Source organism: Calliphora vicina, chromosome 2 (genome assembly GCF_958450345.1).
Source record: "Calliphora vicina chromosome 2, idCalVici1.1, whole genome shotgun sequence".
NCBI classification, from domain to species: domain Eukaryota; kingdom Metazoa; phylum Arthropoda; class Insecta; order Diptera; family Calliphoridae; genus Calliphora; species Calliphora vicina.
This window is the reverse complement of record NC_088781.1, coordinates 72,931,285-73,003,373: the sequence shown is the minus strand read 5'-3', so window position 1 is coordinate 73,003,373 and position 72,089 is coordinate 72,931,285. Positions and strand designations below refer to the sequence as shown.

At 30.1% G+C, this 72,089-nt stretch overlaps 1 protein-coding gene across 1 annotated transcript; it reads left to right on the top strand.

The window, feature by feature from the left end:
- Positions 1–39,376: 39,376 nt before the first annotated feature.
- Ir31a (Ionotropic receptor 31a) lies at positions 39,377–45,677 on the top strand. Its single transcript, XM_065500079.1, has 4 exons — positions 39,377–39,454; positions 39,755–40,535; positions 41,761–41,835; positions 45,553–45,677. The coding sequence occupies exons 1-4, from the start codon at positions 39,377–39,379 to the stop codon at positions 45,675–45,677; spliced, it is 1,059 nt and encodes a 352-aa protein (XP_065356151.1).
- Positions 45,678–72,089: the final 26,412 nt, after the last annotated feature.

Sequence of the window (72,089 nt, the reverse complement as noted above, 5' to 3'; positions counted from 1 at the left end):
CTGTTCTAAGTTTACACTAGGTATAAAATCTTCACTAATGATTTCTTTAACAATATTTATTTCATTAGATGTAAGTATGAATGAGTTAACTACACCTACTTTCGCCCAATGTATGGCGTGTTGGATATTTATTATTTCTTCTTTTATAATATCTAACTTATATTTTAATAGTGTTATTAATTGTTCTTTTAAAGAATTATTATTACTATTATTCTTTTTAAATGTTTCCAATAAATTATTCGTTATACGTGTAAGATCATTAACTTTTTCTATTGTTAATTACTACTTGTCTATTATTATTTCTCAGCAGTGTGTTTGTTTTTTGGTATAGGATTTCAAGATCTTCGTGGTCTGGGTTTCCCGCTATCCATTTCCAAGCGGAACCGATAAAATTTAAGGACCTTTTTGTTTTCGGTTTCAAAATTCGACCACTAATAACGAAATTATACAGTTACTTTTGAGTATACGCAAAAATATTTTTCACGTTTGTGTACAAATACACGTGTATTTAGATGTGCATAAACATGTTGTTGTTGTTTTTCAAGCAAATTTAAAACGCTTTTTAACACATTTATGGCAAGAATTTTTAAACAAAATTTATATTGTGCACATCTACAGAAAATAACCTTTTAACGGCCATTTTCACAATGTATGATTAAAAGTTAACGTGAACTTTAACCGCAAGTTAGGCTAATATGAATTTCACAATGTACGATTAATTCTTAACTGACACTATTTAACAACAAAGTTGCTGTTAAATATAACCGAATAAATTTCGCCGGTTAGCATCTTAATTTATATTTCAATCTTTCATTACACTATTTTTCGTAAACAAATGTATGCATTATTGCCATACTTTCTACTGAATGCTTTGGTTAAGTAATCAAATGATGGTGAAACGTAAATCGGTAACCGTTGGTTAAATGGTCCCCGTTAAACAAACCGACAGTTAGTTAATTTTCCGGTTAAAATGAAATAATCGTACATTGTGAAAATGGCCGTAAACCATATATGTTTCATCAATATTGGCGGACAATAACATACTTAAAAGTGTACCACAAAAAAACGTGTGGCCTATTTATATATAAGATATAATAAATTAAATAAAATAATTAAATAATATTGTATTCATATTTAAGGATGAAAAAGTATTGTTTAATAAAGCAAAATGAAATATAAAATATATTACATTAAGAGCATTTCTAAATTATTTAACAAAAATTGTTTTTAGATTTTGTTTAAATGTTGAAATTTCGTTAATATCTTTTAACCCTTTAATGCATATTGTTGCCAATTGTCTACATTCCAGTTCCTCTTAATTTTAGACGAATATAAGCTTGATTCAGATTCTAATTCAGAAAAATCAAATGGAGTACGAAATTTTCAGTTAAAGAAATTCTAAATCAAACTAAAGCTAAATTAAATATAATAAATAAAAATCAATATAAAAATCAATGATAATTTATAGAAAAATAAAAGTAAAAATCATGCATTTAAGGTTAAACTTTGCGGTAAATTGTTATATTCCACACAACCAATATATTCAATTATTTGCTTAGTTGCTTCAAGTGTGCATCTCGCAATTCTTATATTTGATCTGTTTCTGGTTCTAAATCAGAGATTGCCACTTCATAGCACAATTGTGCAGACGAACAACACACATATTCTTATTCTCTTTAAAAGAGCATAACAAATGTCTCATTTTTTTCAGAAATTCATTAAGCATTATTGTTGGTTGGGTTTTTAACGAAGCATAGCAAACACACGCGTTTCAATTACAAATGAACACAAAACAACAAAGTCAGAAATAAATAAAAAATTTGAGAGAATTTTGGCCGTATAATGTATAAGTTAATAAATTTTGTATTTTGTTTATTAAAATAATACAACTTATTGATTCAATTCTTAATTAGAACTAACAAAAATTGTTTAATTTATTCTAACAATAACATAAACTGAAATATTAATTTGCATGGTAATGAAGAATGTAATTGTTTTGCAATATTGGTAAATTGGAACACGTCTGGAGCTGCGTTAGCAGTTTTTATTATTTCGCAAATATTTATATTAGAGGTATTCCCTCTTAATTCCGAACGTCCTCGTTCGTCAAAAGTATGGAATATCCGCGATTCTGGTTATGCCGTTATGTTCTGATTGCTTCCTTTCTGACAATTCAGGCATGGATGTGTGAATCGATGGAATTGTGTTAATTACCGTTGGAATGATCACCGATTTGGTATTAATTTTGCGAGGTTTCATCTTGATCAGTAATGCGACTATGGAGGATATCGCAACTAGGCAAAATCCGGAATTTACGGCAAAGCCTTTTGTATGTTTAATATCTAGCAAATAAATTTCTTCTGTATTATTTGTTCTTATTTCTTTTGCCATTTCCAGAGATAAGGTTTCCTCTATATGTTGGTTCAAATGTCTAGGCTGTAAAATATCAGGTAATGGTTGCAATTGTGTCCTATCGAAAAAAGTTGTAGATTTTATCATTTATAATTACAGAAGTATTAGAGAATTACATAAGTCCCATTTAGATTCTGTGGTTCTTCGTTGATGAGAATTGTGCCATTAAATTGGTTTAGAAAAAGCGTTCCGGGTGCTACTTCTTCGATAGAGGTTGTACCTCGGTTATCTATCAAACTGCAATTTGCGGGTTTACTTTGGATTAAATCTGCTAAACACGTATCAGTTTCCAAGTTGTCCAAATTATTTCGATTGCAAACAGTAATATTATTATAACTTTTACAATCATTTTTCATACCATACATTACATTATCGCATATAAGAATGTTTTTATATATTATTTTATTTATAAATTTTCCAAATTTTATTGGTCTTACTATAATTTTGCATGTATAATTAATGCATGTATTAACATTTGTCATTAGAATACTTATTATGTAGATAAGTGAATTATGATCTGAAGCTATTTTTATTTCGGCAAATTCAAATGCCTGTTCTAAGTTTACACTAGGTATAAAATCTTCACTAATGATTTCTTTAACAATATTTATTTCATTAGATGTAAGTATGAATGAGTTAACTACACCTACTTTCGCCCAATGTATGGCGTGTTGGATATTTATTATTTCTTCTTTTATAATATCTAACTTATATTTTAATAGTGTTATTAATTGTTCTTTTAAAGAATTATTATTACTATTATTCTTTTTAAATGTTTCCAATAAATTATTCGTTATACGTGTAAGATCATTAACTTTTTCTATTGTTAATTACTACTTGTCTATTATTATTTCTCAGCAGTGTGTTTGTTTTTTGGTATAGGATTTCAAGATCTTCGTGGTCTGGGTTTCCCGCTATCCATTTCCAAGCGGAACCGATAAAATTTAAGGACCTTTTTGTTTTCGGTTTCAATCGGTCTAAGTAAGCCTGTAGTTCTGTCAATCCATGGTTCAGTAAAGGGTGGAGTATATGAGATGGACCAACGTCTTTGTGTAGGGTTTCGTGAAGGTTGTCTATTAGTTCTTGATATCTGTCTATTTCAATGATGTGAATCAGTTTAAAGGTTCCTATTTGTAGTTTCGCCAGTCCGGAGTTCATAGTCACTATTTGTGAATTGGAATAGTCCAAAATTTTAACGTCGGCCGAAACCAATGTGAAAAGTAATCTGAAATTTAAATTTGATTTAAATTTGATTTAATTCTTGATATTATTTTTGTGTATTGTCTTTCCTGATTCAGTTATAACTGTAGTATTTTTGTTTTCTTTAACTGTTTCTTTTCTATATGTTTTACTGAGTTTAGATCCTAGTCTTTTGTTTTCTTTTACAAAAATTGTCTGTCCGGGTTCATAAGTCTTCGGTATAGTCTTTTTCTTGTTGTGGTAGTTAATGTCTCCTACTTGTTTTTCCGTGAGTCTTTGGATGATACCTAGTCTAGTTTTTTCCAATTCTTGGGGATCTGTTGTAACTCTACCTAAAAAAAATGCGTCAAAGGGTTTTCTCTTCGTAGTTGAATGTACAGAATTATTGTATTCATAAGCAGCCATATGTAAAATTTCCTGCTTTTATGCAACGCATCAATTCTGACAGCGTAGAGTGGAATCTCTCGATCTGTTCATTTACGCTACTACTGTATGGTCGTATCCTGAATACTTTTATCTTATACTGATCTTATACTGAAAATTATTGAAGTTGAATTAAATGATTTCTCATTATCCACGACTACTATTTGTGGCATACCAAAGGAAAGTAACATCTCGAGATCTTAATATTTTAACCTGGGCAAATTTAGAAAGTTTGGCTATAGCGGTAAGTATGGTTTTCTTTTCTTTTCTGTGATGAAAATGTCAATGTGTATGATCTGTCCGGGGCAATGTGGAATAGGTGTAGGGTTTGGGGTCCGGGAATTCCCCGTAAAATTATTGTCGGGAATTCCCGGGAAATTTAAAATTTTTTCCCGGGAAAAAAGGGAAATTTAAAATTAACGTAGTTTTAAATTTTTTCTCAAAAAATTATTTTACCTATGATTCAAAACAAATATTTTAGTTTTATTTTATTTGATACTGTTTGATCTTACACACACTTGTAAGAGTAAATGATGAAATACAAATGGGGCAAAATTTTAAAAACAAATTAACCCTAAATATTTAAAATCAAATGCTGAAAGTGTTTTTAAACGGGAATTAGCTTTATTTGAAGCAAACACCAATCGGACAAAAAATTTAGATTTTCTTTATAATGCTTAACTGACGATAAAGCCAACATCTGTGGAAAGCGAAAGAGTTTCCTCGGTGGCTGGAAACTTTGCCACTAAAATAAGAAGTCGGATGCCAGATGACTTATTGAATGCCTACACAGAAAAAACTATTTCTTAAACCGTTTCAATTCAAACATTTGTCACATATTGAACTGGTTTCAATTATTTCATAATTAAATCAAGTATTCATTTGCTCAAAAACAAAATTTCTTGATATTTTCTATTGAATTTTGTGTTTTGAATTTGATTATTTTGACAATTGAATATATAATTTTCGTTATTGGTTCAATTTCAAATACAAAAATTATTGAATAGATAATTTTCGTAATTGAAAACACGTTTTTGTTATTTTTTGTGTTTCAATTTTTCATTTCCGTTTCCCGGGAAATAAAATTATCCGGGAAACCCCAAACCCTAAATAGATGTTTCCTGAATTGCAATCTTGTTAGGGTGTCTATCGTATTTATTTTCTTTACAGATTTTGCAAAGATCAGTAATTTATTTTATCTTTGAATGCATTTGAGGGAAGTAGAATTTTGTAAGAAGTTGGGTTTTGTTTTAAACGCTATTTCTATGAGCTCTGTTATGCTCATTTATTATTTCATGTTCTTGTTCCTCTTCATTCTTTAGATCTGTTACAATGTTCCGAGAATATTTAACTCTGTATTGTGTAAAGTTTTCTCTATAAATTTCTTGCAATTTTCCTAAAATTTCATTAGATGTTCTTATGCAATTAGTAACTGAGGGGTTTAAAAATTTTCTTAAAAGATGTGTGAGAGATTCTGTAGTAGGATTGGGTTCATTTATAGTGTGCCTGTGATATGTTGGGAATACTATTTCAAACTTATGAGATGATTGACTTTCTTCATTTGATATAATAATTTGATTTTTAAAAGCGTTTATTGGAGCGTCTGTGAATTGTATCAAATTTTGTGATGAACTGTCGTCACTATGTTGTGTTGCAGTCAAAGTGTTTATTTGAGAGTTTTCATTAGATGGTCCAGATAGAGCGTCGGCAACTACATTAACACTACCGGGCTTGTATTGTAATTCGTAATTGAAGTCTTCAAGAAAAGCTTTCCATCGTTTTAATTTGAAGTTTGAATTTTTGTTATTTAGTGCGTATATCAAAGGAAGGTGGTCCGTGTTTTGTTTTCCGTAAAGGTAGTTCCTTAGTGATTTCAACGACCATACGATAGCTAGAAGCTCTTTCTAATTTGTGGCGTAGTTTTCTTCCGTTTTGCTAAGAGTTCTTGATAAAAAGGCGATTGGTCTGTTGTCTTGGGACAGTACTGCTCCTAAAGCATAATTTGAAGCATCCGTCGTTAGTACAAATTCTTTTTTAAAGTCTGGGTACGCTAACATCACGTCGTCAGAAGTCAATGTGGTTTTTAATTTTTAAACGCATCTATTGCCTCCTGGTTGAGCTTAATTGCTATATTTTTTGAGGTATGTTTGGATGAATGTCCTGGCTCCCCTCTTAAAAGCATTATCAAGGGCTTAGCAATTTTAGCATAGTCCCTGATAAAGCGCCTATAATAATTTGAAAGTCCTAGGAATGATCTTAGATCTTTCAGCGTTCTTGGCGTTGGAAAATTCAGAATTGCTTCGACTTTTTCTTTGAGATGCATAGGATAAGGGAAGAGATAGGTTCTTGAGTTTCCGTCTGTATATTTGCGACTACGACTGTTGTATAAGTCAAATTTTCGTCTGGTTCACTAAACAATGATTTATGGTGTTCAATAACGTCTTTTAGTTTGTCCTTTTGTTGCTCTGTCTTGTGGTGTGTTCGGATATTAATGTGATTTACTGATTGTGAAACCTTCTGTTTTATTTGAATTTTAAGTGTTCTATTTATTAGTATGTAATTTTCTGCTGTGTAAATGATAGCTGATAGCTCCTTAAGGCTATCATTTCCTAAGATACCATGAAATGATTTTAGTGTTGGTAGCAAAAAGAATTTTATTTTATCGGCGTGCTTTCCAAATAAATTTATAAAGGTCTGGTGAGTGATTTCGTTATTTGCGCCTACTGAATTTGCAAAAAAGGGATTTTGATTTGGTAATGGATTTCGAACTAAACAAGGTTGTATGTAATTTTTGTTTGGAAGTTTTAAATTTGTCCGGTATTTGTCTTACACTCAAAGTAAGGTAAGGACGAATTCGTTAGTCTAAAAAATGAATGTCCGCAAAGTCCTGGGTTTCGAGTTGGTTTAAGTTTTCAGAAGTGTCCGGTTGGTTCTGTAAGTACTCGTCTAATGATGGTAGTTTTTCCTCTTCTTCGTATTGTAGTGCTTGACCCTGATAATATTCATCGTTCGTATTTATTCCTTCTTCTGTCTCTAAATCAAAATTCCTTTGCATTTTAGGAGGGTTCCGAAATTGTTCAGACTATATGGGTGGTCTTTTCCCGAACATTTGATTGTTCTGAGCTGGTCTGTTCATTAATTGATAGCTTTTGTCCTCATTGAAGGGTATACGTCCATGGGCTCTGGACGTGGTTGAGGCTTTGGTGCAATTGGTCTTGGAGGAATGAACATTGGGTTTGGATAACCTTGTGCCTGTGGCATTTGATTGAAACTATTATAATATCCCATTGAATTTGCTGGTCTGGATTGATATTGATTAAATGAAGGTTGTGGTCTGTATTGATAATGATTAAAAGAAGGTTGTGGCATAAAAGCCTATTGGGGATAACAAATTTTCTTATTTTGATCATGCTGTTGTGCTCTATTTGGCGGTTGAGACATAGGTCTGGTATTGTTTTTGTTAGTTTGGTTGTGTAAATTTGCAATGTGACCTTGCGAATTGATTCTCTATTTTCAATCACAAATGGAGTGCCTGTGGAAGATCATTCGGTTCTTTCATACCTAGGTGCAGGGATAAATTACCCCTTAAACCTCTGGTGAAGGCATACAATGCCTTATCTCTGTATGTTTGTGCGAGAAGGTCGAGTGCTTCTCTACCTATGTCCATACATGACAGTTTGTTCATAATGAGAGAAAGGTATGAGTATACCTGTTAGTAATATTCTTGTATGGTACTGTTTCCCTGTACTAAAGTACTCATTTGGTACTCCAGTGTTGTCAGATCTCTTTTGTCAGCATAATGTAGTGCTAAACATTTTGAGATACAATCCCAATTTAAGGGTGTGTTATAGGATTCTAGTGCGGCATCGGCACTGCCTGTAATCTTGTTCCTAATTGTGCTCAAAATCGCAAAATATTTCGGAGTGCCTTTGGCTGAATCATACAATTTGAGAATTCTATCAACACTTTTTTCCAAGAGCTGAATTCACTACAACTGCCAGAGAATTCCTTTAGACATTTCACAACATCAGGAACTTTGTCCAAATCCGTCGAGTTATTCCTATATCTGTCTTCTATTGTCTGGTCTTCAAATCCTATGTACGAGTTAGGGTATATGAAGTTCTTTATTGCTACTTGGCACTGTTGTGCGCAAATTCTCGCGATTGTCTCTTCTAAATTGTCAATACGGTTATCTACGCGACCTGCTTCTTGTAAATTCGGTATGTTCAAACCCGGGAGTCTGACTAAATTGCTTGGATTAGACATTTTTATTTGCTAGTTATTTCTAAGAGATAATAATAGGATCAAACTTTTTATTGACACTTTTGGAGGGTCCCGTAGGAATCGCAATAGTTTTCATTCTTTTTGATTAAGTCTAGGTAATATCTTTAAAAATTTTAAACTTTTCACTTAACACTTAAATGTTTCACTTTCACTAATGTTTTCTCTTATTTTATAATTTCTGTTGGAGGGTCCCATGGGAATCGCAACAGTTTTATTATTTATTTTCTTAAATATAGGATATTAAATATTGTTACGAAATTGTACTTGAATTCAAATATAACGATTTTAAGGGCTGATTTAAAAGTAGCATAATGCTTTCAAATAACAGTGCTGTAATGGCAGACTGTAACATATCTGTGGGCATTGTTAAATAAAAGCTTTCAGTTGATTTGATCGTAAGATGGCAACGCTGTATTCGAATATTCAGTTAAAGAACATTGTAGAAAGTACACCACAGATGGCGTATGATCTAGAATATTCGAACTTTGACAGTTAAAGAGCTTTCTAGATGGTAATGCAGTGTTATAAATAGTGGCAGAGGTTGCAGTCGTGAGTGAGTTTATCAGAGACGCTTTTCGAATAAACATCATCTGAGTGCCTTAAAGTGTGTTGTGATTTTCAAGTAAATTCGTGTACATTATAAATTGTGTCTGTAATTCTGAGAATTTATAAACGTGTATAAAAAACATTGAGTGGCTATTTAATTCTGTTGTTGTTGTACATTTTAAAGAAATAAAGAGTTGTTACAATTTTCAAACTACTAAACGGCTTTTATTTGCAATCAAAAGTATCCGGTTTATTTAAAGGAAATAAACCAGCGTTTTGTAAAGGTTAAAACGTAACAATATTATTGTTCTTACATTAATAATATAACAGCTTTCATAGCAAAGCTTGGAGTCCGACCAGATCCTTTTTGAATTTAGCTCCTACTATGTTAGCTCCTCGCTGTTATTTTGCAGCCTTTTGGGGTGCTTTTCTTCCTTGCGCAGCCTGTGGGTGCTTATCCAATTTCTTTCTTCTTGTAGCCTATGGGGTACGTTTTAGAAGTCCTTGGTTGTGGATCGTCCTTTAATTACAGCCTATGGGGTGTTTTTGATGATCCTTTTATGTTGGGCGCCAGTTAATAAATTTTGTATTTTGTTTATTAAAAAAATACAACTTTATTGATTCAATTCTTAATTAGAACTAACAAAAATTGTTTAATTTATTCTTACAATAACATAAATTGAAATATTAATTTTCATGGTAATGAAGAATGTAATTGTTTTGCAATATTGGTAAATTGGAACACGTCTGGAGCTGCGTTAGCAGTTTTTATTATTTCGCAAATATTTATATTAGGGGTATTCAACTTTTTTTGTGTTAACATATATTCTTTTATTTTCTTAAAATTTAAATTACATTCATTTAATAAATTGGTTATATCTGGTAAAAATTCTAAATCTAAAAATTATTTATTTTGTTCTTATTTTAAGTGTTTGACAATATGTTTGCTGGGTAGCTCTCTCACCAATACAATGACAGTTTTAGTTTTGGCAATCCCTGTTCTAAATGCTGTTTGATTACGCATAAATGTTATTGTGTTATAACCAATATTGTGCAACGATTTAAAAACAAAAATAAGTAATTGCTTTTTATATATCCCTCTTATAGGTAATATATTTTTGGTAATTTCCTGGTATAAATTTAATGTAGGATGTCTAAGAGGTAGATTAAAAACAGTTTTGAGTGCCTTATTTTGAGTTCTTTGGAAATATTGTAGTTCCATACTATTTTTACATGCGTATACTGAAACCAAATAATTCAAATGGATTTGAATTAGTGCTTCATATATAATAAGTTTAGTTTTTTCATTAAATTTGTATTTATATTTATACAATATTCATTTTACTGGAGATATTCTGGATTTAATTTCATGAATATGTAAATTCCACAACAAATAGCTTTGCAAGGTTACACCCAAATATTTTATTGCGTAACTTTCATTAATTTCTTGCTCGTTTACAAAAACACTAAAGTTGTCTTCATTATTTAAACGTGGCTTAAATCTTACGACCTTGGTTTTTGATGAATTAAGGATTAATTTGTTCAATCTTATATATTCCAACATTAAGGCAGCATCTCTTTCCATATACACTTTTAATACAGTCTCATGTTTGTAAGGGTAAAATATAATAAATAAAATATAAACTTTTCCACAAAGTCCAAGGTTGTTAATATCATTTATGTAAATTGAAAATAAGAGTGGGCCCAATACGCTGCCTTGCGGTACGGCGTGTTCAACAATTCCAAAAAAGCTTTTGCTGTTGTTCAGTTCAACATATTGCTTTCTGTTCTTCAAATAATTTTTAAATGGATTTAGTTCGTGGCCTCTAACTCCATATTATTGAAGCTTTTGAAACATGATATCATGATCTACAAGGTCAAATGCTTTTGAAAGATCGTAGAAGAAGCAACACCATTGTATCCCTCATCCAATCCACGAGATATAAAATTCACAACGTTAACTACAGCATTTTCAGTACCAGTACCCTTTCTTAAACCATATTGGCAATCATGAAGTAGATCGTTATTTTTCAGAAAAGTCGAAAGTTGTTGATGAATTAGTTTCTCAAAAATTGTATCAATTATAGGTAATAGTGCAATAGGTCTATACATATCTTCTTTGTTAGGATTTACAGTTTTTGGTATTGGGACAATTTTTGACATTTTCAAAATATTTGGATATTCCGATGTCAACATTACTTTATTAGATAAATTTACTAAATATGGCGTGATTTCATGATTTAATTTAATAAATAAACTTGGGGATAAGTTATCATGACCAGAGGACTTATTATTGGAGAGATTAAGTATGATTTGCGAAATTTCATCAATCGTTGTGTTTCTAAAATTCAAAATATTATTGCAGTATCTTATAGTTCGGAGTCCATTACACGAATCAGTAGAAGAATAACAAATTTGTTCCTTCATGGTTTTAGGAATTTGTAAAAAATGTTTATTCAGACGATCACATTTTATCGCATCATCTGTAATAAATTCACCATTTGAATTTTGTAAATTTATTTGCTTTTTAACATTTCTTCCCAAACTTTCATTCAAAAATCTCCAACACTTTTTGGGATCTTGCTGAATGTTGTATAAATTATCATGGTAATAATGATTCATAGATTATTTATATGCAACTTTAATAATTTTACTTATTCTTTTTAGCTTGTTCTGTACATCGGTGTTGTTAGGGTTTCTTCTTCTTTGTTTTAGGATTCTTCTCTTAAGTATAATTAAATTTTGTAAGCTCTCGTTTATCCAAGGTGCTATTTCTTCATTCAATAATTTTTTTCTTGTTATCACTGACGTAGAATTTAAATTTGCATTTGACAGACATTTGATTAAATTGGATGCATCAAGTGACGGATTACCAATAAGACGTTTCGAATTATCATTTAAAAAATATATATTATTAATTGTGACTACATCTGCACGATGTCAATATAATTACAATTTTGAATTTTATTTTTAATTTTACAAGAAATCATGTTGTGATCAGATAACGCATATTGGATTGCATCAATGTATAATGAATTAGAAAGATTTGTAAATAATTTGTCAATTGATGTAAAAGATATCGGACGTGTAATTAATGTATGGCAATTTCTGTAATCATAACTTTCAAGCAAGTTCAGCAAGGTATAATGCGTCAATTATTTAAGAAGTCAATATTAGAATCTCCAACAAATATATAATAGTTTCTACCATATGACTCCATTAAACATTCAATAATTTCGTAAAAATAATTGACACACATTTTTGAGACCGATAAAAAGATATTCAGGGTTATTCCTGTTCTCACTTTCACCATTCACCTTATTTTTGAAAGCACAATTACAACAAAAGTATCTAATTTTTTCAGAATTTCTTATTAGAAATGTTTACACGTAATTTGTTTAACCTTAATTATATAATTTTCGAAATTTTATTTTATATTATTGTAATTACGCTTTCAAAAATAGGGTGAATGGTGAAAGTGAGAACAGGAAGTGAGAACTTTAAAATTTTCTAGTGTTAAAACAATTATGTCACAAAAACATTTATTTCCACACAATTGTACACTATATTGTAAGTTATTTCGAACATATACGGATGTTCCACCAAACCCATCCTCTGTACAACAGTGAACATAATTATATTCAGGAATATTATAGATTGGTGTTATCGTTGAATGAAACCATGTCTCCAGAATTGCAATTACATTTGGAAGTTGTGGAAAATTCGCAATTAATGTTTTAAATTGGTTAAATTTTTCTATTGACGAAATGCTTTTAACGTTTATAGATATAGTATTTAAATATGAGCAATTTATGTTTTTTAAATATTCCATAAAATTTTCAAATTGGGAACAATATTGATTATTTATCATTTATAAATAAAAAGATTTATTACAAATACAAAAATCAAACAAAATATATAAAAGAAAAAAGTTTTAAATACTTGAATATTCTTTTAAACTGGAGACAAAAATTCTGCACAGTTACCATCATCCGCATCAGAATCATCTACAACAGTTGCTCGATTGCCTGACCTACGATTGGTTTTCAAAGTAGCAGCATCTGACAATAATTGATCCACATCATCTTCACTTCTGATTAGCTTAGATTTTGATATGTAATTTTTCCTTACAAATACTCTGGTTCCACTCGTATAAACTGAATTATATCCAATTGATTTTAAGGTTTTTGCATAATTGAATAGACTTAAAGTTTACAAATACCGTTTTAGTATCTTCAGTCTCCCTAAGTTTAGCTTTGGACATCATTCATTTTATCTTTAGATTTTTTATTGTTGAACTTTACTACCATTGTTTTCTTTCCATTAGCCCTTTCTACTTTGTTTTTAAAAAAATAAGCATCATCAATATTTTCTTCTTTTATGTCTATACCAGCTTTTCTTACAAATTCCAAAAGTGTTTTTGTAGCAGTTGAGTCTTTTACTGCAAATACACCTCTAATAATACAGACATTTTTGACACGTTGATCATTTAAAAACTTAACAGACGTTTTTAATACTGTAATTTCGTTTTTTAAAATACGATTTTATTTTTCCACGACTTCCAACTTTTTATTGTTCTCGGCAACACGTTTTAACAATTCATCATATTGTTTAGACATAAACTCAATTGCTTCTGTTATTGACAGTGTTGCCAATTTAGCCCTTTTTGGGCTGAATTTAGCACTTTTCAATCTTGTTTAGCCACAAAAAAATTAATTTAGCCTTTAGCTATTTTTTTAGCCTTTTTTATTTTCATTTAGCCATATATATTTACTCTAATGAAAATTATATATTTACTCTAATGATCTGAAATTTTTGGTGTTGAAAATTAGTAAAATCAGTTCAAAAAAATGTGTGTCAATTATTTTTACGAAATTATTGAATGTTTAATGGAGTCATATGGTAGAAACTATTATATATTTGTTGGAGATTCTAATATTGACTTCTTAAATAATGCGTCAAATACCTTGCTGAACTTGCTTGAAAGTTATGATTACAGAAATTGCCATACATTAATTACACGTCCGATATCTTTTACATCAATTGACAAATTATTTACAAATCTTTCTAATTCATTATACATTGATGCAATCCAATATGCGTTATCTGATCACAACATGATTTCTTGTAAAATTAAAAATAAAATTCAAAATTGTAATTATATTGACATCGTGCAGATGTAGTCACAATTAATAATATATATTTTTTAAATGATAATTCGAAACGTCTTATTGGTAATCCGTCACTTGATGCATCCAATTTAATCAAATGTCTGTCAAATGCAAATTTAAATTCTACGTCAGTGATAACAAGAAAAAAATTATTGAATGAAGAAATAGCACCTTGGATAAACGAGAGCTTACAAAATTTAATTATACTTAAGAGAAGAATCCTAAAACAAAGAAGAAGAAACCCTAACAACACCGATGTACAGAACAAGCTAAAAAGAATAAGTAAAATTATTAAAGTTGCATATAAATAATCTATGAATCATTATTACCATGATAATTTATACAACATTCAGCAAGATCCCAAAAAGTGTTGGAGATTTTTGAATGAAAGTTTGGGAAGAAATGTTAAAAAGCAAATAAATTTACAAAATTCAAATGGTGAATTTATTACAGATGATGCGATAAAATGTGATCGTCTGAATAAACATTTTTTACAAATTCCTAAAACCATGAAGGAACAAATTTGTTATTCTTCTACTGATTCGTGTAATGGACTCCGAACTATAAGATACTGCAATAATATTTTGAATTTTAGAAACACAACGATTGATGAAATTTCGCAAATCATACTTAATCTCTCCAATAATAAGTCCCCTGGTCATGATAACTTATCCCCAAGTTTATTTATTAAATTAAATCATGAAATCACGCCATATTTAGTAAATTTATCTAATAAAGTAATGTTGACATCGGAATATCCAAATATTTTGAAAATGTCAAAAATTGTCCCAATACCAAAAACTGTAAATCCTAACAAAGAAGATATGTATAGACCTATTGCACTATTACCTATAATTGATACAATTTTTGAGAAACTAATTCATCAACAACTTTCGACTTTTCTGAAAAATAACGATCTACTTCATGATTGCCAATATGGTTTAAGAAAGGGTACTGGTACTGAAAATGCTGTAGTTAACGTTGTGAATTTTATATCTCGTGGATTGGATGAGGGATACAATGGTGTTGCTTCTTCTACGATCTTTCAAAAGCATTTGACCTTGTAGATCATGATATCATGTTTCAAAAGCTTCAATAATATGGAGTTAGAGGCCACGAACTAAATCCATTTAAAAATTATTTGAAGAACAGAAAGCAATATGTTGAACTGAACAACAGCAAAAGCTTTTTTGGAATTGTTGAACACGCCGTACCGCAAGGCAGCGTATTGGGCCCACTCTTATTTTCAATTTACATAAATGATATTAACAACCTTGGACTTTGTGGAAAAGTTTATATTTTATTTATTATATTTTACCCTTACAAACATGAGACTGTATTAAAAGTGTATATGGAAAGAGATGCTGCCTTAATGTTGGAATATATAAGATTGAACAAATTAATCCTTAATTCATCAAAAACCAAGGTCGTAAGATTTAAGCCACGTTTAAATAATGAAGACAACTTTAGTGTTTTTGTAAACGAGCAAGAAATTAATGAAAGTTACGCAATAAAATATTTGGGTGTAACCTTGCAAAGCTATTTGTTGTGGAATTTACATATTCATGAAATCAAATCCAGAATATCTCCAGTAAAATGAATATTGTATAAATATAAATACAAATTTAATGAAAAAACTAAACTTATTATATATGAAGCACTAATTCAAATCCATTTGAATTATTTGGTTTGAGTATACGCATGTAAAAATAGTATGGAACTACAATATTTCCAAAGAACTCAAAATAAGGCACTCAAAACTGTTTTTAATCTACCTCTTAGACATCCTACATTAAATTTATACCAGGAAATTACCAAAAATATAATTACTTATTTTTGTTTTTAAATCGTTGCACAATGATGACACACACACACAGATGACACACATACTCCTCACTCTCATTTTCAAGTAGATATATCTACTTGAAAATGAGAGTGAGGGTCAGTTGACCCCCTGCTTAGGACATGCACGTGTTAAAATAACTAGTCAAGTAGCTGATCAAGTAACTAGTTACAAAGCTAGCAAGGTAACTGACGCTATGTAAGCAGATGTGAATCCAATGCGTTGCCTACTTTGGACTAGCTATTAGACATTCCCATTGTAATCAAAAAGAGACAATTGACCCCCTGCCTAGGACATGCCCGTGTTAAAATGGCTAGTCACGTGGCTATTGAAGTAACTATCTCTCACCCTAAATGATGGGTAAAATCACTAGTTCGGTACTGTCTTCTAGAACTGCTGGGTATTGTGAATAGATTAGGTGTGTGTGGTTGTTGTAGATATAGCATCAATAGAGATATTTAAAGATGATTACATATGTTAGCTCTGATATTAGCTCTGGTAGAGTAGGGGAAGAAGTATTTTGAGGTGACCACAGAGTGAATCTTTATAAAATTAGTTAAATAAGATACTAACAACAATGAACTATGATGTTAGTTGTTGTTAGATGTTTCTTTAGATTTTAGGATTTCTCATGTAACGAGAATTATAAGTTGTGTTATAGCGGTGGGAAATAAAAGAAAATATATATGTAAGTATTACAATAAATTCAGTAATGTTTATTAAGCAAGAGATGCTCACCTTGTTGTAGTTAAAATTTAAGTAAATTTTCTTAAAACTAAAACCATAGAGAATTATACATAGAGACGAGACACTCCAAATTGTCAAACAAAAATACAACACATCATATGTCTGATATAACAACAAAATACATTGACTAGCATGTATTTTGTTGTTGCAAGAGATAGGTTTTTGACAACAGACTTAGGTTTTTGACAATAACGTCTCGTCTCTATGTTACCCTATGACTAAAACCTTATCGTGATGGTTCGGTTTTTACAAAATGGGCAAATTTAAATGTCATAAAAAGCTTTATAAATGACAAGTTACAATGTTATTTTATCCAGTAATTAACATTATGAAAGATTCAATGGCTTTCAAACTGTATAATATATAATTCAAATATAAATTCAATATAATTATAAAATGCATTATACTAATTTAAACATGCCGTCACTCCTCGCAGCATTGCAATTAAGAGGTTTTGGTAGCAGCACATAAGACAGCAGCTAGAGAACGGATTGCTTCAGACAATATCTTTTGATTAGGTTGAGTTCTATCTGTGGACTGCAAGAGCATTTTAGGTTGGCTTGCACGTTTTTGTGTCTTTTTGTTGATGAACTGATCGTCTTGGAGGTTGATCTCGCTGATGATGATTCGGATGAAGTAGCATATGATGAGGTAACGCACATTTTAGGCATGTATCTGGGCTACTGCAATTTTGGGCCAGATGTGTACGTGCCAAGCAATTATGGCAATAGTTGTTTCGTCTAACAACTTGATTGCGTTTAGTGACATCCATTGCTAGAAATTTTCGGCAGAATCTAAGTGAGTGGTACCGAAAGCACACTTGGCATTGGTGAATAGCAGAATCCCTTGGAGTTTGGTAACGTGAACTAAATGGAAATTAACAATAATTAGTAAAAATGAAGAGTTATGCAAAGGGGAGTAAAATGATGAATGTAATGATTGTGTTAGATTGTATAGGGAATAATTAGTTTGTCAGATTAGGATCTTTGTCATATGGCAAATAACATAGTTTAGTGATTGGACGTGTTAAAGTTCCTGTTGCAGTATGCACATCGACTACTCGAACTTGTTGATCAGTTCCCTGATGGACCTTTTCTATTTTGCCTAATTGCCATTCATTTGGTGGTAGAATGTTGTCAATGATGATTACTAAATCACCTATTTGTAAATTAGGGACGGAGAATCTCCATTTGTATCTTTTATGAAGGGATTTCAGATAATCTTCTTTCCATTGAATAGCAAATTGGTGATGAATAGCTTTTAATTTCTCCCATCGATTTATCACGGAAAGTGGACCTCCTCTTAGGAAATTTTCGGTTAAGTCTGACGGATTTTCAGACAAAGCAGAGATAGGTCTGGAATTTAGAACTCTGTAGCACTAAACTATGTAGTCGATATTAAATTAAACAACTTCGTTTAAAGGTTCAGTGCAGACTGACTAAACAAAGCCAATTGCATTTTTATTATCTTTCTTTCTTTTAAGCTTATTTTATATTCTTAATTCTAGATCAACAGTGTTGTATTACATACAGAGATGGGAGTATGAGTTTAGGTTTACTACACCTCCCTTTTTATATTAAAAAAGAAATAATTAAACAAGGGGTACCAGACTTGTTTAGTTCTTGCTTTTTATTTATTATTATTATTTTAAAGATACATTATTTGTATATACATATAAAATTAGAATAATAATGAATTCAAAATTATGAGCTTATAATTAGTTATGTACAGTTACATTACTTATATATTTATTGGAAATGAAATTTTACAAATGTGTATTTTAAATATTGAAAGAAATTCATATAACGATTTCTCCCTTTTTCAAAAAGAAAATGCTAAATAAAATTACAATTATAATATTGGTAAAATACATTATATTTTTTTTTTTATTCTTATTTTTCAAAATGTTCGGATTCTATTTTTATGAATTGTTTTTTCTTTCTTTGTTTTATCATCATATACTGTTACATTACAATCATCAATTTTTTTTACAATAAATGGACCATCGTAAATACTTTTGAACTTATCATAAGGTTGTTTTTGAATTAAAACTTTATCACCAATTTCTAAATTCAATGGTTTTGCATATTGATCAAAATAGTTTTTATTTCTTAATTTATGTTTCTCTATTAATTCTTCTGCTAATTTATGTGTTTTTTGTAATCGATATTTTATTTCTTTACTGTAATTTTCAACATTGTGGTTTTTATAATGTCTTTTGGCATTTTTGAAATTTTACCAAAAACTAGTTCATATGGTGAAAATTTGTTATCGAAAATTGTGTTTGGCGTTGTGTTATGGAAAAATGTAAAATATTTTAAATAAGTACCCATTCCGAAATATTTTCGTTGATATACATGCCCTCAAATACTCATTAAACACTCTGTGATTACGTTCTACCGTACCTAAAGATTCATGATGATATGCAGTAGAAAAATTAATTTTAACTTCTAATAATTTACAAAGTTCCGTTAGTACTTGGTTTTTAAATTCTGTGCAACAATCAGATTTTAATGTATTAAAAGAACCGCAAATTGAAATGAAATTTTCAAAAATTGCACGAGCCACGGTGTTTGAACTCTTGTCTGGTATAGCAATAGTTACTAAATATTTAGTTAGGTCACACATTAAAGTAAGAGCGTACTTGTTTCCAAATTGAGATTCAGTAAAAGGACCTATTGTATCTATTACAATTATATCGAATGCTTGATTAGGCGTTGTTGTTATGACTAATTTCTCTTTATTTCCTGGTTTTACTTTGTTCAAATTGCACTTTTCACAGTTTTTTACAAATTTTGCTACATCTCTAGACATGTTCTTCCAAAAAAATGTCGTTCTCAGTTTTGCGTACAATTTTCTACGTCCACAATGCCCTCATAAGAGTGGATCATTATGATAGACGGTCATTCATCTATTCTTTTCTTTTTCTTCAAATATTTGTTCTATAGGATTAGTCAATATAATTTCTAATTTTTTCAAAATTTTAATGCCATGGTCTTTTAGTTTTTGTATATTGCAAATTTTAAAAAATATGTCATCTTTCGGCCATTCTATCTTATGAATTTTTTTACTGACGGTTTCTTCCTGTAACCTCAAAAGCATTGCATCTAAATTTAATGTTTCGTTTTCAATAAAAATATTCATAGACATTAATATTCTATATTTTCTATAAATATTTATGCGCAATTTATTTATTTTATTGCCCGTATATAAAAGTTCTGATTTGATTTTCGGTATCTTATTGGTAAATTCATGATTAAATTTGTCATATATGGGTATTTGTATTGTTTTAGTATCTGCTTTGTCTTGTTCTTGATGTGTTTGCTTAAAGGGGGGTCAGACGGCATGTATTGCTTGTGTTTTGTGCCATGTATTGGGACATTTTTCCATATGTAAACATGTACATACCGTGTGATCCATATGAAACTTTGTGTATGTAAAATACATGTGTATTACTCGTGACATTTTTTGCAATTAGAGCATGTTCTATTTTCGTGTGTATAACAGTGTTGTATTTTGAAATACAACACTGTGTGAGTGCAAAATAAAAAAACAAAACAAAAAATAGTAAAGAAAAATCATAACAAAATAAATTTCATTGCATTAAATATATGTATTGTGATTTTAAAATGTTTTAAATAAATATATTGTTAAAAACAACAAACATATAAACTAATAGAGGTTATGTCACATGCAATTACATATGTACGTTTGAACGTGGAAATTATGAATCGTATGTATAACGTGAATTTTGCCATACACATGGAATTCCATATGTATCGAATACATGTCCCAATACACAAGCAATACATGCCGTCTGACCCCCCTATTAGACATTCCGCAGGTTGTCACAGCAAAAACTTCTCTTTTTACGTTTTTCAGTTCGTCAACTGAAATTCGCGATAATGCATCTGCAGCTACGTTATTAGTACCTTTTATTGTGACATTTATCATCCCAATTGAAATGAACGTTTTTTCTAGTAATGGAATTTAATGGTGCTGCTATCGAAGCAAAATTTTGTATAAATCGTCTGTAATAATTTGCAAATGCATCAAATCTTCTAACTGCATCCTTATCGGTAGGTGTAGGATAATTACGAATTACTTCTATCTTTGAATCGTCCGGTAAAAGTTCTTTTGAAGTGCATTTATGCCCAAGAAAAGTTACTTAGGGTCTAAAAAAGTTACACTTATATGGGTTAATCTTTAAATTAAATTTTCTAAATAACTTAAATTCATTTTTCAAATGATATTGCATACTACAACCAATGACAATAATGTCATCCACATATAAAAATACTTGGTTAGGTGTTAATCCTGAAAAAGCGATATGCATCATGCGTGAAAAAGAATTTGGGGCTACATTTAAACTAAAAGAACCACAGTTTGTACTAAATGATGTTATATCCCTCGAATCCACATGTATCGGTATTTGGTGAAAACCGGAGAATAAATCGAGTATTGAAAAATTTTTAGCTCGGCCCAGGTTGTCCAGAATGTCATCGATTCGTGGGAGCGGAAATTTGTCAGCTATAAGCTTCTTATTTACTGCTCTGTAGTCAACGCACATTTTGTATGACCTCTGTCCTTCTTCTTTCTTTTTCGGTACTAATATAATTTGATTGACTAGGCTCAATTAAATCATTCTCTAGCAAATTATTTACCTGCCTGTCGATTTCTTCTTTTTGGGAATGTGGAGTACGATAGTTCTTAACATAAACAGGAGAAGGATCACATAGTCTAAGTTTCTGTTCATAAAAATTATTAACTGTCATTTTATCTTCTTTTAGTGAAAAAATGTCACCATATACCTCACATAAAGTCAATAGTTTATCTTCTACTTCGTTTGGAATTTGAGATTTTAGTATGTTTTTCTACCGTATTAAGTGTATAAATGTTGTAGTTTGAAATTTTTGTTGTTATAATATTGCAATTTTTAATACATTTAAATTGATTTGTCACATTAATTATTCTTATAATTGGATTTTTCGAATCTACGATACCTTTACCTATAAATACTCCATCTCACACTTCTTGTGAGTCTACAAAAACTGGTTCAGATAATTTCCCTAAATTAAAAATTCTAAAGACCTCAGATCTAGGTGGAATAATACAGTTGTCATTATTTGTGCCATGTTCAATGGGAATTTTTAAGAGTTTATTGTAATACCAAAATGAAATAGACATATTGTCGTAATTAATGTTGCATTTATTTGCTTTAAGAAAATCTTTGCCAAGTATACCTTCTGTGGGAATATTTAAACTGTTGTCGACGACATGAAAGGTTTGAGGAATCAGCTGGTTTTGAACAATAAGATTTGTTTGAATTGTACCTAAAGTTGAATTGGAGTGAGTTGTAACACCTGTAATATCTACTTTCTCGGTTTTATTTAGTTCGATGTTTGAATTTATACTACAAATTTTAAGGATCGATATGTCCGCTTGGGAATCAACTAAGAAAGTACATAATTTTTCTGAATCTGTAAATTTTAAATGGATAAAGTCCGAGTAATTTAAATTTATGCTGAAAACTGATTTGGTTGGTTTAACATAGTCACCAGTTTCTGATTGTATTTGTTTGAAATTATTTAATTTTGGTCTGTTTCCCCCAACAGTTCTTGCTGAGGGACCTCTGCGTTTAAAGGCAGAGTCCTCGCTGTATTTGACCTGTATTTGTTATTGTTTGAATAGTTATTTCCATTTGTGTTATAATTATTATTATCATTCCTGTAACGATTATTATAATTACCACGATAATTTCCATAACCTCTTGAATTGCCACGTCTATAATTATTTCCACGATTAAAATAGTTATTAAAACGGTTTTGATTGTGGTTTCTTGAAAAATTTTGATTGTTCCTACGAGATTGAAATGCTAAAACTTTGTTTTCGTTTGTCTCAACTGTTTGTTATACAATTAGTTTTGCTATTACGTCTTTCGGATCACTAAAAGCTGTTGATGCAATTATAGATTTAACTAGACTCATTGCCATTTCATGTGCTTTTGTTTTAGTTATTCCTTCCATAACAAGAGATCTTTTAAGTACATCTGCAAGGTCTTCTGCTTGCTTTGCGAAATCTGTATAGTTATTGTTCCTAATCTGTAGAGCAGCTATTTTACCTGCAATGACCTTCGAATTCTCAGGCTTTATTTTCTGATTCAACGCAACTTTTATTTCCTCGATGGTATTTAAATTTTCTGGAAGTGCTTCACGAGCCTTGCCTTCTAATTTTGATTTAACAAACGACACAAAAGTAAGATTTAGATTATCGTCAGTCAAATCTTCAATTAAATTAATTTTATCTAAAAAACAATCAAGCGCAAGTGGATTTCCATCGTAGTTTTCCCTGATAATATTAGCACACATGCCAATAAAAGCTTTCTTTTGTTCTAAATTGGCCATTGTCAAATATTTTTGATCGCTATTGTCCGGTTTTTCTGAATCTGAACTTATCATATGTTTTTCAACTTTCTCAGATTCGGAATCTGAGCCATAATCTGTTATTACTTCTACGTTAACAAGCTCGAATAATAAAACGTCATGGGGCACTTTAACTTTACAATGTAATTTTCCAAAACAACGTACCAAAAGTTCTCTACAGTGTATTAATTTTTTACATGTATTACTTTCTGTATTAGATAATATTTCTTTTGCATTTGAGCTAGCATATGTTAAAATTTCATTGTAATTATTTATAAGTAGTGTAATATATTCATTTCTTTTTGTTTCTTTAGTTGATATAGGCCGTTTTTGTAAAATTCTCTTTATATTATAAAATTTTGTTATTAAATCATTGTACGTATCTTGATTGAACTTTGGCATTTAAAGTAATATACATATTATGTATTTAATTTAACTTTTTATTTAGTTATTTCAAAATTATATAATTTTACTTTTTGGTTTAAATTTTTGTCCAAAAATGTTAAATTATTTATTATTTTGTATAAATTTGCAAAAATAGCTTTTATTTTGTACTAGCTAGAGACAAAAAAAAATAAAATTATTACCTTTGTTTTATGTTTTTACTGGTACAATTTCTTTTTATTTTGTTACAAAAATAAAATCAAAAAAATTAATTACATTTTATTCATTTTATTTTAACAATATATTTTTTTTGTTACATGTTTTAATTACATGTATTTTATTATAATTTATTTAATTAAATATCTTATTTTTAATTAAATTAATTTATATATGTATATTTAATTAATTGTTAAAGTTAGTTTTTAGTTATAATTTCATATTTTATTATAATTTTATAAATTTAAAATATTTATATATGTATAATTTTAATATTTATAAATTTATTTCTTTATTTCAAAAATAATTCAAATTATTAAACAAGTTTTTTAAGATGTAATAACACTATTACATTATGTAAAAAAAATAAGTGGCCTTATAATCATTAACTATAGTGTTCTATACCTTAATATTATTATAATAATGTAGCTTATTATATGTTGATGATGACGTCACACAAGTTACTTGCAATTTTTGTTGTGATCGGAATTTGCTCTGTTGTTGTTGTTTTGTTGATGCATGTTTTCCTTATTTAATTCTTTGCACATCTTTGTTGAATTTCGTTATTACAGGCAAATCCCGGTATAACGAACGATATGTTATCAGGCCCATTCGTTAAATTGAAAAATTCGTAATATCGAGATGTTTTTTGTTTTAATTTTGGACAACTTTTTCTGTATTGGAATTTAACTAAACGTATGGCGGTTTGATCCCTAGGTTGGATGAGCTGTGTGACATTAGGAGGACTGAATATCGTCAAAATCGAGGAATGAATATCGTATTAATAAAGCCTTCATTGTAAGGGATTTCGATTCTGAAAATGATTCAACCTGTTGAAAATTAAACTGAGGGATAAACATTTAAAAAAAAAAACAAATTTTGAAGATTCGACTTAATTTGTGTGAAGATAATTTAGAGGAAACACTTATGCCCAGTTTTTGACTTGTTATTTAAATACGTATTTAGTTAATTTTAACTTAAAATTAAGTTGTATTTAAATACAGTTTGAGTTTTTCAGTGCTACATAATTTGTCTTATTTAAATAAGATAAAAGTATGGTAGCACTACTAAATATCAAAAATTTATCGATAGTTTTGCTTAAAACAGCTGTTCAACCAAAACTAAAATTGATACATTTTGCCCAATAAGAAATAAAAGTTTATTAAACAATAAAATTATTGGTAGGAAAATGCACAAAAGAAGCTCCAATTGCCCCGCATCGGAATTGTAGTTTTTGCAAGACGCTTTTTTAGCAAGACGCTGTTGTTTGTTTTTTTTTTTTACTACAATAGAGTGAAAAAAAACCAAACAACAAAAGTCAGCTGTCAAAAACATATGGTAGTTTATGAAACTTAAATAGAATTTAAATGACCAACGTCGGCCATTTAAGTATCATTTAAAAAAGCACTGAGAAACTCATTTTCGCATTTAAATAGAACTTAAATATAATTCATATTTAAATACGAAGTCAAAAACTGGCTCTTAGTCACGATAAAATTTTTGTTTTATTTTCTTCAAAATGTTGAGAACTTTGTTATTCCATATTTCGTTCATTCATTTAAATTGTTTACTTTTTCTTTCAATGAAATTCTTCTAAGGTTTCCCATATTTAATTCACATGAACACTTGCACAATTATTGCCTGTTTCACAATATTGAATGGAAGATTTCGTTCGCATTCTAAGCGATTCTAATTTTCTTATTTGCTTTTTGGTACTTTTTTTTAAATATTTAATTTGGATACTGTTATTTTATACATATGTCTTATTTGATTTTGTTATATATTTTTTACACTATGGTCTTATTTTCTTATGTAGTTTTCAGTTTTGTAATTTGTATTTTTGTTTTTGCAATTTTGGTAGAATTTACACAGTGTCTTTTTAGTTTTTTTTTCGAAACTTGTTTTTATTGTTTGTTAATTCTATTTTAATATGTTTTAATTTGAAATTTAATTTTAAGTTTTATTTGGTTTTATTGTTTTAAATTTTGTTACAAATTGGTCACTTTAATTATGGCTTTATTGTTGCTGTGTCAAATTATTTAGTTGTTTCTCTTGGTTATTGCATTGTTTTTGTTGTATGTACGTATGTATTTTTTGTAAATGTTCTTTGGTGGTTGTTCATATTACCGTTATGAATGTTAAAACTGTACTTTCCAAAATCGGCTTTTTTCTTTAAGAAAAGAATCACGCTATTTTAATTAAAAAAATTACAAAAATGCATCTTGTATATATAAAAAGCTGTTCAATTTTAAATTTTTAGTTTTTTTGTTTTTTTCACAAAAATTGTTTTTTTTTTTAAACTGATGCACAGTGGTATGAGAATAAAAAAAGAGGGAAATAAATCTGTAACTTCTAAACCCTTACGCCGATTTGAATGAACATGCGCAAAGAGGAAGTGTAGTTGAGTTTAAGTTTTGAATTTGGACCTCATGACCCCACCAGGAGCGGGACCAGAGGTTCCCAAAGTAGGATACCTCGGGTATGTTAAATTTTTAAAATGATCCTATTTCTTTGTTTGTGTTTCGATTTAAAAAAAAATTACATTATTTTTCAAAAAAGTATTCCATGAATTTTTTAATTGTCAAAAGTTATATACATTTTTGAAAAGTAGATAAAATCCTCTATCTATTGATATATAACATGTCTACCTTGTGTTTTTTACGTGTCAAATAAATTAGGGAAAACTTATTGAAATAAAATTTTGATTTATGAATATTTTTTAATGAAATTTTACACTTATATAGATTTTTTTTATTGAAAATGGAAAAACAAAAACAGATTTTGAAATTTATAATCAGGAATCCCGCAATTCCCAAAAAAGTATTGAAAAATTCCAAAAATGGTATTTATTCGGTTTTTGGCTATAATATCCATAACACGGGCGGGGTTATCGGAACCCTTTACAAAATGATTAAGAACATATTGGGCCATTTAAAATAGGTTACTATATTTTGATATCGAGTATGAGATTTGAGAATTTTTGCCCTAAAGTTGAATTTTACAAAAAAAAAAATATGCATTTTTTGACATAAACATCTATTGTTAATCCTATAAAAGAAAAATGGATAAAACCGCCAATGTTGAAAATTAAATTTTCAAATGCGAATATCTCCTAAGCTATAAGAGATAATTGATAGCTTTTGTAGTGCTCGACGAGGAGATTCTATATGTGTATTTTTTTTAAAATCGGAACACAGACGAAGAAATAGGATCATTTTAAAAATTAAATATACCCGAGGTGTCCTACTTTGGGAACCCCTGGTACCGCTCCTGGTGGGCTCATGAGGCTCAAATTCAAAACTTAAACTCGACTACACTTCCTCTTTGCGCATGAAATTTCATTTAAATCGGAGTAAGGGTTAAGAAGTTACAGATTTATTTCCCTCTTTTTTTATTCTCATACCACGTCGCGACGCACAGTGCTACCCAAAGTGGCGATTAATTCATAGAAGCCGTAGTTTTAAAATATTATATTTTTTTATAATTTTTTTAAAAACACAGCGTTTTAGAAAAAACAGGTTAAAAAAAATATTTTAACCTTTTTTCACAATTTATGCTGTAACTTTGGAATGGAAAGCGATAAATTATTGAATAAAATTGGAAATTAAAGCATACTTAATGTGCTATTAAAAAATTCAAAATATAAATTTATTGTATGTATTTATATTAGTATAAATTTAATTTAAAATCCAATTTTTGTTTTACACAAAATTGTATAAATTTACAAATTTACAAATTTTTTCAAAAAAGTCATAAAAGAGAATATTATAATTTTTTAGTACTGAATAATCATAAATCCATAAAAACACAGCACTTTAGAAAAAAAAAGTATTATTGTTTTTTGGAAAAAAGACCTTAGCTCACAATTTATGATACAACTTTGGAATGGAAAGCGATAAATTAATGAATAAAATTGGAAATTAAAGCATGCTTCATGTGCTACTAAAAAAATAAAATTATAAATTTATTATATGTATTTATATTAGTATAAATTTAATTTAAAATCCAATTTTTGTTTTACACAAAATTTTATAAATGTACAAATTTTTTTAAAAAAGTCACAAAAGAGAATATTATAATTTTTTCGTAATGAATAATCATAAATACATAAAAACACAGCATTTAAAATAAAAAAAATTAAAAAAAAAGATTTAACCCGTTAAGCGCATTATTGTTTTTTTGGAAAAAAAGACCTTAGTTCACAATTTATGCTATAACTTTGGAATGGAAAGCGATAAATTAATGAATTAAATTGGAAATAAAAGCATACTTAATATGCTATAAAAGAATTCAAAACATAAATTTATTATATGTATTTACATTAGCATAAATTTAATTTAAAATCTAATTTTTGTTTTTCACAAAATTTTATAAATGTACAAATTTTTTTAAAAAAAGCCACAAAAGACAATATTATAAATTTTTGTAATGAACAATCATAAATACATAAAAACACAACTTTAAAAAAAATGTAAGAAAAAAATGTTTTAACCTATTTTGTATCAGAATATGTTTTTTAGCAAGAGGAGTTCTTTCACTATAACTTAAATAAGTAAAAAACCTCAATAAACCAGCACGATTTTTTTTTCTGTATATAGAAGCTGAAAGTTCATATTTTAAGAGCATTTAATGGAATTTACCCGATCTCGCCCTGATTTTTTTTAAACTCAATCTATATATCGAAAAAACCCCAATAATGGAGAACTTTAAAAAAAATCTTAAAAAATATTTTCAAAACATTTATCTAAACAAAAATTATTTATTTATGTTCTCAAATATCTGAAGTTGATGGTTCCATTTTAATATTTCTACTTTTAACAGATTTAACAAAAAATATAAGCTCTCGAAATATCACAATTTTCAATTTTAACCACAGCACGCAAAATTTTTAAAAATTATTTGACTTTGACCGCTCACTGCCAATAAAGTAAGTTACTCACAACTGTAATTTTAGCAGTTTGTGATGTATTATTTAATGCACTTTAACCCAATACCAAACATGACTGAAACAGATAAAGTTCAGCTTTTGAATTAATCGCCACTTTTGGTACATTTCAACCCTCTGTGCGACGTCCAACAAACCTAGCGAAGGTAGCTTGAAAAGCAGCAGTAGAAAGATTGGAACAGGGCTCAAGGTGAATTGCTTTTGTGGCAAAACACGCAAATACTCATACATACGCTTTAAGTGTGGATGAATTTCGGAGAGTAGAACTTTTGAGTTCAAAAGGTCAGAGAAATCAACGCCAGTGGTATGAAAGGGCAAAGAAAGTAAACATCTGTCAGATGGCAGAGCTGCCATAATTTGGCAACAAGTTTGTGAACAATACAAGTTTTGCATAATCTAACGATTTTTCGAATGCGTATTTTGAGACGAGGTATGTAAAATTCGCTATGAGCCATACGACACATCAAATGACATTCAACATGAGCTAAAAAGTTTTGTAAATGTTGTAAGAATAAATTGCAAAAGTGGGAATTGTAAGGTAAAATGATGGGAAATCGTTCATTATAGGGCAATGTAGAATTTGCCAACCTTCCGTTGACTCGTAAAATGCCATTAGTATCCATAAAGGGATTTAAAGTGAGAAGGGAACTATCTTTTGGTATAGATTCTGATTTGGATAAAGCGGAATAATCTTTCTCATAACAACGCTTTTGGGCAAGCAATATTAGTCTGGTTTTAACGGAATTGATTTCAACCTGTCGAAGTTCGGTACTATCATATAGTATGGGATTTGTAGGATTAGCGAAAGATGGCTTAAAATGTCGTATGTAGCGAAAAACATATAATAATACACGTAATGCTCGAGTGTAGGAAGAGAAGTTGGAAATAATGTCGATAGAATTAGTGGTAGTTTGGACACTATTGGCGTTAATGCGCAAGTGATGGGATAACACAGTTTCAGTGGGTGTTATTTTAGGTTTTAAAGTGGAAATTCGAGTAAAGTTGGTGGGTTTGAATAAATTTCCTTTTGGCCACTCGGAAGGTGGATTCGTGAGCCACGAAGGCCCATTCCACCAAAGGCTATTAACAATTAAATCATGAGGTCTACAACCTCTTGTCCTATGTCAGCGGGGTTACAATGTGTGGGAACATGACGCCATTTAGCATTTGGCAGTAACTGGTTAATTTGCGACACACGATTGGAAACATATATTTCTTTTCACTTTGCTGGAGGTTTTGCTAACCATCCCAGAACAATGGAGGAATCACACCATAGAAAAGTGTCAACATCTAGAGATGAGATCATATGAGAGATGAGATCATATGAGCTGTGAGTTTTGTTAACATTGAGGCACCTGATAATTCTAACCTTGGAAGGGTTATGACTGCCAGAGGAGCCACTTTAGTTTTAGCCACCAACAGATTTGAAAATGTTGTAGACGATGTTTGAATACGAAGATATACTGCTGCACAATATGCCAGTTGGGAAGCGTCACAGAATCCATGAATTTGAACTTGATCAACGGGAGTGTATTGTATCCAACGCGGAATTTGGATTTTTTCGACAAATGGCATATCTTTAATTAGTTCATTCCAGATTCGGAGAGAATCTTTACTTACAGGCTCATCCCAATCAATCTTTTCCAACCAGAGTTGTTCAATAAGGATTTTGCCTTTAATAACTACTGGAGAAATCCAACCAGCTGGATCAAATAATCTTGCTACGGAAGATAATATTTGAATTAGTTTAAAGGAGTAGGTAAAAGAGTCTGCGAGTGCATTCCAGCGTATTCCGAGAGTTTTCGTATCACTTGAATTGTGGAATTTGAGTAAATTAGAATCATATAAGTTTTCTCTTGGGATTGATTGTAACAGTCGGGAGTCATTAGACGTAAGTTTCTTTAATATGAAACCTGCTGAGCCGAGTGATCGAATCAGCTGTTGTTGAGCTTCTGTAGCACTGTCAAGAGAGTGACCTCCAGTGAGAATATCGTCTACATACGTTTCTTTTCGTAAAATGTGAGAAGCTTTTGGGAAAATGTCATGAGTATCAGAGGCTAATTGTAAATTAGCGTTCCGATTGCCAAAAAGGGTGCCCAATTGATACCAAAGGTAACGGTTTTGAGTTGGTAGTCTTTGATAGCCTCCCGGGGGGACTTTTGGAACAGAATTCTCTGATATGGCATATCACGGGGATCTATCATAATTAGTCTATACATTTTTTGAATGTCACCGCTGAAGACATATCTGTAAAAACGCCAATTTAGTATTACGGTTACTAAATCTGCTTGTAAAGTGGGACCTGTATACAGTACATCGTTAAGGGAGAGACCAGATTTTGTTTTGCGAGATTCATTAAAAACTACACGAACTTTCGTAGTTTTATGCTCTGGACGAACGACAGCGTGATGTGGAAGATAAAAATAACTACATTTATTCTCTGAGAAGTGTTCGATCGACGTGGTTGGTTCCATGTGATCTAATGTTATATATTCTTAAGCACTTCGTTATATTGTAAATGGAGAGAGGGATTTTTAGCGAGAGTTTGCTCCATTCTAACGTATTGGCTTAGTGCTATGAATCGTGAGGTACCGAGAAATTTCGTTTCTGGGAATTCTTTTTTGAATGGTAATCGTACCATATAACGACCGTCAGGGAGACGTTTTGTCGTTTTGGAATAAAATTCTTCACAATATTTATCCTCAAAATCTATTGGCTGAGATGTTGGAATTTCCTCTTGTTCCCAGAATTTTCGGAGTAAATCATTTACGTTTTCTGTAGAGTTTGTGATAGAGGAAAAGGAGGACATTTGTTGTGTTTGAATTGGTCCACTAAGAACCCATCCGAAAACGGTTTTATAGGCTGTAGCAGATCCGCAAACATCTCTTTTTATACCATCTAGATTTATATGTGGTTCACTGTCGTTTCCTAAGATGAGATCAATAAAAGAAGAAACGTTAAAGTAAGGGTCAGCTAGTTCAATATCTGAGAGGCCAGAAGTATTGCTGATTTTGAAAGATGTTGAGGGTATTTTGTTTGTGACTTTAGGGAGCACGACTGCTGATATTTGGAGTCGAAAATTGCTTTGTTGGGAAACGAGAATTAAGTCACATTCCTTATCAGCTGTTTGGCTTTGACCACCAACTCCAACAATTTGAAATTTGGATTTTCTAATTGGTAGATTTAAACGAACACGTATTTTTTCTGAAAGAAATGTTCTTTCTGAGCATGGGTCTATAAGTGCCCGAATTGAGAAACGATCTCCTCTACTTTCTATATTAACGAGGGCTGTTCGTAAAAGGATATTTGTGTTGTTTGCAGCGTAATTGGAATGAATTTGGGGACTTCTAGCGGAATTTGATGTTGAAGGTTGTACTGATATTTCAGTTGGTTGTGTATTTTGATTGTGAGAATTCGAGTTTTGATTGTGGGAAGTGTGATTGTTGGGATTATGCGATTGACTAACATTTTTCTTGAAATTATTGTTTGGTCGCATATGAAGCAAAGTGTGTGACGCTTCTTTCCGCAGTTTAAACAAGTGTTTTTGCTTTTGCAGTTTGTTTTGGTATGAGAACCTGAAAGACAATTGTTACAAATTTCATTTTTGAAACTCGTTCTTGAATCGAAAGGTTGCGGAATTGAGGACATGTTCTTAGAGTATGGGTTTCATTACAAATTTTACAACTAAGATTAAGTTTTTCCTGAGATGCATAGGTTTGAATTCGGGTTTGAGAATCAGAATGGTTCGGAAATGAAGTTTTTGTCAGTTTAATCGTTGAAATTCTTTCTACAACCTCGCATCTCTTGAGAAGAAAATTGCTTAGTTGATTCCATGTTGGTAAATCTCTACAAGCGTTTAGAGATTGTTCCCATTGAGCTAGGGTTTCCTAAGGTAGTTTCGAATAAACTAAGTTTACTAATATCGTAAACTTAGTTTACTAATATCGGATACTCCTAATGTTTTCAACATTGACAAACAATCTGTGACAGAACTGTGTATTCTTTGCAGGGATTCGCTATCTTCGACAATTGCTACAGGGATTTTAAAGAGATTTCGGACTTGATTGTCTACGAAAACCCTTATATATTCGTATCGGGATTTAAGAGCTTGCCAAGCAAGATTGAAATTTTTATCTGTGAAGGGAAATCTGTTCACAATTGATCCCGCAGTTCCTGTTATCTTGTTGTATAATTTTTCAGCGGATGTCAATCTTGGGTGATTGATATAGACTGCTGTGAACATGTCACGAACGCAGGCCATTCTTCATAACTTCCTAAGAAAGTTTGAGTATCGCAAGGGGGAAGTCTGAGGCATGTGTTAAAGTTTTCCTGGGGAAGGTTGGAAATATTGGGTTCTGTACTACTACGAGGATTAATGCTTTCTCTTTGAGGTTTAATTAAATCGAGAAGTTTTGAAATCGTAAGATAGTACATATCTATCTACGCATGAGTCATATTGTTCTTGTGCTGTCGCTTTTATTTCTTCGCTTTGATCGGAGAGCATAAGATCTTCATAAGATTGTTCTACTTTATTCCAGCTACTATCAAGATCTTTCATTTTGAGGTTTAAAAGGGCCTCAGATTGTCCCGAAGATTCTTGGACATCAGTTTTTTTGCAAAAAGATATTAAATTTTTTGCATCGAATGCAAATTTATTGTTGGGTGAACTCATAGTGAAACTAATGCAATTGAGATTTGGGAAATGATAAGTTTGAGTGTTCTAAATTGATGGTTTAGAAGTATTTAAAGAGAAATTAATCTTTAACTTGGAGATATATTATTGTTTAAATGAAAATGTTTTGCAGAGTGAGAATTTTAGATTGATAACACTATGCAACAAATGAAGACTTTTGGAAAAACACAAGATCATGACAGTATAGGTTCGACTCTACTACCAAAGGGTAGTAAAACCCTATACTCAGTTTGTCCATTTTGGTGGCCGATTTTTTTTATGTGCCACCAAATTTTCTGAAAATCAGTGGGGCCTCTAAAATGGGTGTCATCAGTTTTTTGTTAACAGCTAATTCAGACTTTATGATACGGCTTAACTTTATATAGCAATAATATAGCCAAGAGTCCGCCAAATAAATTTTGTTAAAATTTGTTTCCAGAAAATAGCTTTTTCGTGCACTTTTGTTGAAAAAATATAGGAAGAACATTTTTTTTTTTACTTTTTTTTAGAATAACTTCCAGGGACTCCTAATTTTTCAATAACAATATTTTGCAAAGTTGTAGCTACGGTCTTTGTAGCTTAAAAATTTTAGTTTTTTACTATTTTTTGACTCTAAAACAAAATTTTTTTGTTAAAAATGTATGTTCGAGTGTATACTTCTATTGTGCTGGAATAACGAAGAATGGGCAAATCATTATCGGTATGATCCGGGCGCATCACTTTATCCAATCTTGATCACGCAAGACCGGCTTGATGCAAGATATGAAAAAACATTAAAATTTTTGAAAGTGTGCAAGGTTTGTGGAGCTTCTGAAGAGTAACTATAAGCTTTTTATATAAGTTTTTGATATCGGTGGACAGTGTTGCCAGACAAAGTTTACCTTATGTCCCCAATCTGAAAGTCGATGTCCCCAAAAAATCCCCATTTCAAAATTGAAATCCCCAATTTTGTCACCATAAAAAAAATTAAATTATATTGTTAATACTAAATTTTACTATGTTGAGTTAAACTAAAGTTGCAATCTGGCATAATAACATACGACAAGCATTTTTACATCTATTTACCTCATTGTCAGTTTTCAAAATGTTGATTCATCGATTTTGGAACAAATTGTTTGGAAGATGTCATTTTACTTTGAAACCTGCCAAATAATTCTTGATGTTTATCCGATTTTTGTATGAATTAGTTTTTATAACTCCTTGAGAAATCAAGAGCTTTATAATATTCGATTTTTTATTCCAGAAAAAAGTATCGCGCACATCCCCATTAACAAGTAACAAGATGTCGAACACGACCAAATCATAATCACAAATCAACCGTGTGTTGACCTTAAGTTACAGGTCGACGATAAGTTGAAGAACATCATTGAAAACTTTTTTTTTTAATAAATTCTGAATTTGAGGATGTTTTTGAAATTTTTTGACATTTTTTCACTTTCGCACAGTGTAATTAACATTTAAATACGAAGTCAAAAATTGGCTCCTAGAGAATGATTCAGCTTTCTGTGTTTAGCAAGAATTTAAAACTATTTAATATCTGTGAACTTTTGATGAAATCCATTTTTAATTTTTTTATTATCAAAGTAGTGTCCTGAAAACGAAAAATCGTTGTGTTTTTTATGTTTTTCATCAAATTCTGAAGAAATGAAAGAAATAAAATATGATTATTTAAACAAAATATAAAACCAAATAGATTAGAAATTGAAATGTTTTTCAATAAATAGCTCTTCTGCTTTATTACTAGGCCAAGTACTCTACATTGTGAATACCGCTAATGTCTAAAAATGTAAAATCCCCAAAAATGGATGTAAATCCCCAAATTTTGTTAAAATCCCCAAATCCCTCCCCACGAAATTCTGTCCCCAAAATTGAAATCCCCAAATTGGGGACAAATCCCCACATCTGGCTACACTGTCGGTGGAAACCTTATGACTTGGAGATTGACATTTTAGTGAAATGAATTAATTTTGTGTTATTTCGGACGTATTTTTCCTTAAAAACTAACAATATTATAAAATGGCGATTTTCCATCAAGAAAAATAAAACTTTGAATTAATGTAAAATTTGAACAGTTACAGACATCACAATAACATTTGGAAGTATTATAGATCTAAATGTTGTTAAGTCAACGGCATCACTAATGTGGCCATTCCTTGTTTTCAAATATCGAAATTCCTAAAACGGGGAAAATGTTCTCCAAAAACTGAGTTTTTTTTAGAAAATAGCCCACTTTGACGTTATTTACAGTATGATGGTAAAAACGATTTGTATGTATATAAACAATATATAGGGCTATACAAATATGATGAGTTTTTTGTTTAAAAATTGGCCAAGTTTGGATAGGGCTGGGGTGTACAATGTCCGCTTATGTTAGTCAAATTTTACTTTATACGTTTTTGCCTTAAGCTCTCTTTCCAGATCATAAAAAATGTATATGCCACGAAGAAAATTAGTTTTTTATAAAAGAAAAAATATGGGGGAAAAAACTTAAAAAACACACGCATACAAAGTTGAAATATATAAAAAGATGCTTCAAATTTGGATGCGTGTAACTTTTTATAGGGACGAAATAATTGTTATCAGGTTTGTTTTATTTTCTTTAGAATTTTATCGCAAATATACGTCATATATAAAAAACAAATTTCGACCTTTCGTGGGCCCATCATATATAAAATACAAAAAAAAAAGATCGAGCAAAATTAAAAAAAAAAATAGACCTAAATATCTCTTGAACTAAAAGAGATAACCTGTGGGTCCACTCACTGATCCCCATTCCGAACACCTCAGCCGAGTAATTAATACAACACATAATAGAAGTGTGGACTTGATCATACTATTTTAACAAAAAATCTTTGTTTTAGCTTCTTTATGTGCTACTTAGAGTGACTAGACACGTTCAGAATGCATTGATATGTTCTGAAGAGTTGTTCAACTAAACCGTAGCTACAACTTTGCAAAATATTGTTAGTGAAAAATTAGGAGACCCTGGAAGTTATTCTAAAAAAAGTAAAAGAAAAATTTTTTTCTTCCTATATTTTTTCAACAAAAGTGCACGAAAAGCTATTTTTTGGAAAAAATTTTAACAAAATTTATATGGCGGACTCTTAGCTATATTATTGCCATATAAAGTTAAGCCGTATCCAAAAACTGATGACACCTTTTTTAGAGGCCCCACTGATTTTCAGAAACTTTGAAAAAAAAATCGTTCAAAAAAATGGACAAACTGAGTATAGGCTTTTACTACCATTTGGTAGTAGAGTCGAACCTATATAGTCATGATCGTATTTTTTCACTGTTGCACTGTGTAATCTATAATTTCTTTAATGTATCAAAAGAGTGAATTTTGTGCTTTGAAATAAAAATGTAGATTGAGAATCTATGGAGTTTGAGAAGAAAATATTTGCGGTTTTTAAAAAAAAGGATTGGAAATCTATAAAATTTTCTTTACGTATGAAAGAAAATATTTAGCGGTTTTAAAAAAATATAGACTGCAAATCTATATTTTCTTTTAAGTATTAAAGAAAATATTTAGCGGTAAGTAGAAAAGTTTGTATGTGGAAAAGGGGCTTGGAAATTTGATTCACAAGAGCATTATTGTTTAGATTGAATAATATATGCGGAAATTGGCTAGAGAATTAATTCTGAAAGCCTGGCTCGGATCTTTAATTCACTAAAGCTTTGTAATTTATGTTTAAATTATAAATATCAAGATTATCATGGAATTTTAATTCCTTGTAATGCTTTACAATTATGGTTTAGAGTAAAAGTGGACTGTATTTTATTTGAGAGATATAATGGTATTTAATTAAACGGTTTTAATTAGAATTTTCAATTATTCGGTTTTAATTAAACGGTTTTAATTAGAATTTTCAATTATTTTATATAAATGTCTTGTATTTTTCATTTGTATTAAACGATATTAATTTTAGAAATTTGTTGCCAAAGTTATAGTAAACGTTTGCTAATTTGTTAAAATGTTGATGATTATTTTTGCCTTTATTTCAATGTAACTAAATTTTCATTCAATATTGTTAGTTGAATTTAAATTTAAGAGATTATATTGTGAATGTTAAATAGATTTGTGTATGTTAAATATGAACTGCGTTTTCAGTTTTTCATTTTGGGATCTTTTCTCCCTTTTAAAGGACTTCAAAGTTTTAAGGATATAGAAATTTCTTAAAATTTATTTAAATAGTTTTGCTCATTAGTTTTTCTTTATATGGATATCAAATAAAAGGGGACAATTTCTAGAAGTAGATAATTTTTTTTATTTTTACTTTTATATTTTATTTTATATTTAGTTATTAACACAGGGTTGCCAACTCAAATTGAAATCACCATCAAATTCGATCGTGTGATTTATGTCTATATGGATGTTATTTCTGTTGAATTTTGTGTTTATACCAACATTTTTGAGAGATTTGTGCTCGTTAAAGTGATTTTTTGACGCGGGCATTATATGGGAGCTATGACTAATTATGGACCGATCATCACAAAATTAGGTGACATTAATACAGTTTATATAAAACTTATTTGGAGCAAAATTTGTGTAGATTCCTATATAAATTAACCATTTACGACCGATAAAGTATAATTTCGGGAGAACATTTGTATGGGTGCTAGGTGAAATAATGGACCGATTTCAGTCACGTCCTCGGGCCGAAAAAAAATTATGTATCAAATTTTATCGCAATATCTTCAAAATTGCGACTTGTACTTTGCGCCAGTCATATGAACGGTGGCATGTCATAGCGTCCATTGACATAATGACACTCCAAAAGTGTCATAGTGTCCATGGACATTATGTCATTTCGCGTAGTGTCATAATGTCCATGTATAATGTGTCGTAACGTCCATGGACATAATGACACTTTTGGAGTGACATATGTCCATGATATTTAAAAAGTAATTTAAGTATGTATTTATATTTTAATTTAACTTCTATCGAATTTAACGTTGTAAATTAATGACATTAATGTCCATGGACTTAATGTCACATTTGGAGTGTCATTATGTCCATGGACACTGTGACATGCCACCCATATGAACAGGTAAAATAAAAATAGAAAAAAATTAGGGAGTAATTTCATTCAAATGAAAAAAGTGTTCAACAAACAGGTCACTTTGGCCTTTCTCCTGGTAGTAAAATTTGTTTAACCCCTTTTGACCCTAAGCACTTTTATTCCACTGAAATTCAAATTTGACTAAATTATAGTACCTGTGAAACAATTTAATAACACAACTGGTATAAACGGTACAGTGATAAATCATACCAGTTCTTAAAGACTATTATCCTACCAACATAACAAAAAAAAACATCCAATTATAGATAATAGTTTGCGAGTAATGATAATTTACTTCTGATCAAATTTACAAAAATCACATTTTTTATAAAATGACACAAAATATTTGACTTTAACAGCATGCCACGCACACAATTGACAAAATTGTTTGGCTACCTTAGTTTCAATGTGTTTACTATTGAATGACATTCAAATTTTTGAAATCGGAGTTAACAAAATGTTGGACTTTTGGCCGATGAAATTGAGATATGAGCCACCGTGCGCCGTCTGCTTTCCATATGTAACCACACCAATTGACGCAACCCATGCTTGCCTATGGTACTAAGGAACCAGCTGCCATTTCATAGTATTTAGAATTAATTAGTGCAACATTTTATCAGGATTGCCGCATAATCAACATATTTATGACTGCTCAAGTAATACTCCGGTGGGACATTTGGTTGAGGCTATGGGAAATCCTGTACCGATGTTCCCATTTTCAACAAACATACCTTATCAAAAAATAGTATTTGTGGAAAACTTCAGCCAGCTAGCACCTATCGTGTTTTTAACAGACGGACGGACATTGATAGATTTTAGAATCTTATGAGGACCCAGAATATACATATATACTAAAGTGGGCGGCACATATTTTGATGAGGGTATAATGAAATCGATGTCAGAATTTGTATGTGTTGCTTTGCCTTTTAAAAGCAATAGAATTTTCATGAAAACAAAAACAATTGTTTTTAAATTTTTGATAATTTGTTTTACTTTAATCATAACACTATCACTTGACGCCAGAATTTAGAAAATAAGGCCCTAAAATATGTACCATTGTTTACCCGATTTTACAACGTTAAATCGATTTATGTCGCGGCATCCAAAGGGACCCACCCATCCAAAGGTAATTTTAAGGCAGATATATTGTACAGTCAAAATGAACTCTGATTTCTACAGTCAAAATTTATTCGATAAATTTTAAAAACCAATAAATAATAACCTCGCTTATTTTTAAGCCAGGTTAATAAGTAAGACAAAAAAATACATTTTGTTGCATGAAAACAAGCTATTATTGAAAAGATTCCTAAAATAATAGAATGATATTAATTTGTTTTAATAAAATACCTGCCACCTTTATAAGAATTTATTAAAAATACGTGAAATTTAACTTTTTTTTATATGTTATGGTTTATAAATTTTCCAGATTGATCGAGATAATATTACTTCGAACAATCAAATAACAGAAATATTAGGACGATCATCAAAAGATGTTGGTGTATCTGCGTTCAGTAAATATCACTTTGAATTATTGGAAATAATTCGAGAAAAATTAAATTTTACTGTCAATTATCGAAACGCTCGAGGATGGGCGGGCAAAGTTGAAAATTCAACATACCGCTTGGGTTATATAGGCATTATGCAACGCAACGAAGCGGACATTGGAGCATCTGCTTCCTATAATCGTATAAATCGTTTTGCAGATTTCGATATAATTCAACAAAGCTGGAAATTTGAAAGCTCTTTCTTGTTTCTATTTACACCAAATTTGAATGCGCATAATAAAAGAGGCAACTTTCTGGCTCCATTCGAACCACCTGTATGGACAGTTACACTGGTGACATTGATAACACTAATCATTATTTGGGTTTTTATTGAACACATCGCCCGCTATTTAAGCAATACTTCAATCTCTAATGGAAACCCCAATGGTTATATGTACGGAGTCCCATTAAATGTTGTTGCTGCCATTTGTCAACAAGGCCTGGATCCAATACCAAGAGAAATTTCATCTCGAATTATTACCATAACAACGTTCATATTTTCACTAGTTATGTATAACTATTATACATCATCAGTAGTGGGTGGTCTCTTAAGTAACACAGCACAAGGTCCAACAACTGTAGAAGAAATCACTTCAAGTGACCTTCGTCTCTCGTTTGAAGACATCGGTTATTATAAAATACATTTTCGAGTAAGTAGAGAACAATATACATACGTATCCATACATATTTTTGTAAATAATGAAAAAATTCACATATAAAAAAGATTTAACATAAATATGTAATATGATTTCAATTGATAACAATTATTTTGTTTTTAAAAAAGATGAATGGATTTAGCGTTACCAGTTTTATATTTACAAAATGCGGCACAAAAAATTAGAAAACTACGTCCATTATCTTAATACCATATGTTTTTTTTTCAAATTTGTCGATATTTACCCTAATGACAGCTGATTTTTTCTAGATTTCAAAGTGCTGAAAATTTTATCCTAATCGGACAACGCTATCGGGGCGCGCATAAAGGTCCAATGTCAGATACATATATGTACAGTAGCGAGCATAAAAAATGCAACGCTATGCAATGTGATTTTCAACAGCACTGATTTTGCTCAAAAAGGTATCCAATTGTCCCCATATGCTGTTTTTATATAATTATTATTGATCATAGGCAATTATTGTATGACATTTTGTCCCATATTTTTTTACGTAAGGATAATTATAAAAATTTTAGTAAAAACAGTAATAAAATTGTGCGAGCAAAAAAAATGCAACTCTACAGAAAATTGACTTGATTTTTAAAATTTTTAAAAAAATAATTATAAAAAATTGCTAAAAACTATGATACTGTTACAATACAGTAATTTACTGTTAATACTAATAAATTTAACGATATGAGATCTACAAAGGACAACAGAATTAACGAATGATGCATTTTCTGTTCAATATGGTGAATTTTTCGAAAACCAAGACAATTTTAAGAATTTTTATTTATTTCTTTACCAATTTAAAATCTTGCGGATATTCTCTATAAAAAGGAAATCAAATAATTGTGGTGGTGTGCCTAAAACTGAGTGTAAAAGAGCTCAAGATCAAAAGGATATGACTAGTTAATGTTAGAGGGGTGCTGAAATTTAATGCTAAAATAATATTTTCGTAATCATATGTTCATCACACTGTGATCGAAATTGGACGTGTTTTATTTTTACTCCGAGTTAATTCGTTATTTTAATGATTCTGGAGTTACCAGAAAATACAAATATTTTATATATGATATATCTATATCAGCTTCAGAAACGAAATCCACCACAACGACTACATATAAAATTAACCCATTAAGCGGCGCTATACCCAAGATTAGTCAATCATTAAAAAAAGATAATAAATCCCAAATACAGGTTGGAATGAACCGGTATGTCTTCGAAAGCGTCAACTTTGGCTAAATTATATAAGGATAGTGAACCTGCTAGACTAAACAATGAAAATCGTTTTTCTATTCTGGAATGTGAAACAGATGAACAGAAGAAAGGCACGATTCATGAAATTAAAATACAGGTCAATATTGAACACGATTATAGAAAGGTTGTAACAGATTTTGAAACTCAAAAGAAAAGTTTTTACACTTCAGCTGAAAGGAAGCAAGGGTCTACAAATTGTAATAAAATGTATTGACTGTAATGTTGAACCACTCGAAATAAATCAAAGCTTAGAAGATAAAGGTTTTAACCTTTAAAAACCCATGGACGCGGATTTTGTTTAAAAAAATATATGATATGTAATATTATGATTAAAACATAACTGTGTACTTAAATTTTCGATAAAAAAAATTTTTAAAACGGTATTTTGAAAAAAAGTGGTTGTATCTTACAAGATACACCGAACACTCCCCCTATTATAAATTTCAAAGGAAAGTACATATTAAAAACACACATAAATGAAACAAATTTAAATTTTTATAATATATTTATTCAGTAAAAGTAAAAGAAAACAATTTAACATTTTAATAATTCATACATACATTAAGAAAAAATTAAAAATAATAAAAAATCATACAATTCAGTACATAAAAATATAAAATAATACATAAAATTATCTAGTAGTGATGGTAACGATAAAAACAATTTTTTTCTAAAGTTAAACATAAATTTACCTTACATTTAGTGCAGAACATTCTTGTTTGTCCTGTGCAATTTGGTAGTTTGCATCTCCCTTTTTTGTCCATCGTAGTCCAGTGGTCCATCATATCTAGTCTGGTGTCCTTGGGAGGTCCTTTTTGAGAATTTGGTTTTCGACGTTTTTCATCAATTTGTCTTTCAAGAGTAGGTCGTCCACGCTGGGAAGGAGCTCTTGTGTTGCAAGAAAACAAAGCGTCAGCTACTTCCAATTTAAAATCAATTAGTCTCATTTCCGTTAAATCAACTCCTCCCATATGACAATTATACTCCTTTATAATTTGTGGACACGGAATATTTTTTATTGTTTTTTCTTTTTTGTCAAATCTTTTTATTGTTACTGGTTCCTGCTCTACATTTGTACTATCCAATATAGGTTTAACCCCAACGTAAGTCGAAACCAGGTTAACAATTTTGTTGTCTTTCCATGACAATGATGTCAGGTCCATACCATAAATATTGCAAATAAATTCCTGACTCGTTCCTCGTTCATATTTCATCATGACTTTCTCATCAGGAAGCTTACAATTTTTGATTCGGTTTCGCCGAATGGTACCTACTGAAAGTATACCCTGAGAACGCAAATATACCAACAACGGTATTGTTGTATAATAATTGTCAAAGAACACAATATGGTTTTTAAATCTGGGAACTTCGCGAAGTACCCGCACAATTATGTTTGCAGAAGGTTGAAGGTCCGGTTCTCCATCAGCACAAATTTCAGTTGATCCACTATATATTTCAAATTTATATGCATATCCCATTGTATCACACATTACATAAAATTTAAAGCCCCACTTTTTTGGTTTATTAGTCATATATTGCTTCATATAACTACCTATATTCGAAGAGCACATTTGCTCGTCGACACATAGCCTGCTCAATTTTGGAACGGAGGCAAAACTTCTATTGAGAGATTCAATAATTGGTCGGATCAGATAAAGTCTATCACGATTAGGATCATCTTGAGAAGGTTTTTTATCCTTATCATTAAAATGTATATTTTCTCGAATTTTTTCGAAACGTGTCCTGTTCATTTGATTTTTTATAACAGAATTTGGAAGCTTATAGTAAGACATATAAAAGAGAATTCCGATAAATTTACGTAGTTCAGATATGTTAAAATTGATGTTATCTATTCCCGAATATTTTATAGACTCGTTAACTATATGTTCCTCCAAAGATTTTGGAAACAAATGACACCAAACTTGGTATGGAGTTTCCAATAATTTAATATTGTCTGGAAGACTTATATCTCCCCCAAATTTAACTTGCTCTTCTTTAAATTGGAGGTGGCCTTTTTTCCACAAAACTCTTTCAAATTCTGAAGACTTGGTATTTATATTTACACCACTGAATTGAGAGTAAAAAGAATACCAAACATTTGTAGGACAAGACGAAGAGGTAGAAGGCATTGAATTGAGCTCCTCTGATTGTTCATAATTTGCATCTATGTATATCATTATCATCATTTATCATTTTGACAAAAGAGTCATGTATGGATCCTTCAAGATCAATTTCTTCATCAGTTTCAGAGTCGAGACTTGTTTCCTCAATTAGTTGCATTTTAGCTGTTCCCTGTATGTCCTTGCTCTCCTTTTTTCATTTTCTAATGGTTCGATTAAATCATCAGTGTCAGTATCGCTTTCGTCTGTGCTATTGTAAAAAAAATATTCGCTATTGCATAACAATTCGCACACTTCTTCATCCGTCAACTTTACTCTTTTGCTAGATCTTCTTAACCCAAAATCAATCAAAAGAAATAAAAAAATCAAATATCGATTACACAATACACAAAATATGCTTAAAAACAGTCAACCTGTTTCTTCAAAGCACAAACTATGAATGAGAATTAGCAATGAATCAGTAGGAAATTCAAATAAAAATGAATTTCAAGTTTAGATGAGAGTGCTCAGTGTATCTTAGAAGATACAACCATTAAATGAACCTTTGTGGCAAGGAATCGAAATATATATTTTTCTAATTATTTCAAATCGGTTATAGACATATTTTTAAACAACCTCATATTTTTTTTGTATTTCAATTAGTAATCTGGTACGTTTTTTTAATATTGCAAAACACCTAATTTATGGAATTATGAAAAAAAAAAATTTCAATGTTGATGTTTAATAAAATAGAGAATTCAATAATTTTTCCTTAGAAATATTTTTTAAATAAAAGGTTGGTTATTTCTAAATGAATTCTGATTTATTTTATTTATTTCTAAAATAGATCCGTGGGAATTTTTTCTTTGGTTGTATCTTTAAATATACTGTGGGCATTTAAGGGTTAAGACAAAAAGTGTGATAAATATTAGAAATCGCGAAAAAAAAAACCCCAACCACTCAGAAGAGTGGTATATTTATAAAAATTACAGTAGAAGAACCACATACACGATTTGCCCCGTCCAATGTATGAATAAGGCATATTGCAAATTGCCACCCGTATGTGTTATTTGCGGGGAATTGCATAACACATCCCAATGTAACAAATCCAAAGATGATCCTAAAATTAAAAAATGCAGCAATTGCGGAGGTAACCACACAGCAAACTACAGGGGTTGTCCTGTCTACTCAATTGTTAAAAAATCACATAGCCAGAAACCGAAGATTTTCCCGCTCAGCCATTAAATAACATCAATTCGAACTACCCCCCGTTGCAACAGACATATGACAACAAAGAAACATATGCAAATGTACTTAGAAACAACCAAATTCAGACGCATGTCCGTCAACCCCAAAATGAAAATATGAACCCAGAGGTAAGAGAGTAACATGATGCAAGAAATGCTTAAGATGCAATCAATGTTATTGCAGGCTGTGCTTAACAGACCATGAACTGGCTAAGAATATGTTTTTGGAACGCTAGCGGCATTCGCCAACATAAAAACAAACTCGAGTATTTTCTTAAAAGTCATGAAGTTGATATAATGTCAGTTTCGGAAACCCATTGCACGTCTAGAAGTTTATTTAAGACTAGCTGAACCCGGTCCGCGTTGCTGGCCCTTAGAAAACATCTGTTTTATATTGCATCTCGATTTTAATATACAGTGTCGGATAAGGTGGGTGAGCCAACCTTCAATGTTAATACATGTAGTGGCATTTCAGCTGGTTGCAATGAATTGAAAAATTTAGTATGTAAATTTCTTATTCATGCACCTAATATGCAAGAGTAAACAAAATTGTTTACCACATACCGAAAATCAAAAATCTAACTTTACACTGATACACAAGAGGCTTTTCTGGAGATTCCGTGAAAATTTCATCAAAATCGGTCCAGCCATTTTTGAGTCCATACGCAACATATCCATTTTTATGAAATATAGGGCAGTATAATGTAAAAATTTGATTTTTACACGCCCCTCCGCCCACAGACCGAATATTAAAAATCTGATTATACAGCGTTAACCGCTGGGCAATTCTGAAGATTCCCTGAAAATTTCATCAAAATCGGACCAGCCGTTTTTTATATACATATATAGATGGCATTAGCGGTATAATGTAAAAATCTGACTTTAGAGTGTTACCCGCTAGGCTATTCTGATGATTCCTTGAAAATTTCATTAAAATCGGTCCAGCCGTTTTTGAATTCATTCGGAACATGTATATGTTCGCTAAGAACACCAGAAGATATCGATATCTCACTCAAAAATTTTTAACAAAACTTAAAACTTGCTGTTGAACACGGCACTCAAATAACCCAACAAATAAGAACAATAGACCCTATTCTGCAAACATTGAACAGTTATTAGCTGAAAAAAGAAGAGTTCGTCGAGAGTGGCAACTCTACAGATCCCCTTAACTTAAAACGGAGCTTAGAAAATGTAGTAAACGCCTCAGTATGCTTCTTCACAAACGCAAAACTGACTTAATTAATAAATATCTGGAGAACTTAGATGTCACCCAGTACTCAAATTACTCTCTATGGCGAGCTACAAAAAAATACCTGTTATGAGCAGACCTCCTCTACGTAATTCTAGTGGATACTGAAAAAGGAAACCTGTTTGTTAGTCATCTAAAGAATGTATTTTCCCCAAACGAGTCAAACGACATAATACAGTTACCACCTACTTTACCCCATATTACTTCGTTTTGAGATTTCAGAGATTAACAACGCTATTGTTGATTTAAACTCCAAAAAATCACCTGGTATTGATAAAATCAGTAACAAGATGCTCCTCGAGCTACCCCAAATTGCATTAAGAATAATCCTATTTATTTTTAATGCTATATTACGCCTTGAATATTATCCACCAGAATGGAAGGTTTCTTTAGTTACAATGATACCTAAGCCGGGAAAAGATCACACTAAAGTAGAATCATATAGACCCATTAGCCTATTGTCAAATATATCAAAGTTATTCGAAAAACCGTTAATGCACAAGTAACAGCCGATAGTGAATCATTTTGATTATATTCCAACTCATCAATTCGGATTTCGAGAAAAACATAACATCATAGAACAAACTCACAGGTTGGTAGATATCATATCCAAGACATTTGAAGAAAAAAATATTATTCTGCACTCTTCATCGATGTTTCGCAAGCCTTCGACAAAGTATGGCATGAAGGATTATCGATAAAAATAAAACAATATTTACCAGTAAATACACATAAGCTTCTAGAAAGATATTTAAGTCATCGAAAGTTCGTTCTTAAAGAGGGAGACTTCATAAGTTCACCACAGCCTTTGCTGCTGACACAGCTATACTAGCCAGTCATGAAACCCCCAAGAAGCATCTGTACTTTTACAAGACCATGTACTCGACATATAAAGATGGTTAAATCAATGGAGAATAAAAGTAAACGAGCAAGAATGTATACATCTCACTTTCACATTGCGTAGAGAATAATATAATACCTCAACAAATTGATATATCTAGGTCTGCATCTAGACCGACGTCATACCTGGAAAAAGCATATAGAGACGAAATTGAAAAAAATTAAGTTAAAATTACTACAAATTTACTGGCTAATTGGTAAAAACTCGAGATTGAGTTTAGATTTAGACTTCTAATGTTGAAAAAATTCAAAGATTCCAAAATAAAATATTAAGAATGATAACAGCAGCGCCTTGGTATGTGAGAAATATATACATTCATAAGGACCTAGGAGTCTTCCTGGTGAAAAATTAAATAAAAACAAGCGGAGTCATATTTTAAAAAGATAGAAGTTCACCCTAACCCACTTGCACGAACATTAATGAGAAGTAATGGCTACATCCGACTAAGAAGTAGGAATCCAACAAACCTGCGCTGATGATAGGATCTATAAATTAAACATAATTTTTCGTCCAACTATTTATATTTAGATTTAAGATTTGAACAAATTATTGATAGTTCACATTATTTTGTGAAGTTACAATAAATAAAATATGCAAAAAAAAATAATCATATGACAACATGTGGTCTTTAAAAATTACAAATAATTAAATCATATTTAAATATCCATTTATTTTGGTAAGTAAACGAATTCCAAAACAGCAGAAGACAACTGTAAATAATATTAAATTTGACACTGTTACTATTTCATGGAAACCTATATTTAGCTTACGTGATTACTAAGCTATCGCAGTTTTTTACTATTTTAATTTAATATTTGAGGGAATATCTGTGACCAGACGGCCTGAGTAACAGATCGAAACTATCAGATACGAATAAATTAAAATTACTTTAATTGATCTTCCATATCATAAAGCATAGGCGCTTAATTTATTTTTGTAAATAATATATGGTTTATTGAATTGGTTTCTCCTTATTATATCTGCATGTTCAAATGTGTTCGTTTGGGTAGCATCAAATATATGATGTCACCTTCCATGGACCAGGTAACACAGCCTTGATTACTTCAATGTCTAACATTTTAGTTTTATTTCAATAAAATCCGATTTAAAACTAGCCATCAAAATTATTTCGGCACTCTAATCATAACACAATTCTTAATTATATCTAAATTTTTATAACGGAATAGGAGTATGGCGTTTTTTGGATAAAATGTTTATCCTTTTGAATTTTAATGTCCTTAAATTTGTTTGTATTAATAGTAAATGATGGTAATGCAATACTGTTATAGTTTTTAGCAATTTTTTATAATTATTTTTTTCAACATTTTAAAAATTAAGTAAATTTCCGTAGAGTTGCATTTTTTTTGCTCGCACAATTTTACCACTGTTTTTACTAAAAATTTTATAATTATACTTACGTAAAAAAATATTGGACAAAATGTCATACAATAATTGCCAATGATCAATAAAAATATAAAAACAGCAGATGTGGACAATTGGATATCTTTTTGAGCAAAATCAGTGCTGCTGAAAATCACATTGCATGGTGTTGCATTTTTTATGCTCGCTACTGTAAATCTATTTATCTCTATATAAATAAAAATCAAATGTCGTTCGTTGGTAATTGCATTAGTTGAGGACTGCTGGACCGATTTGGACAATTATTTTTTTAAACATTCGTCATGGTCCAACTTAAGTTTTTACGGAAAGAAAAATTGACCACGCCTATTTTTACGCCCACTTTTTTCTATTTATCTAAAATCGGGAAACGGCTGCACCGATTTGGCTATTTTTTTAAATGTTCGTTGTAATCTAATTTAAATATTTACTGAATGAAAAATTTACCACTGTAATAGAAACTACCATATGTTTAAATAATATGTAACGTGGTTTTGTCTTCGGCTGAAGTAACGTAGTCGTGTCCAGGGTTTACTTACGGGTCCACAAACCTTAAGTAATAAGACGATTATTTTCCCTTTCTGGGGGTTAAAATAAGTAAATCTCTTTATTGAATTTTATTCTTGGTTTAAAATACAATTATAAAAAGATACTACGAAAATAGATATGATAAGATACGTCGGTCGGGTCGGCAACCAGGATCTCGTTTTCAGGTTCTGGATTCGGGTGGTTCGGGTTTTGGCTCTCGGCTAAATTAGATTTCGGCAGGTTCGGGTTTTAGTCCTCGGTTAATCGGATTTCGGCAATAGTGAGATCGGATTCGGCTTTAGATTCAGGATCGGCTTAACGCAGGTTCGGCGTTCTGTATTCAGGTTCGGGTTCTTGTTGATCGGGATGGTTTTTAGAATACTACAATATTTAATTCTTAATTTTTTTTTTAAACAAACACAAACTGCGAAGCTTTTTGCTTGTCTGCAGAAACACCCAGAGTCTCTTGCAGGAATCGAACCCGCAACAATTGGATTGATAGTCCAGTACACTATCGTCTAGTCTATCGGGGCACCCAATAATAAAAATAAATAAAATAGTACAATGATTGCTTATGCTACGAGAACAGGCGACCGAAGTCACGGTAAGAACAGGCGACCAAAGTCACGGTAAGAACAGGTGACCGAAGTCACGGTAAGAACAGGCGACCGAAGTCACGGTAAGAACAGGCGACCGAAGTCACGGTAAGAACAGGTGACCGAAGTCACGGTAAGAACAGGTGACCGAAGTCACGGTAAGAACCGGCGACCGAAGTCACGGTAAGAACAGGCGACCGAAGTCACGGTAAGAACAGGTGACCGAAGTCACGGTAAGAACAGGTGACCGTAGTCACGGTAAGAACAGGTGACCGAAGTCACGGTAAGAACCGGCGACCGAAGTCACGGTAAGAACAGGCGACCGAAGTCACGGTAAGAACCGACGACCGAAGTCACGGTTATTTATTAATTAGATAAAACTCAACCCAAGGCCGAGTATTATCTTAGAAAATACAACTAATTTCACGAAAGTAAAATTATTAATTAGTCGGCTCTTCAGTTATATTTCTATAATTTCCGAGACTTGAGGTGCAGATTCTCGTCTTGAGTGAACCGCCCCTAATGTAACAAAACCTTCTCTACTTATAATTATTTCCAAATAAACTACATGGAAATTATATGACTGCTTGTTGTCTTTTGTTTAATAAGCAATGCAGTTGGTTGTTTATTAGTGTGATGTGTGTGGGTATGAACACAACATGTTGGTATGAAATGTTTATGTTTGATTGAATATGTTGAATACAATAGGGGTGTTCAGACGGGATATAATAAAGAAATTAATATAAAATATATTATATTTTATACATATAAAAATATTAATAAAGAGAAATAATTAACAAAGGAATAAATACATACGGTGTAAAGAGTATTTTATGTACATGTATGTGGAATTTGTCAAGGGACTAATTCTACGTTACAAATATTATAATATATATTTGTTATAGCCTGTAATATTAATTGTTATACAAAGTATCGTTATAACTAATACAAACATTCATTTGTATGTATATTGAAATTGTACAAACCAGTTTAGCATTATAACGGTACTTAAATTCTTTATTTTGTAACAAGTAGATTTTAAGACGAAATGTACAAGTAAAAGATTATTTAATAAAGTACTTGTGAAGAATACACAACATATTTGGCGACGAGTAGTGTGGAACCCACTTTAAACAAAAAGTTAAGCAAGTGTTTAAAATTTATTAAATATAAAAATGTCCCTCATTGGTTCAATTGAACAATTTACATTCGGTGAAGATTTTGGTGAATATTTAGAGCGTGTCGAGCAACTGTTACTAATAAATTATGTGGATGAAAAAAATAAAGTGGCTTTATTTTTAACACTGGTTGGCCCTGAAACTTATAAAAGAATTAAGTCTGTTTTATTGCCAGAAAAGCCAACAAGCAAAACCTTTAAAGAGCTGGTTAAGATTATTTTGCCGCATTTTAGTCCGGAGAAAAATGTTATTGCCGAACGCAAAAAAGTATGCAGCCATCGTCGCATGAAGTAAATAAAATAAATCATCACCCACAAAAATATAACAAGTTTGAAAAGTGCTCGAAATGTGCATCTAAACATGCCAGTGGCAGTTGTCCGGCTAAGGAGTGGACTTGTTTTTCTCGTGGCAAAAAAGGTCATTCAGCGAAGGCGTGTTTTTTCAAAAAAGGTCAACAATCAACTCGAAAGTACCAGAGCAAAAATAATCAAGTGAATGAGTTGGAATTTAAACTGGGATCGTTAAATTGGGTAAATAGAGCTGAGGCACCATTGGTAAAAAGTTTAGCTGTAAACGGAAAAAGGTTGGAAATGGAAATAGATACCGGAGCCGTCGCACATAGGTCTGGCGACCCACTTTTTTTTCCAAAACTAAAATATTCACTTATATACATAAATTCATACAAATGATACAATTAATAACAAAAAACATACATATTATTAAGTTTTTAATAATTTAACTTTTTTATATTTTTTTCACTTCTACTCTGTAAAAGTATCCTGAAACAAAAATTGATTTCTTAAAAATAAGCAAAAACTAGCAGAAAGTTATGGATGATTCCTAAGCACAAAATATCACTGTAATTTTGTGCGTTTTTGGTTGGTTGAAATCGGTTGAAATTATGTATGTTATATACATTATATAATTATGAGTAAATTATAATTTTTGAAGCAAAAGTTTCCTGAAACAAAAATTGATTTCTTCAAAATAAGCAAAAACTAGCAGAAAGTTATTGATGATTCGTAAGCACAAAATATCACTGTAATTTTGTGCGTTTTTGGTTGGTTGAAATCGGTTGAAATTATATAAGTTATATACTATTTTTTTTTTATAAAAAGTTAAAATCACTGATTTTTAGGTTATGAAAGTTTTTTATGTAATTTCTTATTACCATATTTTTTATTGAATATTTCACTATTAAAAATTTAACTACTTTCCATCGTCATTAATATCCATAACTAACTGACTTAAAAAGTTTATTTATTTTCGTGTAATATGTGACACAGAAAACAAAAAATTACACCACGTGTTTCAGTTTACCACTGCACTTAAAACATTGAACTTTCTCCCTTCATAGAATAACGGTTAATTGAAGTTTGTAAAAACAAAATATTTTTTTTGTTTATCTGAAGTGTTTGCTACTACATCCTAACAACAAATATAGGAAAAAGAGTTTTGAGTTTTGGCCAAAAAATGTGGTTCGCCAGACCTATGTGCGTCGTGTCCGTTATCAGTAATGTAGATTATGAATTTTATTTTAGTGATGTAATGTTAAAAAATATTAACTCTCCTCCTTTACAAGTTTTAACAGGTAGTACTGTCGAAGTTCTTGGAGAAATATCGGTGACTGTTGATGGGAAAAAAAGAGTTGAAATTTGTGGTTGTAAAATCTAAACGACAATTTACCCCACTGATGGGTCGAAATTGGATAGACGTTTTGTTTCCTACTTGGCGTGATTTTTTTAATGCACCTTTTGGTAAGTCAAGTGATATTTTGTCATTAAAAAACATCTGCCAGACTAGTACGGCGGAAGAATTGAAAAATAGTTTTCCGTCATTATTTGTTAAATGTTCAAGTCCCATTAAAAGTTTTTTGGCTGACATATTTGTCAAACCAAACTCACAACCAAAATTTTTTAAGGCATATACGGTGCCGTTAAGTTTAAAGAAATCGGTAGAGGCTGAGTTGAGTCGTATGTGTGACGAAGGTATTATTCAGTCCGTCAATAAAAGTAATTGGGCAGCTCCGATAGTTTGTGTCATTAAAAAGGATTCTAGTGTAAGAATCTGTGGAAATTTTAAAATAACAATAAACACCGTTATAGAAATGGATGTCTATCCATTACTTTTAATCGATGATATTCTCACAAGTTTAAGGGGTAAGACATGTTTTTGTATTCTTGATTTGAGTAAAGCTTATTTGCAGTTATCTGTAAATAAGTCTAGTTGTTAACCATAAATACCCACATGGGATTATTTGAGTTTTGCCGGTTACCATTTGGTGTATCAACTGCGCCTATGATTTTCCAAAGAGTAATGGATCAAATCATGCAAGGTCTAGATGGCGTTGCCGTTTATTTAGACGATATATTGGTGGCTGGGAAGGGCGAAAAAGATTGTAAATCTAAATTGTATAAAGTTCTCAGTAGAATACAAAGTAAAAATCAATTGGAGTAAATGTAAACTTTTGGTAAATACAATTGAGTATTTGGGTCACACAATTACCCCTGAAAGAATTAAACCTTCAAATTCTAAAATGGAGGCTATAGTACGTGCTCCTGAACCTAAAAATATCGATCAACTTCAAAGTTTTTTAGGGTTGATTAACTATTATTCCAAATGTTTGCCAAATTGTTCCACCGTGTTAGCACCTTTGTATAAATTGTTAAGAAAAGATGTAAAATGGTGTTGGAATGATGAGTGCACTGTTGCTTTTCTAAGCTGCAAAAAGTTATTACGCGAGAATGATTTATTAGTTCATTTTGACCCAACTAAATCAATAGTAATTGCATGTGATGCATCTCCATATGGTGTGGGAGCAATTCTTAGCGTGGTTGTTGATGGCCAGGAGAGGCCGTGTTACATGGTTTCATCTACTTTAAGTAAAGCGGAAAAAAATTATTCTCATATTCATAGAGAAGCCCTAGCGGTGGTATTTGCAATTCGCAAATTTCATAAATTCGTTTATGATTACTCTTTTACGGTATACACTGACCACCAACCTCTTGAAAAACTTTTAGGTGATCAAAAGGCTTTGGCTAATATTGTCTCTGTTCGTTTTCATAGGTGGATTTTATTTTTATCAAACTATAATTGTAAAATCAAATATCGACCTAGTACAAAACAAAAAAACGTGGATGCTTTATCTCGTCTCCCTCAAGAAGGTGAAACTAACGTAAATAATTTAAATATTAATTTTTTTCAATTTTGTAAATAAAGCACCAATTTCGCTAGATGATATTGTAAAATATTCTGAAAAAGATCCAATAATTTAAAAGGTTATGGAATTTGTAGAAAAATGATCATTGGCCGAATGAGGCGAAATCAAATAATCTATTAATTCCATATAATAATATAAAAATGTCTTTTGAAGTAAAGGAAAAGCGTTTGTTTTATGCAGACCGCTTTATAATACCCACGATTTTAAGAGACACATTGCTATCGTTATTACACGAAACCCATATTGGCGTAGTCCGTATGAAGTTATTAGCTCGTGCTTCCATTTGGTGGCCTTTAATTGATAAGAATATTGAGACATACGTTTCCCAATGTCCGTCGTGTCAAAAAACCCAAAATAAATCAAAAGATTGCCAAATTTCACGTGGCTTCCAACATCGTATCCATTTGAACGTATTCATGTGGATTTGTTTCAATTCCAAAAGGATGATTTTTTAATTGTTGTCGATGATTATTCAAAATGGATAGATGTCCAAATATTACTAAAAACATCAACAATTTTTGTAATTGAAAAACTAAAATGTTTGTTTTCCAATTTCGGTTTTTGCTCCACTCTTGTAAGCGATAATGGGCCACAATTCCGAAGTGAAGAATTTTAATTATTTTTAAAATCAAACGGAATAAGTCAGTTGTTTAGCACTGCTTATCATCCCCCTAGTAATGGTCTGGCAGAAAGAGGTGTTCAAACCGTTAAACGTAGCTTAAAAGCGTATTTTCTGTCTAACAAGGTTAAAAAACTATCTATCCAAAACATCGTATTAAATTTTTTATTTAAATACCGCAACACACCATCCACAGTCATAGGTATTTGCCCAAGTGAATTCGTTTTATCGTATAAACCAATAACTCTATTATCTTATATTAATTTAAAAAATAATTCGAATACCAAAGTAAACACCACAAATTATAAAGAGAAAAAAATTGAGGAAAAAATAATTTCCAAAAAAGCAAAAAATTTAAGAATTTCAATTTAAAGATTGGTGAAAAAATGTTGTATTTGAATCCTGATCAAAATAGTGACACAAAATGGGTCAAAGGAGTCATTTGCAAAAGAATCAGCTTAACTCTATATTTGATTGAAGTTAATAGGCGACGAAGAGGAATCAATTAAAAATAATGGAAAAAATATAATATCTGAAACCCCAGGAAATTTAAAACTCTGTCACGATATTAGTGATGAAGAAGAATTTTTCGATGCATAAAATCTCCCAGTGGATGATAATATTATAGAAGAAGAATTGCCGTTAAAAAATAGATTGAGAAAGAAAGAACATGTTAACTACAAATTGTAAATTATAAAATATTGTTTTAAAAAACAAAATTGTACTATGAATAACTATATATTGATACTTAAATAAATTATATTTGATAATATCATACGTTTCAATAATATTTGTATAAATAAATAATAAGGGTACTCATTTAAACGCTTAAGTTTCCCATTTGTTCAATTGTGCAAATTTGCGCGACGTGTTTCATGAACCCACCTTTTCAATTTTGTGCAAGTTTATACATTAAATTTCTCTCTATTTGATACAAATGTCAAATAAAAATAAATTCAACAAAAGCCTTAAAAAATAAATTTTCAAATTGTATAAATTTTAATTTTAAAAATGTTGAATGGTAGTTAAATCTTTTCTTAAATAAAATCTTACATAGTTTGTAAGATTTTATTTATGTTCTAGCTGTTGGTTAATGCTTTCATATACAATGTCATTTAATACAATCATTCTGTTCTAAAGTTACAAAATTTTCACATGCTCAAAATTTTTATATTTCATTTGATTTTTATTTCTTATTAATAAAAGTAAACAAAAGCAGCTGATTCATCAAATGCACAACAAATTCAAGTTTGCGAGTCTAAATTGTCGCGCAAACGTATTCGAGTTGTGCAAACGAATTTCCATACATTTTTTGACAGTTCATTTGCGAGAGTATAAAAATGCACAGATTGCACAGTTTACGAGGCATATAAGCGTTTACATGAGGACCCTTAATATTTGTATAACTCAAAAATCTAAAAAGGGAAGGAAATGTAATAGAAACTACCATATGTTTAAATAATATTATAATATATATTTGTTACAGCCTGTAATATTAATTGTTATACAAAGTATCGTTATAACTAATACAAACATTAATTTGTATGTATATTGAAATTGTACAAACCAGTTTAGCATTATAACGGTACTTAAATTCTTTATTTTGTAACAAGTAGATTTTAAGACGAAATGTACAAGTAAAAGATTATTCAATAAAGTACTTGTGAAGAATACACAACAACCACGCCCACTTTTTTTATATATCTACAATTGCAAAACGCCTGGACCAATTTGAATAATTTTTTTTAAATGTTCGCAATAGTCCACAAAAGATTCTTACAGAAAGCTAAATTGTCCACGCCAACTTATACTAGACTTGCCAACCGTCTAGATTTCGTCGGAACAGACTAGTTTTAGAGTCGAATATCCCGTGTCGCGGTGATAATCTGAACGGGACGCGATATGTCCCGTTTTAAAAAAAAACATACATTTTTCATTAATTACTATGAACTAATTAAAACCAGGTGTTGCCTGGTAGTTCGTTGCTGTATTTCTCGCATAGGAAAATTTCTCACATAAAGTGTGAAACAAAAAATTCCATCGTTTCTCGATGTGCGAGAAAAATGTGTTTCTGTATTTGAATGCGAAAACAGACAACACAGATTCTGTTCCTACTGGAATATTTCCAGTATTAAGTGTCAAATGCAAGACAAACGTCAACGACAGAAAGAAATTATAATAAAACCAAAACAGTGAAAGGCTAAAAAAATTTAAAATGCCAAAATATATCAATTGTGTTTTATTGATTGTCATCATTTAAATATAAAACAAAAAGTGTAGTGTGGCTGAATTTAAAAAAAATAATTTAGAAACACATTTTTGTGTACTTACATGTGTTTATATAATTATTTTATTCAAACTCTGTGCTACTTACATTTTCGGCTGATGTGGGTTCCATATTTATACATACGAAATTAAAAATATCTATATTTTTTAAAATTTAGTTTTTACACACCTATTTCAAATGTGACTTGTTTTGACAGTTCTTGTGAGAAACTTTTCGCAAAATATTGTTACAGAAACACTTTTTCTCACATCCTTCCAATAATTGTTGGAAAATTATTTAAATGACAGATAATTCTTGTAGGGCGCTTGTAACCAGATTTTTTTTCCTTAACTACGGAACTTCAATTTTCAATTCATTATACTACATTTGGTATATGTATTTACTATTTGGCACTATTTTCTCTATAAATAAGAATTGAAAACATTTATTTTTTTGTACACTTTTTATTTTCCATAATTTATATATTTTTTCATTATTCAATCAAATTTACAATTAACATGTTAATTTAAATTTGCATGTATGTATATGTATATATTGATATGAATATGAATTTAAATATACGAAAATGTTAATTGTTTTCACATTCGTTTACACCTCCTGAATATACACCCTTTCACACCGTGTGGCGCTAAGACCTTTTATCGAATGATCGTTTTCAAGCCCATCATCAACATATTGTTATTCCCGAAGCATGAAAATAAATTTAGAAATCATGGATTATAAAATTTATAAAAAAAAAATAATATGTACATAAAATTTACCTTTAACAAGGAGCATAAAATATTCTTCTGTTTAAATGCAGTAAGCCAAATGATAATACAGTCTTAACAGTTGAAAACCATTGGTAGTAACTATGTTTTTATGTTTATTTGGTGAATGCATTAGTATGTGTTGATATGTTAATTTTGAGGGTGTACTAGTGATGGAAGCATAGCTGAATTAGCGTTTTAATTCCAATATATGAGGGTATAAAAACCCAAAACTATGTCATAACCTTTTTTTCATTTCTACAAAAAACACTCCTGACACAAAAAGTTTAAGTAATTTGGAAATAGAAAACCTAAGATAATTTCTTAAAAAAAAAGGTTATCTAAACTACTTTGTCACCGAAAACAAGGTAAAATACTTTTAAATAAATAAAAAAATTAAAAGAATTTATCATATATAAATTGATTTTATCACAGTTCCATAAAACTAAAAAAAAAAAAATTGGACGACGCCTAGAAGTGAGAACTATAGGCTGCCAGTTATTGAATCCAATTCTTTTTGTCAGGAGCAAAGAAATTGAAAGCCTACTATTTCTTCTATTTTTCTAGTTCCGAGAACTTAAAACGTTGAAGGTAAATGACAATGAATTTCTATACTCATTCCTGCGACAGGTTGTAAAACATAACCTTAATTTTTATTTTTTTTTTTCACTGCTGTAGATTTTATTATCGATGATTTGAGGGCAGCGGGAAACCCTCGGTCAAACCCCGTCCCCCAGATTCTTTTTCTTTATGCCAGAATTATCACCCTTTTCATCTTTAGTAAAATCCCAGCTAAATTTTTCTACTTTCGTCATCAAATGCCATAAAAACTACTAGAAAGTTAATTGTGAAGTGCTAGTGTTGTGAAAATTCATGAAAATTTTTATGAAAAAAATGGAAAAACAACTAATTCAAAATTTTCGCTAATTTTTATAAAATCATGAAATTTAAAATTATCCACATTCAAAATACTTGTGTTGTGCAAAAGAAAGAAAATACATAAATTATTTTTTTTTTGTTTAAACTATAAATTTACAAATCACCAAGTGTTTCGTTAAAATCCAATCCAGTGCCATATTTTGATCAATTTTTGTTATAAAAATCTGATTCTTTTGTTTATTTTTATTTAATTTTATATTGATTTAAGTTAATTTTGAGTTTTGATTTCTTTTTTTAATGTAAACAAATAAGCAATTGTCAAAAGAAAATTACAACGTGCAATTAAAAGCGAGATCTATAGATTTATATTGAATGTCAAATGATCTAAAGTGCAAAATAATGTTTATATGAGCAAAACAAACGAACAAAAATCTATTTATAAATTCGTCGAAAGATTAATATAATTAACAGAAAATGTTAAATATTCCAAATGTGAGAATTCGTAATATATGTTCCAAAAATTATAAAAACAAATTCAATCAACGGTACTGTAAAACTTTCAACTACTAAGTTATTAACCATAGTCCATAAAATTGTACACATTCCCAACCCAAGCAGGAGCCTGATGATAGATCTTTCAACGGAATCCAGCCAAACGTGAGTACAACATTTTTTTACTCTGAATAAATTATAGAAGAAATGAAATGTTCAAGATCTTAAAAATAAATTAACTAAATCATTAAAATCTATGGTTATGTTAAAATAATCAATGTTATTTAATAACATCTTGCACAACAGTTCTACTAACAGCACTGTTAATGTTAACATTCACTCAATCGAATTCTAACAGATCTTCTTTAAAACGATCTTGAAGCTTTCATATTTTCTGTATTTATTTAAGAATTTAAAATATACTTATGTAGTTGAATCGGGAATTAAAAATGTTTAAAAATAATACCAAATAATATATTAAAAATTTTAAATGATCGTGTAAATTAGTTTAATTTCGATTTTAATTATTTTAATCCTGAAAAAAAACAAATAACGGTACCGCTAAAATAAGTATGAGATAGAATTTGAAATTCACCACGGTGTGTTGAAAGTCTAAAATATATTTAAAATAATAATTACACTTTCATAAAAAAATTAAGTTACGTAGCATAATCGGTAGCGTGGATGCCCATCGTTCTTAACGTCCGGAGTTCGAGCCCTAGCGTCGGAAGATTTGTTTTATAACTATTTATTATTTAATTATTCAAATATAATTTATTTTAATCATGTTTAAAACCTAAACTCTAAACCGAGTTCTAAAGAAAAAAATTATACATATATTTGAATTTATGGTGCGTTTCTGATTATAATTTTTTTTTGCGCGTTTTCAATTTTGTTTCATAAAATAAATTTTATTTAAAAATTTCTTTTTAACAAATCATTTCTTTTACATTTTTTTTGTTATTTTTGATTTCATATACATAAATTTTAAATGCACTAGAAATCTGACAATTGTAATATAAGTCCCGAGTTCGAATCCTATTGATGATTTTTGTTGCCATTTATAATTTTTCTTTTTTTTATATATATAAACATATTTTTTCTATACAAATCTTTTTTTTTATTTGCACAAAATTTTGATTTTTCTTATTTGGTTTTTGTTTATTTTGTATTTTGATTTATCTATATTTTTTTTAAATTCATAGTAATGATATCTTTATCTATAAGTTGAAAAATATTTGAACATTTTAGTAATACGGTTAAAATTTTCTTATTTCAATAAATGAAACAAATTATAATGAATACTTACTTGATTTTTGAACATACTGTAGTATAGGGTGAGTTATGTTAGGGATCATGCCCGGAAATTTATTTTATTTGTGCAATAAACATTTATTACATGATCACGGTTGGGAGGGGTAAATGCGTATCAAAATCAACACGCAAATCAGTGATCTAGTTTATCGAAAAAAAATTCATTCTTTTCCATATGTCTGTCCTTTTTCTATTTCTATCTAACATACAAAGCATGCAACTTTTAAAATATGAGTATCTGTAGATTGTTTATAAAAGAATTTAGCGAAACAAAAGAACCGTTTGCCGACGAGATAGGAGCCGGATGTTTATTGCATGCTAGCTAAATTATAAAACTTGCTCAAATAGCAAACAAAAATATTAGTTAATCGCTACATTCTCGCAAACTCAAGATACAGAAACACTTGTGCGAGAAAAAACATATTTTGTTTAATTTTACACTGTTTTTGTTGCAATTCAATCGTTTCATGCGGAAAGTTTTTCGATTCGAGAAATACAGAAACGGGCTACAGGGGGTAATTCCGAATCCGAACAAGAGGTAACAAGTGTAAAAAATATTTGTGTTATATATAACCTTAAATTTGTAATTTAATCAAATTTAAGAGATTTTTGTAAATTAATCAAAAAATTATCTCGCTTTGCAAGTCGAACATAACAAATATTTTTTAAATTTTGTGAAACAAATTATTTATTTAATATTTGGGGCATTTCATGTCAAGTGAACCAACTTTTGAAATCAATGTCTTCCGATCGGGATGAAATTTGCTCCAAGGTTAGTTCTATTGGATAGTAATGCATTAAACACATTCAAGAAACAGGCTACACGAACACAAATTCTGCTGGCTGGAGTTGTAGTCGTATGTCAGCTACTGAATTATTTTAAAGACGACAGCTACAAAGTAAACAGCTGATTTATAATTAGTTTAATTCGGCTACAGCGGCAAAAGTAATCATTTGGTCGTGTAGCTGTGCTGTCGTCAAAAGAATCGTCTTCATATAAACGTGTGTATTCTAATTTTGACAGATTGCAGTTGGTAGCCTGCTGTCTTCAATGTGTTCCATGCATAACTCAGACACAATTTCAACAAGATCGGTCGAGAACTCTCTGAGTTAGAGGTGGTCAAAGTTTGGCATTTTGGTCAAGCAGGTGTTTTTTCTTATCCATGTAACTTATTACCTATTGTTCTTAGCAAAATGTGTCCCAAATAGTTTAGATAGCTCTTTCTTCAATCTTTCGAAAAAAATATTTTAAAAAAAATAAAAAATGTTTAATATTTTTTTTCCGAAATCAAAAACTTTTTTGACTTTCTTTTTAAAATGGGCAAAAAAAATCAAAAATTGTATATCTTGAGTTAATTGCAGTTGTTGAGCAATTTAAGGTTAAAGTTGAACTTTTCATTTTTTATAGCATTTAGTATGAAAATGTTTTTATTTTTTGCATCAGCTTTGCTTATAAAAAAGTTGTAAGCAGATAAAAACAAGGTAAGGAAGTATGTTCGGCCAAGCTCGACCATATAATACCTTAACACTATAATTTATTTTCGTGAATGATTTTCGGAAATTAGGTCATGTGATTTATGTCTATCTCCCAGCAAAAACTTCGCTTACAAAGTTAGAAGTAATGTCTTTTTTAATAACTTAATTTTTAAGTAGTAAAGTCTAACAAACAAAATAAACAAACACAACAAAAAAACTGTTACTTTTTTTCAATTTGCCCATTTTTTTTATTGTATGTTTATTTTTAGAAACACAGAAAATAATATTGTATTACTGTGTGAAAACCAGTGTTTAAAAAACTAGACTACAAGTAGCAGTAGCAACGAAAAAACACAAGTAGTCTAGTTAAAAAATTAATAAAAACTCGGAGTCAATAATTACTACTACTACTGCTACCTTCACATTTTGGTAGCAGTAGTTGTAGTAGTACTAATAAAAGAAAAATTTAAAAGTAGCAGAGTAATTTATTTTCTATTGCTACCTTAAAAAAGAAAAAGTTTTGATGTAGCAGTCATTAGTTTTTTATTAATTCTGCTACTTTTAAAATTTACTAGTAATAGAAGTAGCAGTTGAGGTAGTAGAAGAAGTAGCAGTTAAGTAGCAGTTGAAGTAGCAGCTAAGTAGCAATAAAATAAGTCAAAAATAAAAAAATTATATTATGTGTTGTTGTTGTGAATGTATATTTGTGTATGTTGGTCGTGTTGTAAACAAAAGTTCGGCTTTTTGTTATACACACAGAAAACACGATATTTCTGTTAGCAACACGAACATCTGAGACGAATAAAATCGAATAATTATTTCAAACTCTCTCAAAACAAAAACAACACACAGTGTTTAATTCTGTCAATTTTGGTGTTATGACTGAAGATTTTCTTTTTTGACTACTTTTATTGCTACCTTAACTGCTGCATCAACTGCTACTTTACTGCTACCTTAAAAATTAAAACTCGATATAGAGCAGTAGCAATGATTTGTATTTTTATGCTACTACTCCATTTACAATTCATGTTTTATTACTACTGCTCTGTTAAGAGTTTTATATTTTGAAGGTAGCAGTAGTTTTAAAAAAACAAGAAATCGAAAAAAGACAAATGCTACTGCTACCGCTACATACACTTTTTTGAAGCAGTAGTTGTAGCAACAGTTAAAAATTTGTTAGTTATCGTAGCTTTTTAAACACTGGTGAAAACCATTATTTGATGCACAATGAAATAACTAAGCAGTGGTGTAGTGAGTACAACAACAGACTAGCAAACATATAGTTCTTGGTTCGACTCGTGGCTGCGACTTATTTTTTTTTATTTTTTGTTTGCAAATACAAAATAAATAACTCTACTAACAAAACAACTTATTTCTGGCCAAAATATATTACTTTGGGACATCGCGAACAAAAATAATGATTTCTTTCAATAGAAAAATAAGTAGTCGAATCGTCAAATTCCCCTTATTTTTCGGCTTATTTGGAAGTAAAGTTTTTGCTGGGTAGTGAAGCTTTAAAAACGTTAAGATGTGAATTTTTGTTATAACAAGAAATTATAGAGACAATATAAAAAAAAATTAAAAATGAAAAAAAAATTGCAAAAATATTAAAAAATAAATTTTGAAAAAAATGTTTGGCATAAAATTGTCACTAAAAAAATAAAATAAATAATTTTAAAAAATTAATTTTGGAAAAAAATGTTTGGCATAAAATTTTTGTCACTAAATGAAAATTAAGAAATATATCTTTAGATACAGGAAATTAAATAAAATAATTTTATTTTGAAATTAGGTGATCCGAACAACAATTGTAAATAAAGGAATAATTCGAAAACAGATAATCCGAATATTGTGTAACCGGCGAGAGAATAATTTAAATATAAATTTTGATATTTCTGAAAACCAAAGCAAGAATTTAAATACTTTGAAAAATTTATTTAGCCAATAAATTATTTTGGTATATTTTATTAATTTTTCTGCTTTGAGGTTCAAATTTTTATGATGACTGGTAAAAAACGCCAAAACTCTCCTTCCAGATCGGAAACTTTAGAAAGGTTAATGTCAAAATAGATAAGGTTGTACAAAATATCGTACAAATTCGTCAGTCCATTAGGGAAAAGAGACATTTTAACGACATACATAGATCAAGCCATGAAATATCAATCATAGGTGGATAATCTAGATCCCGATAATAATGATAGAGTTGGGCTTGAAGATATTTGCGTGACCATAAAATCATTGTTTTGGCTAAAAATAGAAAGACGAGTGTACCTAAAACTTCTTTTAGTGTTCAGTCACATAGTCAAGACTTCCAAATATGAAGCTCCCTAAATTCAGCGGAAAATATTCCGACTATAAGAACTTTATGAGCCTATTTGAGAACTTGGTCCACAATGATCCGACGCTGATAGAAATAGAAAAATTTAATCATTTAATATCATGCTTGTCCGAAGAAGCCTTGGGTACAGTCAAAGCTTTCAGATTTCGGAAGAAAATTATCCCAAGGCATTAGGCAGTCTAAAAAAGGTTTATGACAATGAATGTCTGATATTTTTTGAGAATATCTCCAAACTGTTTGATCTACCAGAGATCACAAAAACTTCGGCTTCTGCTTTGCGAACCATATATAGCAGAAACAGTATCAATCATGCGATACTGTTTCTGCTATATATGATTCTTTATTATCTATTGGTGATGATAAAAAGATTACAAATGCTATTTTAATACATTTAATGATGTCTATAGTAGATCCAATGACCAAATCTAAGTGGGAAGAACAGCTAGATTTTGAAAAGCTGCCACTATGGTCAGACTGTGAAGCCGCCTTGAACAAACGGTATCAGCATATTGCTGCTGATGACTCTTCAAGTTCAAGGCCAAGGTTAAATAAAAATTTAACTGACAACTCTACAAAAAAATAATAAAACATCACTAAATTGTACGAAATCAAAACAATCTGCTGACAAATGTTTATTTTGTAGATCAAATCAGCACATAATAATTAATTTCCCTTCATTTACTGCTTTTTTTCAACGCTTTATTGATTTATTGAATCTGTCTGTTATCGACCTTACAATAAGTATTTAAATCTTATAACTAAACTTAAAACTATTTGCTCTTCAACAAGCAACAATTCAACAATTCCCCATAATTGAATTCCATATGTCCAAATTGGTTTTAAAACGGTATTATACAGGATGACTTTATATTCAAGGCTTAATTTTGATTGGTCACTGATTAACCAATTAAAGCTAGAGGCTTTTAACTTCATGTGAAGTCTCTTGGTTTCTATGTGTCGGCGCCAAGTAAGATGAATACCAATGTAGGTGACATAATCAGACTGCGGTATATTAACGTTGTTGAGTGTGACAGGTGGGCAATTTCCATGACTCCACACGTACGAGGTAATTCTGTAGTTGACTAGATGCCATGAGTGGGTTTTCGTCTGAGCTAATAATGGCGGTATCATCAGCAAATGTTGAAATTGTTAGTTTATCGCACGTAGCTACGTGCGATAAACTAACGTAACGCGCCATTGAGTTTCGAACCCATGTTGTTCGATTACAAAGCCGGAATCTAACCCCTCTGACTAAATCACTTCGTTTATTTTCGTATTTAAAAAATGATTTTATTTTCAAAATTGTTTGTTCACCAATGCCACAGTGGGGCAAAATCGAAATTTTTTGGAAATAAATCTGGCATTTCTAAACGGTTTAAGTTATTAAAAAGTTTAAGTTATTAAAATGGATCCTACAAATGCTCTAGGGGCGGCGTTATGGGGGCTCAAAGTAGGGTACCTTCGACATATGTGTTATGTAATAAAATCTTTATTTAATAACGAAACTCAATGAAATTTTCAGAGTTTTTTAAGTTTGTCATTCTAAATAACCATGTGTAAAAAAAATTGTCAAAAGGTCAAAGGGAATCCGGGAATTCCTAAAAATGGTATTTTTTACAATTTTGCCTATAGGGTCCACATTTCCTTCGGAGCTGGGATAAATAGGGAACACACCACGGTTTCCAAAGCTGCTTTCCGTTTTCTGATCGCAGCTTTGGGATTTTAGAACATGTGGCCCAAATTAGAAATTTTGATAAAAAATAGTTCAAAGTCCGAAGGACGTAGGGGCGAAAAGTGGGACATGTTTTTTATACCAAAATGTTCTCTGTTAAGATATCGTACAGAAAAACATAAAATTGTTATATGTTCTTAAAGATAGTTTTTTTTTAATAAAAAAAGAGTTAAGTCACCTTTTCGCAAAAATCTTTATTTTTGGATCCATAAGAGATATTGACCTCAAATCTTTTGTATATTATTAGTAATTTAGTTGTCTAACTAACAAAAAAATCGAGTCCATTCGGTCCAAAATTACACCCCATATTTTTAAAATAGAGGCCAAGCTATGGCCAAATTTTAAAATTTCAATTTGAAAATGCCTATAAATCGAAAATTAGAAGAGATAAATAGCACTTGCAAGCATGTTTTTTCAAGACCTAGCCGAGCGCTTTCCAAAAATATAAAAATCTTTTAAATAGGATGGGAAATAAAAAATGGCACGTGTTTAAAAATTTTACATGTTGAAGGTACTTTGAGTCCCCATAACGCCGCCCCTGGAGCATTTGTAGGATCCATTTTAATAACTTAAACTCGAATACTTTTTGACTACGGTCACGGTCACTACGAACCAGCCGTTTAGAAATGCCAGATTTATTTCCAAAAAATTTCGATTCTGCCCCTCTGTGCAATGGTGAATTATATTAGTTGAATTCTATTGGTGTTGAAAATAGTCCCCATAACATTTCCGAGGACAGTCCGATGGTCAAAGTTTTGCAGCATATTAAACTGATCATTTGGGATGAGAGTAAAATGGCGCATAAAAAGTATTTGCAGTCATGAGATAAAACGCTGCAAGATATAAGAAACAATCAAAGACGGTTTGGTGTTGTGATAATTCTGTTGGCAGGTGATTTTCGGCAAACATTTGCAGTGATTCCAAGATCAACGCCAGCCGATGAACTATATGAAGTCGTCCGTTTCGTGGAAATACGCCAAAAACTCAAATTGACTGTGAAAATGGGTGTCGAGCTTGCGTTAACGATCAATCTGGAGAAGTATTTTCCAAACAATTGTTGGACATTGGCAACGGCAAAATCCCGGATGAAAAAATGCATTTTGCCTAAAAAACGATTTGAGAGACCACTTCCCGTTCACCAATATTTAAGTGTTATACACCAAAATTCTTGGTTATTAGAGTAGATTAAGAAAGTCGATGTGCCTGAAGGAATTTCGAAAAAAAATGAAAAGTGAGACGGTCTAATATACATATATCTGGTACCTCTAAAGAGAGTCAACTCAAAATTTTTAAATTTTCACTTTTTGTTGTATCCATCTTCAACTTTCATTGTAATCTTTTTTTGCCTCTACTGAAAATTTTTAAATTTTGAGATGACTCTTTACTAGCCTACCTAAACAAAAGCGTAAGACGGAACGTTTTTTTGCGCTTAGCTATAACGCTGAAATGCCATACCTAAACAACAGCGGCAACGCTACGTCAAACAATAAAAACAGGGTTATTAAAAAAATAAATATAACAACCCTGATTTTTTAGACAATAACCATATTTATGATAATATAAAATATATAAATATAAAAGAAAATGATATATGTATACTATTTTAAATATTTACACTCCATTTACCTCCATTTTCTAATAACAAATATATATTTTTTTGCTTATTTGTTTCGCCTTCTTTATTTATTTGTTTACATTTGTTGTGTTTTGCAACTAACTTCACTATTAAACGAGCTGTCAAAATTGGATTTTCCAATTGCAAAGCGTTGCCATAGCGTTGCCGCCGCGTTATTTCGGTATGCTACATACAACTTGTATGGGCATGAGAATTTTTGACAACTAAAAAACGCTTGCCGCCCGTGTTTAGGTATGCCAGTTAGAGGAAACAGTGCGATATGTATACATAAAGTTATAATATTATATTTATTTCTTTTTAAAGTACAAAATAGTTTTGTAAATTACTTTTTAAAGATATTTATCACTTTTTTTAGATATTTTAAAAAGCAATTCTTTCCGTCTTCCGTTTTCAAAAAATTTTAAAATTCATTACAATTATATATTAGTAATTTGTTTTTATAATTATAAAAACAATGGGAAATGAAAGTAGACCATTAAGTAAGCAGAACTGCCAAAGGGTTTTGAAATGTTAGCTCACATTTCATTTTTATGGCCTCTTGAAGTAAGGCCATTTTTGATCATTTTTTACACTATGGGTGAAAAAACGTATATATACAGTGGTGGTCAAAAAATATGCAACTAGCAACAGAATTTTACAAAAGTTGTTTAAATTAGTTTTAAAGGAAAACAAAAATATTCATTTGCTTATAATATTTTTTTATTAATGCTTTCAAAATAAGAATATGAAATTTATTTCAGAATTTTTTGCATTGAAAAGAAAAAAATTAAAAAAAAGTACGTATAGGTTGATATTTCATTGGCCAAAACATATGCAACTAATTGCTTCGAAAACACTTATGTCTATAAAACTTAATATTTGGTGGTGAAGCTATCAAATTGGCAATAAAATTTGCAGGAATAGCGTTCCAAGCATCTACCAATCCTTGAAACATATTATATGAATTAGTGCAATTTTCGGCATCGATTCTTTGATTAACGATTTCCTAAAGGTTCTCAATCGGGTTTAGATCTGGTAATTGCGGTGGCCATTCCATTACCGAAACTCTTTCTTGAGCTAACCACGATTTAACAACATGTGAAGAGTGCTTGGGACCGTTATTGTGCTGAATAGCTCATCGGAGAGGCATATTATCCTCAGCACTTGGAAGCATAACTCTTACTTATTTTGTATTTGTTTTGATGTAAATATGAATATTTTGTTTCTGTTTTTTTATGGCCTTCAGCTTCGTGAGAAGGGTATATATAAGTTTGTCATTCCGTTTGTAATTTCTACATTTTTCATTTCCGACCCTATAAAGTATATATATTCTGGATCCTTATAGATAGCGGAGTCGATTAAGCCATGTCCGTCTGTCTGTCTGTTGAAATCAATTTTCTGAAGGCCCCAGATATCTCCGGGATCCAAATCTTCAACAATTCTGTCATACATATTTTCGAGAATTTTGCTATTTAAAATCAGCAAAATCCGTCCATAAATAACGGAGATATGAGCAAAAATCCGAGACAACCTCTGAAAATTTCATCAAAAAACACAATGTATTGCATGCTTTGCAAAAAAACAACAAAACGTATGCTTGGATGTGCAAGCTTTGTGTATTTTGTTTTTTTTGTGTTTTGTTTCTTTTGGCGTTGTTGTTGTTTTTTATACAACTAAACTTTTGTTTGGTTGTGTGTTGGTTTTTTTGACAAAAAAGCAACAAATCGTATGTTTGGATGTGCATGCTTTGCGTTTTTTTGTTTTTCTTTTGTGTTTTGTTTCTTTTGGCGTTGTTGTTGTTTTTTATACAATTAAACGTATGTTTGGATGTGTGTTGGTTTCATTGCCTTGCGTATTTTGTTTTTTGTTTTTTCTTTTGGTGTTTTGTTTCGTTTGGCGTTGTTGTTGTTTTTTGTGTTCTTGATAAATTTAGGATGCTGTACGCTGAAAGTGGGCAATGTACATACATATATAGTATATATTATTTTTTATAATTAGTATATATTATATACTAATTATAAAAAATAATAATGCATCCACAACAAAGGTGAAGGGTATATAAGATTCGGCATAGCCGAATATAGCACTACTATTGTGTAGAGGCTTTTAATGCAGTTTTAATAGGAGGGTTTATTTTCTTTTAATTAGTCTACATTAGGGTATACAATTTTTAATGGGATAATTTTTTTTGTTTTTATTCACATTAAACATATTCAAATCTAGAATACTTTTAAAATTAGTATATGGCTCAATATTTACACAACGAACGTAAATTAACATTCTTCTCAATTTGAAATTACAAAATGAAAATAGAATTTTAAAGCATACGCCACTTAAATTGTACATCATAATGGCAAATATAACCACAAAAATTAAAAATCTCCTCAGTATAACATAAAATCTAAATAATTTTCATAGAAGCAAATATAATCACGAAAAATCTCTTTATTCAAATAAAAATTTAAATAACTATAACAGGTCTCACTAAGCCTTTAATTCACAAGTCTCCACTAAATATAACTTTACTTTAACCAAATTTTAAGAAAAAATATGAATTACCTACTTAAAACAATATAAAATAAATCCCTACACCAGTTTTACAAATTTCAAACATTTTAATCTCAGAACAAGGTCTCAGATATAAAAATAAATTCACAAAATAAATATTTTAATCCATATTTCATCCAAAATTTATGAAACAAATACCAATTATTTAACTGCTTAGTTTTCAGTGTTTATTTGGGAATTGAACTTTCAACATCCTAATTGATAGATTAGCTCATTACCAAATAGCCTGTCGAGTCTTCTCAACTATATAATAATAACTTAATAAAATTCTGGTTATTGAAATTACTTTTTAAACCCTAAACAACAATATTAGATGTATAACAAGGTCTCATTAAAAATAATTACAAGTCTCCACTTATTATAACTCCACTAAAACATAATTTTAACAATCAATGAAATCCCCTATAAAGTAAATAAAATTATCAATTAATGAAATGAAGAATAATAAAAATAGATTAATAATTTTTAATTCAAAATCAAATAAAGATTTCAAAATACAAAAATATAAATTTTAATATTAAACTACCTCAAGAGCATTAATGATCGAAATAATAATAAGGATTCAAAAAGAATTTTCCAGAATTTTCAACACAACATCCATTATAAAATTCTCCACTCAAACCTAACTTTGTCAAACAAATAAAAACCACCCATTTTAATCTCACATTTCTAACAATATTTTAGATTCAAAACGCTAATTAAGCATATAATAAATTTTATCATTTTTAAAACATAAAATTAAATCAACAACAACTTTAACCACAACTTCAAAAATCCAATATCAGAGTCTCCAAAATTTTCAAAGTTTACATCAAAGTCTACATAAAATAATATGGTCTACAAAATATTTCAAACTATAAATATTAAAAATTTCTACAATTGCATTACAACTAATGAATAATATATTCAATTAAAGTTTAAAAATTTTCTACTTTTATAATTTTTTACTTTTCTACTTTTATAATTTTTTGCTTTTCTACTTTTTTTACTTTTCTACTTTTATAATTTTTACTTTTTTCTTTTCTACTTTTTTACATTTCTACTTTTATAATTTTTTGCTTTTCTACTTTTTTTTACTTTTCTACTTTTTACTTTTTTTACATTTCTACTTTTATAATTTTTAACCACAACTTCAAAAATCCAATATCAGAGTCTCCAAAATTTTCAAAGTTTACATCAACGTCTACATAAAATAATATGGTCTACAAAATATTTCAAACTATAAATATTAAAAATTTCTACAATTGCATTACAACTAATGAATAATATTCAATTAAAGTTTAAAAATTTTTACTTTTATAATTTTTTACTTTTCTACTTTTTTACATTTTTACTTTTATAATTTTTTACATTTCTACTTTTATAATTTTTTTGCTTTTCTACTTTTTACTTTTTTTACATTTCTACTTTTATATTTTTTACTTTTCTACTTTTTACATTTTTACTTTTATAATTTTTTACATTTCTACTTTTATAATGTTTTAATTTTCTACTTTTTTACATTTCTACTTTTATAATTTTTTGCTTTTCTACTTTTTTTACTTTTCTACTTTTATAATTTTTACTTTTTTCTTTTCTACTTTTTTACATTTCTACTTTTATAATTTTTAGTTTTCTACTTTTTACATTTTACATTTTTACTTTTATAATTTTTTACATTTCTACTTTTATAATTTTTTACTTTTCTACTTCTTTACTTTTTTACATTTCTACTTTTATAATTTTTTGATTTTCTACTTTTATAATTTTTACTTTTCTACTTTTTATTTTTTACATTTTTATTTTTATAATTTTTTACATTTCTACTTTTATAATT

Excerpts from the sequence above, each read along its gene's own strand:
- Ir31a (XM_065500079.1), top strand. The coding sequence starts at position 39,377 with ATGTACCATTGTTTACCCGATTTTACAACGTTAAATCGATTTATGTCG. Across the intron at positions 39,455-39,754 it reads AGGGACCCACCCATCCAAAG|ATTGATCGAGATAATATTAC; the intron begins GTAATTTTAAGG and ends TAAATTTTCCAG. Across the intron at positions 40,536-41,760 it reads TTTTCGAGTAAGTAGAGAAC|CAACTTTGGCTAAATTATAT; the intron begins AATATACATACG and ends CTTCGAAAGCGT.